Source organism: Neovison vison, chromosome 4, assembly GCF_020171115.1.
Source record: "Neovison vison isolate M4711 chromosome 4, ASM_NN_V1, whole genome shotgun sequence".
NCBI lineage: Eukaryota > Metazoa > Chordata > Mammalia > Carnivora > Mustelidae > Neogale > Neogale vison.
Genome location: NC_058094.1, coordinates 219927683 through 219999771, shown reverse-complemented (window position 1 = coordinate 219999771; position 72089 = coordinate 219927683). Strand labels below are relative to the sequence as shown.

The 72089-nt window shown below is 39.9% G+C and overlaps 1 protein-coding gene and 1 pseudogene across 1 annotated transcript; both read right to left on the bottom strand.

Moving 5' to 3' along the window:
* Positions 1 to 12790: 12790 nt before the first annotated feature.
* LOC122905465 lies at positions 12791 to 13765 on the bottom strand (annotated as a pseudogene).
* A 22096-nt stretch (positions 13766 to 35861) lies between these two features.
* Positions 35862 to 36949, bottom strand: LOC122904153 (taste receptor type 2 member 39-like). Its single transcript, XM_044244627.1, is given in 1 exon segment — positions 35862 to 36949. A coding segment is annotated over 1 exon segment (1014 nt). The 5' UTR covers positions 36876 to 36949.
* Between the last annotated feature and the right edge of the window lie 35140 nt (positions 36950 to 72089).

Below are 72089 nucleotides of genomic sequence, written 5' to 3'. Positions count from 1 at the left end.
TGAAGGCAGATACTTAACCAACTGAGCCACCAAGGCATCCCTTCAAGTCCCAAATCTTAAATTCTGAATCATCCTGCCTCCCAACACTCCTTTCCTACAGAATCCCTTTGTGAAGCTATAGGCTAATTTGTCTCTCTTCTGGGTTCTTGTGCTGCCCTGTGCATTTTCTTACCGTAGCCCTTATCACAGTTGATTGACATTTTCAGTGTCTTCCCCTGTATTGTAAGCTAGTGCAGGGAGGGGTGTGTGTGTATTTTAACCTCAGGTACAGAGAGAGCTGAATTAAACATTCCCTTCTATATATAGCTCACTATTATCGTACATGCAAGTTTCCAGCCTAGTTTTTTTTTTTAAGGATTTTATTTATTTATTTATTTATTTGAGAGAGAGAGAGAGAGAGAGAGAGTACACGAGCTGGAGAGAAGAAAGGGAGAGATAGTCTGAAGTAGAACCCACACTGAGCACCGAGCCCAATGTGGGGCTCAATCCCATAACTGTGAGATCCTGACCTGAGCCAAAACCAAGAGTCTGCCCCTTAACCGACTGAACCAACCAGGTGCCCCTCACCGTAGTTTTTAAAATTTTATTTTTCTCTTCCACTCTTGATCCCCCTCTCATATTATTACAGATAATAATAGCAACAGTAACGCCGAGGGAGCACTAACTGACAGGCATTGTTTAAGTACTTGTATCGAGTCAGCGAATCCTCACAAGCATACAGAGTACTTGCTCTTATGATCTCCCCTTTTCCAAATGAAGACACTGATTAACCAGGGAGTTTAAGGGACTTGCCCAAGGCGACGGCACCAGTAAGCAGCAGGGCCAGGATTTGAATCTAAGGGGTGTTTCTCCAGCAGCCATGCTCCTAACTACTGTGTCCTGCATACTCCCAGATACATGCTATGGATTTTGTTTTTCTCCTCCTCCTCCTTCCCCTCCCCCTCCTCCTCCCCCTTTTTCTGTTCTTCTTCTTCTGCTTTTCTCTTGGAAATACCTGCAGTACTGTTTGTACTTCCAGCACACCGCTTCCGACTGCTGCATGCTGTTCTGCCCTGGGCATCTTCCACATCTTTCTGACCCATTCTCCTTGTTTGGGGTGCCTACAGCTCACTCCCTCCACAAACAGTGCTGCAAGGAACACCTTATCTAGGTCTCCTCAAGTCTGGTGCTAGAGTTTCTCTTAGGGATGTCCCTAGGAGCAAGTGGATCACTAAGTCAAAGTGTATGTGAATATTTTACTTCCCCAGTACTGACAGATTGGTCTTTGGAACGGTGGTACAATTTCCCACCCTGCCAGCATCCGGGGGTTCCTTTCTTCACATCCTTGCCAACACTTAGTAATTTTTGGCTATTTTGATGAATGTGAAATAGTATCTTATGTTTTTTGGGGGGGAGGGGAGCGTGTGTGTGCAGGGATGGGGTAAGGTAGGGGCAGAGGGAGAGGGAGAGAGAAAATCTCCAAGCAAACTCCGTGCCCAGTGTGGAACCTGACATGGGACTTGATCTCAGGACCCTGAGATCAACTGAAATTAAGAGTCAAAAGCTTAATGGACTGAACCACCCAGGCGCCTCTCTTATTGTTGTTTTAACTTGTATATTTCTGGTTACAAGTGGGAATGAACACCTCTTCTACCCATTGGCCACTTGAGTTTTCTCTGCCTGTTCATATTTATGTGTGTGCATGTGTGTATACCAGTTTTCCTTGTACACTCTCATTAGTGATCTCCTGTGGCTTTTGGTTGTTGTAAATGCCTTCTGCCTGACTGTTATCCCTATCTTTCACTGAAGGGAAATCCAATCAACTTTCAAGCTTCCAGGTTCTTGTTTAATAAGCCATTCTCTATCCTGTAGTGACAAAATTATTCCATATTTTCTTCTATTAACTTTATAATCTTACCTTTCACATTTCGATCTTTCATCCATTTGGATTTTCCTTTGTATAAAGTAAGAGGAAGGGATCCAACTTTATTTTTCTCCAAACAGTGAACCTCATTCCCAGTACTTTTTATTATACCTAGTTTTATTTTTAAGAGATTTTAATTTTTTAAGTGATCTCGACATCCAACATAGGGCTCAAACCCACAACTCCAAATCAAGAGTGTGTATATCACTGACTTGAGTCAGCCAGGCACCCCCACTAGTATTTTTTAATAAATAATCCCACTTACATATGGTTCACTTTTTTTCATATCTTAAGTTCCCATTGTATGAATGAGTATATTTTATGCTCGTTTTCCTGTTATATTAGTTTAACAATAGCTTAGCAGTATGCCTTAATACCTGGTAGAGATTAGTTATTCAAGAGCCTTTATTCTTTTATGTAAGTTTTAAACTAAGTTGTTGAGTTCATAAAAAAAATCAATATTTTATTTCTGGAAAGATCTAGATTTGTCGATAGGCAAATTCTTTCCTTCTATGATTCTTTTTTTTTTTTAAAGATTTTATTTATTTATTTGACAGAGAAATCACAAGTAGATGGAGAGAGCCGGATGCGGGACTCGATCCCAGAACCCTGAGATCATGACCTGAGCCGAAAGCAGCGGCTCAACCCACTGAGCCACCCAGGCGCCCCTCCTTCTATGATTCTTATTTACCTTTATGTCCTTATTACCTGGCACAGTATCTCACGTATCCAGTAGCTCAGTATTTATAGACTGATTTATGTCCCTTTTCAAAGTGACTGTGCAGGAAACAATGTGATGATGATAATGGATGTCACATTTGAAGCCATATTGTCTTGAGTAAGAGGAGAGAGATAAGGAGAGCAAAGATCAGAGAGTTGACCCCTTGTGTCACAAGGACAATTGTGGCTTTTTAAAATTGTAATTACCAAATTACAATTTAGTATTTATTTATTTATTTATTTCCTGTAATTACTAAATAAGATTAGAAACTCTTGATTGGAAATAGCTTCTGCATCGAACTTTAAAAGTGGCTGCACACAACGGCCAATAGCTGGGTTCCTAATGGGTTTTTCAAAGGAAAATAGGAAGCTTGAGCCAGGAGATTAGAGAGGGGAAAAGTCTTATTAGTTAATTACCTTATTCTGTTAGTGACTTGTTCAATGCTGAGTTGCAAATTCCGTCTTTGAAAAGGGATTGTGCTTCGGCAGTGAGGAGGATGCCATCTAGTGGCACTAACTCCACACGACACTATTTGATCTTCAGTCCCTGTAATAACAGGAAATACTAGAGTGCCTGCAGGATGTTAGGGACCATTGTAAGAGTTGTGCACTTTACAGCAAACCCACGAGATAGAGGTATTTATGACCCCTATTGTAAAAGTGAGGAAATTGAGCCTCAGAGGAATTAAGTAACTTTCCCAAGGTCACAGAGCTAGTACTATGTTGAAATCTTGGCAGTGTGTGGCTATAGCTTTGGTATGTTCAGTCTTTCTGTTATTTGGCCTGTTATTTTCCCTGAGAATGGTGTGCCAGAGTCGGCTCCTACCAGACAGACAGCATGGATGGTGAGCATCTCTTCCCAACTTCCCATTCAGTGACGTCACGGTGGTAGTTCAAATTCCATCACGGTGGGAATATTTATACAATGAAAATCAGACTACTCCACACATCAGGCCCTCCTTCTCTCTCTCTCTCTCTCTCTCTGTCTCTTCTTTCTCTCTCTCTCTTTCCTCCTCCCCCACACTCTTTCCCAGAGAACTGGTTTGCCAACATACCCTGGGTGAGGAGAACTGAGAATTCAGAGGCATAGCCCTAGGCTTTCTTTAGAGAAGTTGGGCAAGAGATTTGGAAAGTAATTAACACCGGTTTTGGGGGAAAAATGTATAAAGAGATCTTGGGACTTTTTCATTTTCTTGGTATTAAAACAGAAACAGGTAGTTTATGACTAATGTAGAACTCCTTAAAATGAAGACATATTGAAGAGTAATGTAGGGTTGCTCACTTGCTTTAGCAGGAAAGAAGGCAAAACAGTTGCACAGTCTGTGTTGCAGATCACACATTAAACATGGCTGCAGAAGGATGCCTGGCTCAGTTGGGGAGAGCATGCGACTCTACATCTCGGTGTCCTAAGTCTGAGTGTCACTCTGGGCATAGCGATTACTTAAAAAAATGGTCAAAGAGACAGATGAGTCAGGAAAGGTGAGCAGAACCAATTCTAGAGGAACTTAAGCTAAATGCAGTGGGACCTACTTAAGGATTGTGGAACCTGCAAAGTAGGATTAGAAAGTTCCGAGAACATGACACCTGGGTGGCATGAAGAGTTAAGTGTCTGCCTTTGGCTCTGGTCGGTCAGTTGTGATCCCAGGGTCCTGGGACCAAGCCTTCATCAGGCTCCCTGCTCAGTGGGGAGCCTGCTTTTCCCTCTGCTCCTTCCTGCTTGTGATCACTCTCTTGTGACTCCCTCTGTCAAATAAATAAATAAAATCTTAAAAAAAAAAAGAAAGTTTAGAGAACAAACACATGTATGTCAATTTGAAGGGGATCAAATCACAGATGGGAGAGTGGCCATGGCATTTAGGGGAAATGACACAAAGTTGCTGTAACTTCCCAATTTAAAACCCACAAAATCTAGGCTAAAGCTCCAAGAAATATTTGAGTCATATAATAGCCTCTTTCGAAAGGCTTCCACAGACAATACTGGCAGAAAGTTGATAGTTGCTAAGCCTAAGATACATAAAGGATCACTGTTCTATTTCTTTACTTTTCTATATGTTTGAAATTTTCCATAATTAAAAAAGAAAAACCAATTCCAGACCATCGGATTTTTCAAATGATTATATTCAGTTCAGTGAATATAATAGAGCCTTGAAATCTGTTAGGAAAGGTAGGTCTCAGACGGGGTACGGAGGACTTTGCAGCCCACCTGCAGGTCTATAGGCAATGGAAGCCATTGGAGGATTTGACACAGGTAGTAAGTGCGCACATGTGTGTATGTTTGTGCGTGAAGTTCAAGTCTCTGCTTTTAGAGGAATGAGACGGGAGCTAATATAGCCGTCGTTGAAAGGTAGTACTTGAAATCCGAATGTCGCTTCAGTCCTTTGGGTGGTGCTCGGGTGATGAACTGCTCTGGTTTGCCCAAGACTGAGGGTTTCCCGAGATGAGGGATTTTGAGTTTTAAAACCTTGATAGTCGGTCACCTTAGTGATGGCAACAGAGAGTGTGCAAACCGTGAGTGGGTTCTTTGCTTGATGGGTAAGGAAACAGGATAAAGACCAGGCAGCTGAACAGATGCAGAAGCCAGGGGGAAGAGCTTTTAAACGGGTGGTTGGCCGTTGCCCCAGGCCATGGAGAACTGGAGAGGATGGATACTCAGGCCATAGAATCGGATGTTTAAGGATGACCTCTTCAGATCAGGACTTGCCAGACATACTCTTCAGTTACCCACCCTTTGGAAACCATATAAAACCAAAGCCAAAACTAATATCAGGTACAATTAATCAGTGCCAAACATGTAATTGCATTAGTACTTTTTGGTGTTAGAACACAGATTCAGAAACTAATAAGTAACTCACGAAAAGGTAAACCACAAAGGCAAAGGCATTTTATCATTTAATAATTTGATCAGTTCATAAAAGGATTAAAGCAGTCCCTTGTGGGATTTATTTTCTCATATTATATATTTTCCTATATTAAATTTCACATAAAGCTGAGCAAATATTAGTCAAAATATAAATATAAAACATAAACATATATAGCAAATTTATATACTCCAGAGCAAGTATCTTAACCCTACTTACTAATTTTAGCTACTTGATTAATTGAGTCTGTTTGGCATTGGCTACGCTGCACTGTGAATGAAGTCTTCGGCTAAGGGTTTTGGGGAATAGAAACATCCAGTATGACTGTGGATGTCTTTTTTTGTCAGCCGGCCCAGTGCTGAGATCCCAGGCTCTCTAGTCCTCTCGGGTTTGCAGTTGGGACTTTGAGGTTTATTCACCAAAGTTGGGTAGGCACTGATTCATTGGAAGCATTGCCCTGTCTTCTCAGATACACTTCAGCCAGAGACCCGAAAAGTCATACGGCTTTTTCTTTCCTGTACCTCAGTCACTTTATGGCCAGAGTTTACCTTTGGTGTAATTTATTCCCATTGCTATCTCCAACACTGTGTGAGTGCAGAGAAAACGCATGCTAACCCCAGTAATACTTCCAGATGCCACTGCCTGTCAGAACCTGCTCAGGTTAGGTGGGGAATCTGGGATCCATGCACACTGTGAGGGCAGGCAGTTGGGGGGTAGTTGGTGGGGAGTAAGGGGGTGGAGCTAGGAGTGAAGTCATGTTTCCTCCTATTTCCACCCTCAGCGAAGGTCACCAAATCCAGCTCCTCTTCCCTGTCCCTGTAGAGTCCTCCAGGCAGATTAGCCATTCTTCCTAGGCTAAGAGGAAGGGGAGGGCGGCTTCAGGGCCCAGGATAGACACAACCACAACCTCCAAGTGGCTAGGCTGAGTTTTTTGAGGCATATTTCTGGCCTTTAAATCTGAAGGGAAGCAAATTTTTCTCTCTGCATTCATGAATGGAATGTGAGTGTCAGGTCCTGTTCCATTGAGAAGTAAGATGAACAGGAAACCCGACCAGGATCCTATGAGGTCTCCGGTCTTTGGAGAGTCAAACTGTCCCATCTCCCTGCTAAGCATTTATGTCACTCTTAGTCCCAGCTGCACTCAGGGCCACCAGCAATAATTTATTATCCAGCATCTGGTTTGAATAAACCATAGATTTATCTGTGGTCTCTGAGGGCTCTAGGGAGGAGAAGCAAACATCAGCTGTCATTAGGGAGGACTGGATGTATTGGGACCCTTTTCTCTTTTGCATCCTCTGGCTGTGGTGGGGATTTCTAGGGATGCTCAGTGGAACATTCTTCTCTTGGCCCTGGTCTTTCCTAACTGGTCCAGTGGGACTGAGAAGAATTGTCTTGAGTTCCCCTTTTTCTGTCTGAGAAGGAAAGCAGAAAGATCAGGATTTATTTTTTTTAAAGATTTATTTATTTATTTGAGAGAGAGAGAGAGAGAATGAGCAGAGAGGGACAGAGGGAGAGTGAGAGAGAAACCCCAGCAGACTCTGAGCTGAGTGTGGAGCCTGACATAGGTCTCATCTCAAGACCCTGAGATCATGACCTGAGCCAAAACCCAGGGGTCAGAGGCTTAACTAACTGTACCACCTAGGGACCCCAACAGTTTTATTTTATTTTAAAATGTATTTTATTTATTTATTATATTTTTTTTTTTCGTAGGCTCCATGCCCAGCACAGAGCCCAAACTGAAATCAAGAGTCGGCAGCCACTTAACTGACTGAGCCACCCAGGCACTCCTATTTTGTTTTGTCTTTTTTTTTTTTTTTGAGAGGAATTTGAACTATGAACATTGCACCCACAGTACAGGGACCTCCATTGAAGTGTTTCCCACCTTGTAATTAAATGGGTTGTTCTTTCCTAGTCTCCGAGCCCTTGGAGATTGACAGTTTAGCTGTGTTAACCTTTGAATGCTTGGGATACCGCTCGGTGGGCACTCTGCTCTCTCAGTGCGCTCTTGTTGAATGAGTTTACATGCTCACCTTCTTACGGTGGCTGTCGTTTATTATGCACAGACATGTTGTTTCCTTTGAACCTCAAAACAGCCCTGTGAAGTGAATATTATGATCATCTTTGTTTTCCGCATGGGGAAACTGAGGCCAAAACATGGTTGGTGACCTTCCAAAGATCACTTAGAGCGGGGGCTTGAATCTAGATTTTTGAATCTAGATTTCTTTCCCTGTGCCACACCGACTCTAGACATTTCCCATCATCGTCTAATAAACCAGCCAAAAAGGACACAAACATGTCAGCATTGCCCTGTTGGGTCAGAACCTCAGGAGCCCGCAGCCTTGTGTCCAGTCTCACAGTGGGAGTCTGGAGGAGCATGATCATTTCAGAGCTAGAGATGCAGCCTTCCAGATGCTCCCAAGGACCCTGCAGGAACGTGTTTCATGATTTTTTTACTCCTTGTTTTGCACAGAATAGCTTCAGGGCAGTATCTTTTAAAGCTTTAGATACAAACTCCTTTGGGGCCTTGTATATGTCTATAACAGGGGGGTGGTGGTAGGAGCAAGGGACTAGGCACTCCTTGTTTGTTTCTCACAAAGAACTAAAGGACTGTGGTTTACGGATGACCCAGGGGTGGGCCAAAGCTGGAGGAATTGAAAGTGGCGAAATATTCAGGAAGTTGCATTCAAAACATGTCAAAATTGCCATGATGAGTGTCTCTGGTTTTCAGTGAAGGTAGCTGGGATTTGGTGGTGGGTTTTAGTCCCTCCTTGTGTTGGAGAAAGTACCAAGTACAGGGTTGGCCGACTGTGGCTTGGGGATCAAATTACACTCACTGCCTGTTTTTGTAGAGGCCACATACTAGGAAAGCTTTTTGTATGTTTACATGGTTAAAAAAAATCAAAGGATATTTCATGATGTGTGAAAATTATATGAAATTGACATTTCAGTGTCTGTAAATAAAGTTTATTAGAGTGCAGCCATGACTGTTCCTTTACATGTTGCTTTTGGTGGCTCGTGTGCTACAACAGAAGAGTTGAGGACTTGTGGCCAGGACTGTATGTGCCCAAGAGCTTAAAATATTTCTTGTGTGTGGCCCTTGACAGGAAGTTTGCTGAGCCCTGACCTAGTGCCCTGCTTCATTCAAAATTGCCAGGGGATTAAACTCTGGAGTACTGGATGTCTTTCTGGTGTTGCCAGAAGGGTATGCAGGAGCCAAGTATTTCAGGGTACCACCCTGCCCACCTGCTTGGGGTAATGAGCTGCTGTGGATTGTGCCACATTTCCCCCTGAGTCTGTGGGACAGGCTAAGACCCCTGTGCGGCTCCTTCCTAGGTCTTGATCTCTTCACAACTGGCCTGTTCTAAATATCCTCATTCTAGACTCCTGGGCTCTCAGCCTGGCATCCCTTCCCTTTGTTTGTTTGAAAGCTTATGCTGTGTTTTATCTCTCTCATTTCTTAGGGTGAGATAGATAATTCTAGGAGGGAGGTATTAGTATCATTATTCCCATTTTACAGATACAGAAGCTGAGGTTCAGAAAGGTGCAACAACATGCCTGCATCAAATGCCAGGAAATAGCAAAGCCCAACCCCGGACTGAAGTCATTGTGATTCCAGGAACTGCCTGGCAGGAGGGGAGGGGGCAGCTGCCCAGAAGTGAGATTTTTCCCAGTAATGGTCTGCCTTGGAATTCTTTCCTTGAATTGCCTTCATTGCTGTTCCCACAGTCAAATCCAACCCAACCCAACCCAACCCAGGGGACTGTTGATTCTTTTTCTTTTCAACTGTTTCCAAAATCACTTTTCTCTTATTTTTTTCCTGACACAACTGAGATAGCACAGAATATTTATAAGACACTTTGCTAAAAGAAAAAAAAAGAAAAAAGAAAAAAGAAAAAAAGAAAGAAAGAAAGTAAGAAAAATCAAATGAGAGACAAACAAGAAACTACAAAAAAATCCAGTCCCCCTGCTCCCTGCCACAGTGAGGCTGGCTGACAGGCTAGCTTCACAGACACAGAGTTCCTGGGTGGTATAGTATGCTGAACTCTGAAAGGCCCTGTCCAGAAATGTTCCTCTGGAAAGTTCTTGGAAGACCTTTTACTGCTTGCAGGGATCACTCCCAAGGGCCAGGTAAGACCTGTAGAGTACTTCTTCCAACTGAACCTGGCCAAGCACTTAGCACTTTCACCCCTTCCCTTTCCCAATCCTTCTGCTCTGGCTTTCCACGCCACACCTCTTGTGCTGCCCCTTGCTCTTTTCTGCCTCCACTTGCCCTTCCTGGGCCACGTTCTAGGCTCTAAGATGCTTCTGACCTGCTTCCAGTAGAAGTTTCTAATCATATAACACATCACCTCTCCTCAAAGAACATGGGGATGAACACTTTCCTCTGACTTTTGCCTCTGATATCTGAAGCAACCTGCCCCGGTCTAGTGAAGGGGTCCAGAGAGCTCCCTCAGCCTTACAACACTAAGGACTGGTGCCCCAGCTTGTTTATCCTTCCTCCTTCTCCCACAAACCAGCCTTTCTGAGCATGTAAGGAATTAACATTCCTCCTACCTCTCTTCTAAGGAGTCCACTTGTGTCCAGAGGGAAGAAACAGGAGTCTAATGGGACTCTCCGTCTTTCTTCCCATTCTGCCATGATTTTTCCACTTGGTTTCTTTTCTCCTCCCCGCAACTCAAGACTCACTGGTTGGTTGAATGTGTAGTTCCTTTTCCCTTATTCAATAGAAGGTTCTTTCCCAGCAGCCCAAAGTAAAGAAGGTGTGAGAGAAAAATACGAGAGAATTGCTACAGAGTCCACTCCCAGAAAAGCAGGAACCACAGGGGAATTAGCAGATACTGGGGTGTTAGGAGGCAAAGATTGTTGTGGGACTGTGGAACAACTCTTTGCCTCTCAAGTCCCAGCTCTTAGATTGGCCCTGGCTGCTACTGTAGTCTTCATTCTCCAGGACTCAACCAGGTTTGTGACACCCTGCCCTGTTCTGGGCCTTCTACTTGGGAGTCCTGTGACAACCAACGTCCCCCTGCTGCTCCACATGGTGGATGAATGTCCAGAGTGACTTTGTGGGTAAAGGAACTCTTCACACCATAACTTTTGAACCTGTCTCAGGGTATAGTGCTCCTATGTAGAGTTTGCAAAGTAGATCCTTTAGGACTTACGATTTCTTTTTTCCTTCCTTCCTCTCTTTCTTTCTTTCTTTTCCAAGATTTTATTTATTTATTTGAGAGTGAGAGAGAGGGAGAGAGCATGAGCAGTGGGGAGGGCCAAGGGAGAGGGAGAAGCAGATGCTCCACTGATCAGGGAGCCAAACCTGGGGCTTGATCCCAGGACCCCGAGATCATGACCTGAGTTGAAGGCAGAAGCTTAACTGACTGAGTCACCCAGGCATCCTAGGACTTCTGATTTCTGTCTAAAGCCAACCAATTTGAAAATAGGGTGTTTCGGCCCATTACAGAAATTTAGGTGTGTTGTACAATAAGAAAGAAAAAGAAAAGTTGGAAGGAAGGAAGGAAAGAAGGAAGGATGAACTGGAGGGAACTTTATCTGGTTGAAGGTAGGGCAACTAGGAGTATCGACGTCTTTATCCTTGAAGCTCTTGTTAGCTCTCTGCTGCTTTTGGCTTTTGCAAACAATGCATAATATTTCCTCATATAAGCATGGGGAGGGATTATACAGTTTCTCATCTTGGGATTGTTCATATCAATCACACTGTGGCTCTAAATTTTGTTTTTCTCTGTTTTTCAGTAGATAGGTATACACGTAATATTGGAAAAAAAGATATTTCTTTATTGTTTAGGAGTTGGAACGACACTTCAGAATCTGATTTGTCTTATCATACCAACCAACCCAGCCTTAAATAGTCACAGAAATAAATATCAGTTAGGAAAACTATGAAAAATGTTTATTTATTTTCATGAATCTTTTCTTTTCTAGTTGAATAAATCCCATGCTGTTGGAACTTTAAAGAGATGTACTTGAGTGTGTGTGTGTGTGTGTGTGTGTATAATTTTTTTTTGCTGTTCACAGATGTAAGGGACTTTCTCAGAAAAACGTGCTTGAGAGCCCAGATACTCAGCATTTAATCTTTGCTACTGATGTTTCATTTTCATTTGGGGGCCTTGGTATGATCAGTAGCCTTCTTTTCACATTTTCCTCTATAATTTTGATTTAAAAAACACCAAATACAAGAAACCCCCCAGTTCCTAACTTTCTGGTTCCAAGATATCTAGGAATGGGGTGTCCTATGTTGTGCACAGCCCTTTAAGACGGTGTTTATGCCATCATTCTAAAGAGTGACAGTGAAGTGTGATGTTTTCCTTTTTCTCAAACAGGCCCTCCCTGGTCACCTGCCCCTGCACCACGCATCCCTTTAAGGAGACCTAGAACTGACAACGCCAGAGGCAGACACACTTGCATAGCCACAGACTCAGGAGCACAGCACAACAGACATTTCTTTACTCTGGACTCCTCCTATTTTCTCTCTGTGGCTGCACACAGGACTCTTGTCCTCAGTCCTCCTCTCTTCTCCTTTCATCCCCCTACCATTTGGAAAAATGAAGCATTCAGCTGACCATCCATTCACCCCACTTGCCACCCTGTATTTCATGTTTCTCTCCAGACAATGTCCTGGAATTATTGTTCTTTACAAACTCCCTCACTGTTTTTCTCACCTTCTCCGGAAACTTCTGCAATCGGAATATCACCTGTCATGCCACTAATAGTGTATGCAGCCTCCATTCTCTTTAAAGTCTCTGTGGCGTTTGATAATTCTGGCCAGCCTTTCTTTCCAGAATCCCTTTTCCCTATATTCCAGTTTCCCTTCTACCTCTTGGATTGCGTACTACACTCATGACTAGCCCTCCTTTTTCTTCACTGTGGGTCAGTAGGGTGCCTTAACTAGGGTGACCATGTAATTTTTCATCCAGACCAAGCTATCCTTGAGAATGAAAGGGTGCTCAGTGACAACAGGCACAAACTGAGATCATCCCAGGCAAATGGAGATGTCTGGCCAACCTCTCCTTTCAGGCTCGGGGAGGAGATGCAAGGAGGAGCTCAGGGCAGGAGTTGAATGAGCATAGATTGAGAAGCTTTCACAGATTCATCTTAGAGTCGCTTAGCTACTTTTTCTTAGAATCTCATGTTAAAAATTCAGCGTCCCTTTCATGAAAGGGCCCAGTTACCTGAGGAGAAGTGTCAGAGCAACATTAGGGCAGAAGAGATGGGTGTAGAGAGAGGTCTAGGTGGGGAGAGGCAGAACTGGTTGAACCAGGTCCTGTGGTTCTCTGGGTTCCAGTCACAGAGTCTGCTCTTACAAGTGAGGATGAGCATGGTGCTGAAACCTCTACCAGGCTCTTCTCAGCTCAGGGTTACCCAAGATCGGTAGCACTGAGTGGCCAGCTGGAGAAGCATCCATGATGACGCTTTTTGCACAAAATATTCCAGGAACTGTTGACGTTGAAGATGTTGGACATGGAAATAAATAGCAACTGCATTGAAAATGTAGAGAACGAGAAAGCAGCTGATAGCTTTGATGGCCCCCGTGTGAGCCTTCATGCTGGGGTCCCTGGATCCAGTGGTATGGCTTTCCATGTGTAGAGTATGTGTCTTGAGAGAGAGGATCAGCAGGGTGGCTGAAAGGATGAACATGATCAGAGGAATGAAGATCCCCAGGTTATAGAGAACCAGGTTAACCATGTTGGTTTCAGAGAAGTATTTCCTCTCAGTGGAAATGGAACTACTACCATTTCTACTACCATTTCCTCTCAGGAATGGAACTACTTCCATACACTTTGAAGGTATCTATAGAGAAGGGAAAGCTGAAGCATAAGGAGATGAACGGTGATAGTCCCAGAAGCCAAGGCATGACCCCTGTGATTTTCCTCCTCCTCATGCAGAACAAAGGGTGAGCAAAGTTTGCAATTCTAAGACAACAGAAGATGCTGAGCCAGGCAGCAAGCCAGAGGTTGAAATAGGTCAGAAACATGACGACTTTGAAGAGTATAAACACTGTGTTTTGGTTATAAGTGACCGGGAGCAATAGACTGTAAGTATTCTCCAGCATCATCCAGATCTGCAGCAAGAGCCTGGAAAAGCCGAGCATCAGTGGAATGCAGTCACTGACAGGGAGTCTTTTGCCTCTGGCCCACTTGGCCCCGTGGATAGCCGTAATGAAGCTGTTCGCAACGATGCCAGTGATGCACTCTATTCCAGAGACCACCAAGGTGAGGACGATTTTAAACCTGGATGTGTCTCTATCTGTGGCATCTGTGCTCACCGTGGCCATTCTCTTTGGCCCTCACTTTCAGGTTTCCACACCAAGGACTGGTCACCTGTTCTGCCCTTCTGACCCTCACTCAGTGTTATTGTAATTTTTCCTCCAGTTAATGGTTATTTCCATTTTCTTCATTTGCTTGCTGCATGACTGACTACAAGTCAGAGGCTTGAAATGCAAATGATGGAAGGATCTTGTTACTGGCTGTCTCCATTTTTCATAAAGACCCATTTGCCTCGGGCTTTCAGAGGCTCATTGGAAAAAAAAAAAATTGGAAGAGGTTCCTATCACAGCATCTTTCTACCTTATTTACTTTAAGCCCATATTCACCTGACAGGCAAGAGTCCCAGATTAGGAATCTTAACTGTTGCCATGCTTTTGTACTCATCTCACAAGACCTGTTACCTGCTAAATTGTCTTTAAAATGCAACAGCTCCTTTGATCTGCCTTCTCCGTCTTCCTATATTTTCTCTCTTATTTGTGGAGTTGTTTTTATCCTACAGCTAGCATGTTTACGAATAAGAAATTCCCATCAGCTTGTATATGGACATTTTTACTTAGAATCAAGTTTCCTTCACAAAGTTCAGCTATTATAATGTACCCAAACAAGAAGAACCAAAATTTGATGCTATTTGGGTTAATTAGAGATGAGAAAAACTGCCTTGTTACAGTTTCATTATTTGCCTGTGTATCACCAATTATAATTTACTGATATGCACATCAGTGTTTGAATGCTGGAACAGGTAGAATTACCCTGGGAAAGTGACAGGGTGTTCTGAACACAGTGCTGAACTTGGACATGTGACCAAACACTGTTATCTTGAAATTTAATTCCCTACTTCTTCACACTGTGAAACACACTGAACCCTGACATTTTCAAACAATATGCAGATGCCTGGGACTTATTACAGATCTAGTAAGGTAGGATCTGAGATAGGGCCCAGGCAGGTTGTATTTTTAAAAAAACTAACAGTAGTTCATATTGCTCATAACCAGATTGAGAACCGAAATCTTAGCTAGACACTAATGAGTTTTGGGCCAAATCTGGCCTGTGGTTGTGTTTTATTTTGTACAGCCTAATCCAGGACAGCATTAGCCCACCAGTGCTTAATACTTCTTATTGGTCAACATTTAAATTTAGGAGATTACATATATGCACACAAAAAAATCAGTCCTTGAAAAATTAGAAGATTGGGCAATTTTGGGGCTGTGTGGTGAATTGGTTGAAGTGGAACAATGGCTATACATTTAAACAAGGAATATGTGTACTTTTCAGTTTGTCACAGTATCCACCAATTCCTAGTACCTTTTGACTCTGAGGCATCATGCCAGTGTGATGGCCCTGTTATAACTTAAAAAAAGAAAAAGAAAGAAAGAAAGAAAGAAGAAAGAAAAATTTATTTTAGCAAAAGAAAGAGCATGAGTGGGGGTGGGGCAGGCAGAGGGAGAGGAAGAGAGAGAGAGAATCTCAAGCAGACTCCCCACTGAGCGCAGAACCAACACAGGGCTTGATCTCACAACCCTGAGGATCAGGACCTGAGTAGAAATCAAGAGTTGGACACCGCTTTGATTTCCAACACGGTGGACTGAGCCAGCCTATTACAACTTCTATAATAGAAGTGTAGAGATGATGAAAATGCATTTCCCTCCCAAAATTAATTTTATTTCAAATTAAAGTCAGAGCTATATTTTTATTATAAAGTTGCCTTTTATTATTAAATCATGTTTGTGTAAAAATAACACCAGAAAAAGCAATATATTGCAAAATTATGAAAAAAATGTTAAAAGAAATTTAAAGTTCATGTCAGCGCAAAGCCTTGTACAAGTGTTCATAGCAGCTTTACTCATAATAGCCAGAAAGAAGAAACAAGATTCCTTGACAACTTCTACATATCCAGTGAGAATCAACTTCGGTTACTTCTACTAATAGAGAGAGTCGTATTGGGGTGCCTAGGTGGCTCAGTTGGTTAAGCATTGGACTCTTGTTTTCTTTTTTTTAAAAGATTTTATTTATTCATTTGAGAGAGATACAGGGACAGACAGACACACACGCACACAGAGCACAAAGCACGGGGAGAGACAGACAGAAGGAGAGGAAGAAGCAGACTCCCCACTGAGCTGGGAGCCCAACATGGGGCTTGATCCCAAGACCTGGAGATCATGACCTGAGTTGAAGGCAGATGCTTAACCATCTGAGCCACCCAGGTGTCCTGTGTTGGACTCTTTGATTTCTGTTCAGCTCATGATCTCAGGGTGTTAGATCAAGTCCAAGTCGGCCTCCATGCTCATTGGAAAGTCTGCTTGAGATTCTCTTCCTCTCCCTCTGCCCCTACTCCTTCTCTCACTCTCTCTCTCTAAAATAAACAATTCCTTAAAAAAATAATTGAGAGTAGTATTTATCAGCAGCTTTCACGAATTCCAATGCAGCAAACTCATCTTTTTGTGTATTTTGTTTCAACTTATGTAAGTTTTTGATAAATATCTTTCTAAAGTTCTTGCACATAACTGATTTCTTCTGTTCTGGTACCATCTTCTCTTGATGATCATTCATGTTTTTCTCTATTTTAATATGCAAGAGCAGTGGGGCCTGGTGAGCAGGTTGATATTAATAGGGATGTGGGGCCAATTCATTTTTTAGTCTGTGGTCATTTCTCATTCAGGGAGCTAGAATGGAGTCTCCTTTATTCTAGGGAAATTCTCCTGGGTGAACCAAAGACCAAAGGCTTCATATTCTTGGCTAGGGGGTTCAAAAAATTTGGTGCTGTTGTAGCATAGATCAGATTTGGAAGAATATGTTATTAGGGAAATCATTTCCTCTAACTTTTCTCTCAAGCACTTCCATGCAAACTAGGAAGCTTTCTCAGTTGGGGAGGGGTGAGAAGTGCAGGGATGAGTTGGAGTATGTTGAAACATCTCCATGAAAGTGACCCCACATCCTGCCTTGTGTGGGGAACAACATGGGGCTGCATGGGGTGGCAAAGAGAGAGGGGCTGCAGGATTGCTCCCGAGTTTTCCCAGGCATACTTGAGACAGTCGCTAAACCTTCCTTGTGTTCACACAAAGGGTTTGGATATTTGCTGAGGGAGTTGGTGGATTCTAAAGGGGTGTGTGGTGGTCTTAGCCAGGAGGCTTTGCAAGCTTGGGTTCAGATGAAGCCAGTGCAAGGACAGAGGAATGGCCAAGGAAGAGGCTCCCCATTCCCCACCTCCCTCCACTTCCGTTTGATGATCATGGAGCATGGATGTCACCTCCTGGAGGACAGGAAGGAGAAATCCTGAGAAAATCTTGTAATCATAGTGTTTAAACCTGTTATGACTGAGAAAACACTTAAGTATAATTGGCTCCTAAGGTGCTGTGAACTCAGTGAGCAGGATAAAACCTGACCAAAATTCTTTCCTTCAATCATAGTGCCCTGCTCTGTGCTGCCGTCTCTCCCTTTCCCAACCCACAGTGACATCTTGGGCAGATTTCATCTTTTCTGGTCTTTTTGGGTTATTAATATTTGATCCAGTTTGATTTCATGTGTGGGTTGAATCTTTACCATCTCCCTTTTACCCAAGCACAGTTTGAGCTGAGACCCCATCTGCTCAGATTGGCGGGGGACTGGATGGGTCTGGGATACCTGTCTCTTCCTCTTCTTCTTCCAGGGTGCTGCTGTGGGAGAGGGGACAGATTTATTTTATCTCTTTATTTTACTGGCTGCTGCGCTAAATGCGTTCTCTCATGGTTGCGACTGCTGTCCTGACACCATCTGGCCATGTGTACCTCTGAGGGCCAAGCATTGTGTACTAGCCTGGGGAGCATGTGGGGGTTCTAGAGGGCTCTGTGGCAGCACTGGAGTCAGTTCTTATTTATTCCAGTAACCCTTCCCTCCTACTTTGATAAGTCTAGCTCTAGATGGCAGGCCACCACTGGTTATAGTAGGGCTGGCATTGCCACCTCTTGATAAGCTTTGCAGGTCAATATCTAGCCCCACTGTTGGCTGCCTATTTTAGATCTGGCCTTCTCAACCTTGTGTATATACCAGAGTTCCCTAACACTGTGAAGCTTTAAAAAACATCCATACCCATGTCCCATCGTCAAAGATTCTGAGTAATTGTTCTGGAGAAAAGCTAAGTGTTGGCATCTCTGAAGCTCCCCATTGTAATTCCAGTGGGAGCAGGGGAGAGTTGAGAACCACTATGGGCATGGGGTATTTACCCACATGGTTTATGGTATGGTCTCTAAGGCCAATTCTGGGACAACAGGAACCCTGCACTCAGCATGGCTGTAGAGGTGACTGAATGACTTCCTGGATAAGACTGAGGACATGTCCTTCCATCAGGTAGAGGGAGATCAGATCCAGAGGTTGAATTTCAGTTACAATATTTTGCAAAACTGAGTTTTTGCCTTGTGAAAGTCACTTCTACTGTAAAGTATTAGAAAAGCAAATATTTCTCAGATCTCTGTGAAAAGGAGGGGAAAGAACATAGATGTAAAGAGTCATAGGTTTCTACTTTATAAACTGAAAACCACTCCTATGTGCTTATTTGGCAAAGGATGTAAGGTACAAGAACAGCCGTTATGGTGCCATTATGAAGCAAACCACCATAAGCACAAAGGCCAGGGACGTGGAAAAGATGTGATCAATCCTAATGAGCTGCACAGAGACAGAAGAGTCAACAAGGTTTGTTTTGGTCGTTAATGAAACATGCAGTTATATATTTCAGTGAAAAATCTGCCAGGACATGACCTTCTTCACAGAGAGCAAGTTGTAAAAGAGTGTCTTTTGAATGTGATGGAAATTGTGGGTCCTGAAAAGATATAAGCGTGTGCAAATACAAGTGTAATCAGAAACACTGTTGCTCAATGTACTAGAAATACGGCTGAGAAATTAAAAAGAAAAATTGTGTGAAAAAAGTCTTAAACATTGTGACATTTGCTTTTGCAGCTGATGAGGGTACATATTTAGTAAAACTTAGACGTAATCATTAGCTCTATTTATTCACTGTGGGTTTGAGAATTTTTCTATGACTGAAAATATTTCAGACAGTGTGTCCATGACAGGCACAACACTAGGAAGTAATTAAGAAATTCATTTTTGTAACAGAGGAAACTTTCAAAAAATTTAATATAGATGATCTTCCTGGGATAGATGGTGCTAATATTGGACTTGCAGTAAAACTTAAATTCCATTGGCAAGTCATGCAAGGACACAACTTTACCTCTACTCATTTGCATTATTCAGCAGGAATTGCTTTCTGTTAGAAGTTATAAGTGGAACCCATCACAGACACAGAGCTTACTACCTGTAAGCTGGGTCTCCCCTGGGGCTTGGGGCATAGAGCGTCGCAGGCACCGTTGGATGAATCGGACACCTAACACTGCACATAGGTTGGGAGGCTGAGCCAGCGCAGAAGCTAAGGAGAGGTGTTAAACTGTTGAAATGAGCTCATGTCTTCATCACTGAGGAATAAAATCTCTGTTTATGCTAAGCAGCGAAGATTGTTATCACATAATTGGCTAACACTTTGAATGCCCTGCAAAGGCATCCACTGTAGTTATAAAACATTATGAGAAAGTTATCTGGCATAGTGTTATTTGGTCCTCTTTTCTGGTCTAGAATTAGTTCTAGCACTGTAACTGATGGTCTGAACCCTGCGATGAGAATTCTGTTAGGCTGAAGGCTGATGGCATGCCAAGTAGCTTATTGGTTCCAGCTCTGTGAAGATGACCTCCCCCTGCCCAGTGCTCTGTTATCTCTTCATACCTGCAGTGTGGAAGGTGATCCACGGTGAGATACGTGACAGGACATTAAGCACAGGGACACCAGAGCATCAAACTCCTGCAACTATCTGAACAATTGTGCGATGGTTGTTAAAAAAATCTTAGGAAATGCCTACGTTTGTGAACAGCTCTTTTCAGTTATTGAAGTAAGACTAAGTATCACTCCTGGTTGAGGCTGCCGGTCAAGGATGAATTCTGCGTTGGCACTGAACTTGGTACAAGATTTAACCATGACAGGCTAAAGAAAAAGCCTCAGATTTCTTGTTCCAAAACAAAAGTTAACAAGTTGTGAAAGAAAATGTTAAAAGTAAAATATTTGTTTTATGTTTTTCCCCCCAATTTTGAATTTATGTTGCAATCATGAATATCATACGTGCATGCACTATGCGCTATGGTCATAATCATAGTTCAGAAAAATAAAGTTTGATTATGCTCCTGGCACTTGTTGTGTTTTTCTTCCCTCTTCTATGTTTACCCATAGACGTTTTTGTCCCTGGCTTCTTTAGATCCTGGAGTTTTCAGTGACCTCTTTAATGTGTGTCTTGTGTAGGCAGATACGAGGTGGCTCTAAAGCTTAGCAGCCATAAGGTGGAGCCTGGGAATCCTTGGAAAATTGGGCAATTACTTAATTTTTCCACTAGTGGGCGGGCATGTTCTTTCTTTTTAAATAGGAGCATCTAGCAAACCTTTGAAAACCTTTTCTATTTTGGGCAATCTGCTAAGAGTTTTCTCCACCCACTTTCAGGAAGACCTCTGAATCTTTATACTCAGGGTCAAAGTTATGGTCATGGCCAGACAGTTTTCATGAGGAAACTCACATTGTCTCTTAATAAAGCAATTTTTTGGTTAATATTTATTTTTGAAAGATAAGTTGCAAATAAAAACTGTATTCCTTAAATAGACTAACTGCAGTTGCCTACAGAGCCCATTTCTAAAGACTCTGGAACATCAGAATACCAGAATACCAATACTACAGGTGACTCAAGAGCTGGTGTTGGGGATGAGAGAATGCAGGCCTTAAGCAGGGAGGAGAATTGCCCAAGGCCACTCACCTGTTGCACTCATTACTGGAATATCAGGTAATGCTTCTTGGGTGGTCCCTTTACACTTGCCTTTGGATTTCTTTCTTTCTTTCTTTCTTTTTTTTTTTTTTAAAGATTTTATTTTTTATTTGACAGATAGAGATCACAAGTAGGCAGAGAGGAAGGCAGAGAGAGAGAGAGAGAGAGAGAGAGAGAAAGGAGGAAGCAGGCTCCCTGCTGAGCATAGAGCCTAATGTGGGGCTCGATCCGAGGACCCTGGAATCATGACCCAAGCCTAAGGCAGAGGCTTTAACCCACTGAGCCACCCAGGCGCCCCTGCCTTTGGATTCCTATTAACTTCTCAGTAGGCTCTCTCTTTACTAATGCATAATTGCCTGACTAATTAGACTCTTAACCAATCCAGGAAAGGGTGATGAAAGCTCACTTAGGCCCAGTGGTCACCAACCTTTTTCTTCCCCCCTTACATGAGTTCCTGCTCTTAGGAGGTCTAGATACAGACAGTGACCATTGTTTCTAAACAAAACTGGAATCTTACTCATTTGACAAACATATAATTACCTACTGTGTCTGGGACACTGCAGAGAAATAGTAAACAGACAAATTCCCGTCTTCATGAATTTTGCAGTTTAATTTTGCTGGGCAGTGGACGGGAAGGAGAAGAGGGGAAGGGAGTGTGAGAGAGTTTGAGAAGGGCAGAAAATAAGTAAACAGATGATATAATTTCAGATAATAACTACCATAAAAAAGTAAAGAATTGATTTTCAAGGGTGCCAAGACTATTTAATGTGGGGAGAATAGTCCTTTCAAAATTGAACACCTACAACTGAATATCTATATGCCAAAGAATGAAGTTAGACTTCTACCTCATACCATATACAAAATGAACTCAAAATGGATCAAAGACTGAAATGTAAGACTTGACGCTATTAAGCTCTAAGAAGAAAACAGAAGTATAAATCTTTGTGCCTTTGAACTATGCAGTGGCTTCCCAGATATGACACTTACAGCATAAACAACAAAAAATGGAGAAATTGGACTTTGTCAAAATTTAAAAACTTTTGTGTTTCAATAGGTACTATCAAGAAAGCAAATAGACAAGTCATGTAATGGGAGAAAATATTTTCAAATCCTGTATCTGGTAAGAGTTTAGTATCCAGAAAGAACTGCTACAACTCAACAATAAAAAGATAGCCTATTTAAAAACTGGGCAAAGGATTTGAATAGCCTTTTTTCCAAAGAAGATACACAAATGGCCAATACGCTCATGAAAAAAGCACTCAGCACCATTAGTCATTAGGGAAATGCAAATCAAAGTACATCTCATCAAACCCATTAAGATGGCAAAACTAAAGACAATTACAATTGTTGACAAGGTTTGGATAAGTTGGAACGCTTATACATTGCTGGTGTGAATGTAAAAGTGAATCAGCTCAAGCTATATTGAAAGGACCCTCTTAGAAGTGGGGAAGATACTGTCTCTTGGACAGGAGAGATTACAATAGGCCAAAGAGCTCATTGCCTGCTTTAGATCAGGATTTTCAACCTTGACACTACTTTTGTAGTGTTTACTTTGACATTTTGGACCTGATATTTTGTTGTAGGAGCCTGTCTGTGCATTGTAGGATAGTTGGCATCTCTGGCCTCCGCCCACTAGGTGCTACTGACATTCCCCCAGTCGTGATATCTAAAATATCTCCAGACATTATCAAATGTTCCGTGGAGAGGGTACTGTCAAAAATTGACCCTGGTTGAGAAGGAGCCCCACAAAGAAACCCCACAAAGAACCACACATCAGCCTCAGTGTCCTATTGCTTCTATAATAGATTGCCAAAAAATGCTTTAAAAATAGCATGGAGGACATGGGGAGTTAGAGAAGAGAAGGGAGTTGGGGAAAATTGGAAGGGGAGGTGAACCATGAGAGACTATGGACTCTGAAAAACAATCTGAGGGTTTTGAAGGGGAGGGGTGGGAAGTTGGGGTACCAGGTGGTGGGTATTAGAGAGGGTACGGATTGCATGGAGCACTGGGTGTGGTGCAAAAATAATGAATACTGTTATGCTGAAAATAAATAAAAAATAAATTAAAAAAAACAAAAACAAAAAACCACGTTTCTGATCTCACAGTTCTGGGGGTCAGAAGTTCAACCTGGGTCTTACTGGGCTAATATCAAGGTGTTGGCAGGCCTGCATTCCTTCTGGGAGCTCTGGTGGAAAATGCCTTTCCTTGCCAGCTTTTCAATGTTGCTCTTGTTCCTGACTCCCTGCTCCCAGCCAGCAATGGCATCACATCTTCTCTGACTCTTGCCCTCCTGCCTCCCTCTGATAAAGACCCTTTGATTACATTGGGCCCGCCTGGGTAGTACAGGTTCATCTTCCCATCTGGAAGTTCTAAACTTCATCACATGTGCCAAGTCCCTTTTACCATGGGAGGTAATGTATTCACAGGTTTCACAGATTAGGATGTGGACATCTTTGAGGAAGGCATTCTGTGTGCCACAGTCAGTATTTGGGCTTAAGCCAACCAGATGACCTGAGTGGCCAGATGTGCCAGCACTAGTTAAGGAAGACCCTGGGCTTTCTACTTCCTTCTCCTTCTGCCTCCTCCCACGAGCTAGAAGCAGTTGAGCAAGTGGGAAAAGAAAGTGAGAAAAAGAGATCTCACCGTACCCCTCCCCATCACTGGAACCGAATGCTGAGGTGTGCTCAGGTCTAGCTGGGGAGAGACCTTGAGATCATTTGGGAGATAATGGTTTTGATTACAGTAGGATGGAACTTTTTTTTAAAATGGAAAATTAGGAGGCCTAGATACAGACACTGACCGTTGTTTCTAAACAAAACTGGAATCTTACTCATTCGACAAACACATAAGTACCTACTATATCTTATTTTAATTCCCCACTTGTCTGGAAGGCCACAGGCTCTACCTGGAAGGTCACTCATGGCTAGAAAAGAGTCTGTTAATCAGTAAAACTGAAGGCAGTGATGGAGAGAGAAAAAGGTCACAGCTCATAGTCCCTCATAGAATCCAGCTCATTGGATCAACCTGCTACAAGAGGGTTTTGGGGGAGACAGGATTTCAAAATTCTATTGCATCACCCCATGACTGAGGGGATCCTTTTCTCAGAGGGGGAGAGGTGGCAGAGTGTTGGATGTGTCTGTACCCACAGGCCAAAATATGTGGGGGCCTCGGGAAGCCCATGACTCTCCCAGGAATGTTGGATGATCTTGCTTTTGCCTAGGAATTTAAGGAGAGAGGTAGAGGAAGGAGAGAAAGGAGTGGGAAAAAGGTAGAAAGGTCGGGGCTGGTAACTACCAACGTTCGTCTGGGTAAGATCGAGCAGACAGTGTTTTAAATCTGTGCTGGCAAGAGGAGCTGGGGCATATGGCCCTTGCATGGAGAGGGATACAGCTTGCAGCTCCGTGGCTCTTGAGTCAGACTTTAAAGTGCTTCCCAGTGTGTCAGTGTAAGACCTGCCTGAACCCTAAACTGTAACTGGAAAACTTTCATGGGTTTCTTGAGGACAACAATTAAATATCCCAAACACAGGTTTCTCCCTTCATGGTTGGATGAGCCTGCTTCCTTCTCTCCTGAGACATGGACACACAGTGGAGGAGGCCACACACAAAGATTCAAAACTTTGAGTGCCAATCAGGCTAAAACAAAAATTACCTCTGATTTTGAATTATATGTGGTTTATTTATATATGATTATAATGACCATTTAAAGAATACAAGAATGACAGACTTATCAAGGGGTAAGAAAAATTTGGAGGGTGGGGAAGATTATGGAGCACCAAAAACATGTGTGTGTATGTTTTTTAAAGATTTACTTATTTATTTTAGAAAGAGAGAGAGTGCATACGTGTCCATGCACAAGTGGGGAGAGGGATAGAGGGAAAGAGAATGAATCTCCAGCAGGCTCCAGACTCAGCACAGAATCTGACGCAGGGCTTGATCTCAAGACCCTGAGATCATGACCTGAGCCGAAACCAAGAGTGGACGCTTAACCTACTGAGCCACCCAGGTGCCCCTGGGTGTGTGTGTTGTGCAGGAAGAGAGTCACTGATGTGTCTGAGTGGGGTAGACTCGTCAAGATAAAGTGGAGCTGGTGATGAAGGTGACTCAGTAATGCAACTGGGTACTTAGTGTCTTCCATGTCAGTACCGGACCTCAGGGAGCTATGAAGCAGGAGAGAGGGCCCACCCCTAAAAAGAGCTGCAGGTACAGAGAGAAGAACCACACTCCAGACTGACATGAGGAGAGATGGGGAGGGGGCAGGGCCTTAAGCAGAATTTCACCTTTCTCTAGATGCTAAATAGGAGTGAACTTTTAAAACTCTACTCCAGGTTCACTGCACATCCTGGAAGTCAGATGCTGTTTATGTGCTTCCCTCATGCTGTCTTCATGCCCAAAGTCTTAAACAGGATTGTCTGGCAACAAAAGACCCTGGATTTTTCCTTAGAGAAGTGGCAGAAGTATCCCACTGAAGCTGGGTTCAAATACATGCCAAAACATATATTTGTAGCAATGCACCTGGACACAGGTGCTTTTTACTTTTAAGCTGAATGTAATAAAGATTCATTTTCTAAATTAAAGAGATTGTCCCTGGCCTCATGTGAGGCTCTCCATAAGTAATCTGTTGAAGGAAGAAGAGAAGGAAGGAAGGTGGAAAGGTAGGAAGAAGGAAAATTGGAAGGAAGGAAGGGAGGAAGAAAGGCAAAAAGGGAAGGAGAGAAAGAAGGAAGGAGGGAAGGAAAGAAATAGGAAAGGAAAGAGGGAAAGAAAGGAGAGAGGGATGGGAAAATGGAGGGAAGAGTAGACCAAAGGACAGAAGGAGGGAGGAAATGAAGACTTGCCTTTCTGTGTGTGTGCTTCCATGCTCTGTCACATGGATTTGCTTCCAGAAGTAGCACAGAGGATTATGGAGAAGGTTAGCTTTGTGCAGGGAACTCTAAACCTTTGAGTTATGACAGAAGAGGCCAGGAGGGTACTTTGGTGCCAGATCTTTAAGGTGTGTGTTGGTGGGGAAGGGGGCGTAGAGCTGTCCTTATTCTGAGAGTGAGGCTGAGAAACACTCCTGTGACCTGTGAGCTCATGGACCCTGGTAATGCAGATCTTCCCCAAGAGCTGCCAAAACACCTGTCTCTGGGGGCATAAACACAGTGAAACCCAAGGAGCCTATGCTTGCTTCATTTACTGGCCTGCCTTAAGGTCCCTTTATCCTCCCCCTGGAGCCTCGTTCTCCCCTGGCTGCGTGGTGGGCATTATTAGCCTTGTACTCTGCACTTGGTTTTTTTGAGGGGGAGGTTGTCTATATCCTGTGATCCCCAGAGAGATTGCTTTGGTCTCATTTCACAAATACCTCTGGCTCTGTACTGTGGTTTTCAGATGGGTCTGTTCTAAGGTGACTGGAACTTGGATGGGTGTAAATAAGAGATGTTGCGAATATTAAATGTGAAGAATCTAGGTGTAAAGTGGGCATTGATCAATATCTATGGATCTTGAAATCACTTAAATGCTGCTTCTTTACTATTTGCCTTTCGTTGTCCTTAATACTGTCTTCATTTGTTCTCCAATCAAGACCGGAAGTATTTGATCCCCATGATCAAGAGGAACATTTTCTATCTTGACAAGTGTAAGCTACCACATTTCTGAGGAAGTGTGGCATAGTCTGGGTGATCCCTAAAGAATGCAGAGCTCCCTCCTCTCTGTGACTGGAAGTCTAGGTTGGAGCACTGGGAAGCCATTAAGAAGAGAAAGGAGGGAATAAAGTAAGATATGTAAGATACCTTTCTTCTCCCTTTCCTTCAAATCTTTGGTTTTTTTTTTTTTTGTTTTGTTTTGTTTTTTGTTTTTGTTATTTCACTTTACTTAGCACACAGTCACAGTCTGAGCCCTATTCTTCTTCACATTTTGTTGAGAAAGTGTTTTTTTTTGTTCAGCAGAAAATGGGAGCTCAAGGAGATCCTGGAGCAGAGACAAGAACGCTCCACAAATCTGGCATGACATTCCCTGTATTTCCTGCCTGCTCCCAGTCAGCTGGGGCTGTATGGTTCGCTCTGGCCAGTGGGCTATGAGTGGAAGGTGATGTGTGACATCCTCCCTATGGCACCAAGAAGCAAGTGGGACAACTTCACAAGTTACATCTGCTGAGGTGAACCCTGGAGCCTTGTCTGTGATGGTGGCTCATTAGCTCTATGTGGCCTGGATCCCTGAGACACTGTGTGGAGAACAGCTACCCTTGGAGTCCTTGGACCTGCAGAGGGTTTTGAATGTGCAAGGAATCAATGTGTGTTTTCTTTCTTTTTTTTTTTTTTTTATGTGTTTTTTCTTAAGCCATTGAAACTTTTTTTTTTTTAATTTTTAAGGAAAATGAATTTAAGTGGATACCTTAAATAGTATAACTTTTAGCTTAAAAACATTTACACAGAACTTTATGAAGCATATTTTCATAGATATTTCCTTTAAAGTTCACTGTGCTGTTAAGGTAATTTTTCTTTCTTTTGACTTTTATTTTGACAAAATTTCAGGCTTCTAGAAAAATTGTAAGAAGAGCACAAAGGATTCCTGCATACGCTTTACCCAGATTGCCCAAATATTGCCGTTTTACTGCATTGCTTCTTTCCTCTCTCTCTCTCTCAGTTTCTGTCTCTCTCTCTATTTATATATTTATACATTTATATATGAAGTAACTTTTTTCTGAACTGTTTGAGAGAAAGCTGCAAATATGATGTCCCTTCATCTATAACTACTTCACTGTGTTCCCCCAAAACAAAGACATTAGGGTCATGTGTTCTGCTGCATAGCATAGCTTATTCTAGACCAATACAGACAACCTTTGTGGCATTGTTAAATGGGAAAGGTTTCATAGAGACTGGAGAAGCAGCAGGACAGAGGCATAAAGTGCTTTCAAGGAAACCAGCTCAGAATTTGAGAGATTAGAATCTTAAGGGAAACAGGTTTTGATCTTTTAATTGGTATTTTGTGATATAATATGATGTATAATATATATCATATTATATATATAATATCATAATAACATAATATGAAATGATATTTAGGGACCCAGATACAGGTTTATGGGAAGGGAGTTACCATATGGAGAGAAGTAATTTCAGGAAAATCTGTTTCCCAATCAAGATAAAACTGGACGCTTTTTTCTACTTTGTGCCCGCAGTAGGTATTACTATCATATGATATTGCCATGTTTCCAGTAAAATCACTTCTGTTTTTCTCCAGGCCTGAAAATATATCCAGGCCACTGGCAAGGATGACCTTAGAAAGAGTGTGGTTAACAAAAGTGTAAGAACTTATCCTTGGGTGCAGTGGGAGGACTAGTAGTTGGAAACCACACTCTCTAAGCAGAAGGAATGCTGTCCATAACACTCAGCGTCAGCCTCGGGTTAGATACCTGGGAACTTACTGCCCAGCCTTCTATTTTGGCAGTGATAGGGATTCATCAGTCCCAGTTTCCAGAGCTGTGTCCTTTTCACTCTTCCTTCCAAATCTACCTCCCCCAGGGCTTTCAATCTGTGCCTGGTTCTGGTTTGAATGAGACACTGATTTATTTGTAGCCATCCAGGATCTGGAATGCAGATGCAAATGGCAGTTTTCTCTGGTAAGTGTTGGTGGCAATTGGATCCTATTCTGATTTGCATTCCCAAGGCCTGCAGGTTCTCAGGAAATCACATCTTATACAGGCAGTCTGGTGAAGGTTATTTTTAATCTCAGCTATAAATGCCAGTCCATAATAGTTCTTAAAACTGAAAGAGCTTTCATTTGCAGAGGATAGTTAGAGACAGAGTCATTAGTTTAGCAAAAATCTGGACCAAAAAGGGGATAAGGAAAGGGGACTCTGGAGATAGAGAGGGCTGGGGGTTCAGGAGTGAGATAGGGACAGGCACAAATTTGGAAGACATTGGCTTTTTGGGGACCTGAACAATGAGAATGTAGGGACTTGTTCAGGAAGAGCATGTAGGGAGAAATAGAGAAATGCGTTTTGGACCTCCGAGGGCATTTTAAGCATTCTGTTCTCTCTTAAAGTCAGTCTCATTAGAGTTCATCCCTGTTTCTGACATCAGTGGTGGTGCCTTAGAACCCTTTTCCTCTGTTCTCACCACCTCTCAGTCTCTAGTCTCCTCTCTTGCTGGTGCTGGGCCTTGTCTGGAGATGCTTTTATACTCCAAATTCCAGTCCAGGGTTAGAATTGGCTTATGTGGAGTCATATGCTCTGTGGATATTTCAAAATCCTGGGTGAGTTCCCACATAAAGTAGGAATGAATTTTAAACTTTGCAAACCGAGGGAATGAAGAACAACTTGTATGTTAAAAGTAATTATGTTTAGGGGCACCTGTGTGGCTCAGTGGGTTAAGCCTCTGCCTTCGTCTCAGGTCGTGATCCCAGGGTCCTGGGATCAAGCCCCTCGTCGGGCTCTCTGCTCAGCAGGGAGCCTGCTTCCCTTCCTCTCTCTCTGCCTGCCTCTCTGCCTACTGGTGAGCTCTATCTGTCAAATAAATAAATAAAATCTTAAAAAAAGTAATTATGTTTAGGGTGAGTGGGTGTCTCAGTTGGTTAAGTGACTACCTTTGGCTCAGATCATGATCCTGGGGTCCTGGGATTGAGTCCTGCCCACATCAGGCTCCCCCTTCTCTGTGGAGAGCCTGATTCTCCCTCTCCGTTTGCCTGTCACCCCCCCCATTTGTGCTCTCTCTCTCTGTCAAATAAATAAGTAAAATCTTTAAAAAAATAAACAAAAGTAATTAGTTTAATAGTTGCATAGCCCCCCCCCCTTCCCCAATCCACCTGGTGGGTGAAAACATAATTCTGGGTAGACTCACTCATTTCATGTTACACTCAACACACTCAAGATTTTCTCTCCTGCTTTGAGCCTAGCTACTCCTTAAACGTGGAAGGAAGGTGGTTTGGGCTGTTCTCCAAGCCAAGTGACCAGTCACCATATACAGTTTTTCCCATATACAGTCATTGCTGCAACCCCCCTTCCTCTCACTGTGACACCTATGTTCAGCCTGGCGCCCTTTCTTCTCCCTTAGCCTGCCCCTTCTCTTGCTCACTCTCCTGGTGCTAGCAGCTCCATCTTTGTGTTCAGTTATGTTTGTTGTACAGAATCCCATTACTTGGTGGTTGGAGTAGTGTCTCCATGGTGATGCAGGCACAAGTCTTCCCAGGGAATCAGCTACCATATCTTTTTATCTACTTGGCAGGAAAGTTAGAGTTGGCTGGGATAGACTAAATCTTGCTTTTATCTTTTCTGTGTTTATTCTTATGAAAATATTCCCAAGATGATGGTGAGGACATGCACACAGCCGTGTGGAGTTCACGCAGGGAGGTCCATATAGATGTTTTCCTTTATTTTAAGTATACTGACCACTTAGTTTATTGATGAAAATCTCTTATTTCTAGCCCAGTAATCAGCTTTCACCAATTTAAGCTTTCTGGAAATTTTCCATGAAATCATTAAGAAAAAGGAATTGGGTACTGGCACTGTTTAACCAATTGGAGGGACTGATAAACTTCTCAAAGTGTCAGTCACATAATAAAATTAGCAGGTCTCTTAACAGGTAAGTAAAACACTAGCATAAAACAAAAATAAGATAAGCCTGTTATCCATAGAGCTAATGTTCCAGTTCAGAAATCTCCTGTAGAAAACCAGTTTCAGGGATTTTTATGACCCTAAATTAAGATTTGGGCACCCAAGATTGAACTTTGAAATAGGCTTAGAGGTATAATAAAAAAAATGTTATGTATAAGTGTTCTGATTTTAAATATTAGACCAAACAAATGCACTTAAGTTCCCATTCTTCTGAGACTCCATTGAGAAAAAAATATCATAATCCCATAATAATTAAGAAAGAGGTATGGGGATGGCCAAGGGCAGACTAGAGATTTCATTGCATCTCTTGGATATGAACTATCAACGAAAACACATTTTGGATGAAGTGACATAGAGGATACTCAGAATATGCATATGGTGGACCTCTGGGAATGTGGTGGCTGATCAGCTTGCTGATAGTCTTGAGGTCCCTTGATGTATGTTTCTTAGCTTTGGCTACTAGCTTTGGCCAGTAGGAGTGAGGCAGGCAGGGTGTAAAACCAGAGTCATTGCTATATTTCTGAATTATAGAATACACAATTGCTATAATTGCTATAATTCTGTCTGTCATGTAACTCCTTCAGTGTTTCAACCCTTTCCCACCACTGCACACAGAACCGTTGGCAGCCCCCATACTGAAAATTCTTTTTTAGAGAAATTGAACACATTTCCAAGGAAGAACTAGGGCTTCCAGTGCAGTTGTCTGCAGAGAGTAAATTCTTTTGTTATTATGACATTTAGATTTCTAGGCTAACGTCTGATTTTTTACCCACATACCTAAAACACACACACACACACACACACACACACAGAAAACAAAAAAACCTCAGCCCCCCCCCCCCCAAAAAAAGAACCATCAGAAGCTAATCCCGATGAACTGAATGGCCCAGTGGCAAAATGGAGGTCCCAATCAGCCTTTCCATTCAAAAGAATGTCCTACTGGGAAATAATTCTTACTTATTATTTGAAAAGGCAGCCTTTCATTTTCCTTCATGAATTAGTAACCAAGGATTATCAGAAATAGGGACAAAATCCACAGCCTAAAAGAGAAAGAGCAAGATAAATATTCAAAATAAGTGACCCCTGAAGAAATAAAAATCAAAGAACACTTAAAAAAAAATTTGAACTTATATCTTTAGAGAAGATCATTCTTCCCTCTTCCTCATTATTAGTACCCTGATTTTGTTTGGGGTGGATTAGAGTGGAAGTGTGCACTTTAAATTAAAAAATAACTTCTACAAATTTCCTTGTGGGGGTGTCCATATGACCCAGTTCTGCCTAGAATGTAGAAGTGATGCCTGTGTGTAGCAGCCATCCTGTGACCATGAATATGAACTTCAGCAGCATGATTTGTCTGGAGAGGAAGCTTGAAAGATCTTGGGTCATTGGTGACTTCCTAGAGCATTTTTTTCAGCCTCTAGAACTCATGTTATATTAAAAAATAGCATTATAAGTCAAGCAGAGAAAGTCAATTATCATATGGTTTCACTTATTTGTGGAGCATAAGGAATAACATGGAGGACATTAGGAGAAGGAAAGGAAAAGTGAATTGGGGGAGATCTGAGGGGGAGACAAACCAAGAGAGACTGTGGACTCTGAGAAACAAACTGAGGGTTTTGGAGAGGAGGGGGTGGGGCGTTAGGTGAGCCTGGTGGTGGGTATTAAGGAGCGCACGTATTTCATGGAGCACTGGGTGTGGTGCATAAACAATGAATCTTGGAACAGTGAAAAAATAAAATTTGGTCCGTTAAAAAAAAAAAAAGCATTATATGGTCACTTTAGTCAGATTTCTGTTATATGCAATTGTGCAACCCTGGTAAATCACTAAGTATTAAAAGAAGATTCTAAAAACTTCTAAAGAAAAAAGAAAAAGGCACAGGTTGCTTTCACACTTCCAGTTAGTAACGACAAATGTGAAAAGATAATGAAATTTCTTCTAATTATTTAAGGTAAATTATTTAGACCTAGAATTATATATTCAATCAACTACCAATCAAAAGTGAGGAAAAAAGGAAAACATTTCGCATTTTCCAAAGGACCTTTCTGAGGAAATTACTTAGTGGATTATATCCAGCTGAGAGTACCATGATTAAAGTACAGAATTCCTTTGAGAAGGTGTAAGGAATATACTATCTCTGGGAGATGAGGGTGGTCTAAACAACATAAAGGTAGGCAGTTGAGCAGGATTATCATAAATCTAAACTAAACTCTTGCATGTTCTTGAGTAAACGATGGAGTGTCAGAAAATAAAATGTATCTGATTTTTATGCTGGAAATAGTCTCCTTTTACTTGGGTCTATGGATTGTGTCATTGAACTTAATGGAAAGCACTTTTTGGTCCCGAGTTCAATAATAGCTTTAGTAATAGCATTAGAAATGCTATTTATTGGGGTGCCTGGGTGGCTTAGTTGGTTAGGCTTATGCCTTTGGCTCCAGTCATGATCCCAGAGTCCTGAGATTGAGCCCTGTAGCAGGCTCCCTGCTCAGCCGGGATTCTGCTTCCTCTTCTTCTTCTCACTCTGCTCTCCTGCTCTTTCTTTCCCCCTCTCTCAAATAAGTGAATACAACCTTTTTTTAAAGAAAGAAATGCTGTTTATTGATTTTTCTACATTTATTTTTTAATTTTTTTTTTTTTTTAAAGATTTTATTTATTTATTTGACAGAGCGAGATCACAAGTAGGCAGAGAGGCAGGCAGAGAGAGGAGGAAGCAGGCTCCCTGCTGAGCAGAGAGCCCGATGCGGGCCTCGATCCCAGGACCCTGAGATCATGACCTGAGCCGAAGGCAGCGGCTTAACCCACTGAGCCACCCAGGCGCCCTTTTAATTTTTTTTTAAAGATTTTATTTATTTATTTGACACACAGAGAAATCGCAAGTAGGCAGAGAGGCAGGCGGAGAGAGAGGGGGAAGCGGGCTCTCCAGAGAGCCCGCCCGACAAGGGACTTGACCCCAGGACCCTCCGATCATGACCCGAGTTAAAGGCAGAGACTTAACCCACCGAGCCACCCAAGAGCCCGATTTTTCTACATTTAAAATAAATTCAAAGGTAAAGCACAGAAGACTGAATTACAGTTACAGAACAGCATATGACAGTGTAAAAAGAGCGTGTTGCTTTTCGAAGTTAGAAGGCAGAAAAGGGAAAAGTAGTAGAGGGAAGGATAGGAGCACCAACACTATTTGTGCTGAGTTGATAGGCATTGACTATAAATATTAGAACAAAACATTGAAATGTAAAATGATCATTCAATAATTTAAAAGCAATGAGAATAGGAGCTAAAAGTAGTAATGCAATTCTCAAAATTTGGGAGGAGGACTAGGGAACAGTTGAGGACAATATAAGAGACACTTCTGTCCTCATCTTTTACAGTGATGAGTCAATGGGTGTTGTTTACAGATGGATAAAACAATGCGTGTGTGTGTGTGTGTGTGTGTGTGTGTGTGTCTGCATTCGAAGCTATAAAAGTAGCCACCACAAAAGCTAAAGCCGGAAATCAATAGAACTGCTGCTTGTGGGAAGTGGAAATCAGGGTGAGCAGGAGACTTACTTTTCACAAAATACCTTTTCAGGATTTATTTGCTTGTCTGTTTGCCAAAAGCTATTTTACTTTGATAATAATAATAACTTAAAAAATAAATTTGAAATAACTCTAATTTCTTAATTCTGTAATCTTTGGGTGGAGTTTTAGAAATGAGTAACAGTATTATGTTTTTTGTTAATATTGACAATCTCATAAAAAAAAAACACACACACACAAAACCCAGGCATTGAGTTAAGATGCTTTTAATAGACAGCTTTGTAGCAATCAGGGCTATTTCACAAGAAAATAAACCTTACCACATTACCAGAAATAGTGACAAACAATTGTGACATGTGATATGTATTTCCCCAATTATCTGTTACTGGGTTTTGGGAGCTGCTCAGTGAGTAATCTAATCATTTCCATCAATATTTTCTCACCAGTCATGGCTTTGATGGTCTATTTCCAGCTGCCTATAAATATGGTTTGTTGTTGTTGTTGTTTGTTTGTTTTTAAAGATTTTATTTATTTGACAGAGGGAGAAAGAGAGAGAGAGAACAAGCAGAGGGAATGGCAAGCAGAGGGAGAGGAAGAAACAGGGTCCTTGATGCAGGGCTCAGTGCCAGGACCCTGGGATCATGACCTGTCCTAAAGGCAGTCGATTAACCAAGCCACCCAGCGACCCTGATAACTATGTTTTGATACTCATTGACTTAATGTCTTCAGCCCCTGAGAATGTTTACAAAACAGGTTTACCAGTTTTCTTAGCATCCAGTATATTTTCCAGAATCCATTTGTTAATGTACAAGGAAGGATGAAATCATTTTGAATATCAAACATTTTTTTAAAACAACAAAATACTTGATAAGGATTAAATGACAAACAGTGATGAACATCTAATGTTCACAGCTGAAACAGTCATGTTCCTTTATGGAAGGCTTTCATGGTTTCAATAGCAAGTCATATTTACTTGCTGGTACATGTGAGGAGTACTTGGCCCAGTGAAAACTGCCCTAGAGGTGTCCATGTCTACAGGTTGTAGACTGGTTATGAAATGGGGGAGGGTAGTTTACCCTTTCTTCTCTCAGGGTGGCTCTTTCCACTACAGGTCCTAAATAATAAAGCAGTAATAAAGCAGCCCAAAGTCCAGACCTGCTCTGAATAGATTCAAGTGCTGGTATCTCTCTTCCTTATTGAACATTTCAAAATTTCAAGGTCTTCCTTACATTTTGTTCTTTTACCTTATTTATCTTGTCTTAGAGTCCCAAGGACATAGAAGTTCAGAAAACAAGACCCTTTAAGAAGAGTCTCTGCATCTTATTAAAGAGAAAAAGAAATAATGTTTCTATTTCAGGAGGAATTTAACCCAGTTATTACAGATAGGGAGAGAAAGTAGGTTAGGTTTTTATCATAGATTGGTGAATCAACATTGGTTGCTATCCTCAATGTGGTTCCATATTTAATAATGAATATGGCCATCTTAGATGCAAAATATTGCAATATATAACTGGTACCTGTCAATTTTTATGTACTGAAATATAAGATAAATTCCCCCAAGTAAAATTGCCAATTAAAAGTATGTTCCTTCAGAAGTATTACTAAACTGTACTTGAGGAAGCAGCAGTTAGTATTTCCATCAACTTATGAGATTGCCTGGTCTCCATAATCACACATAGTGTGTTATCAAACTTTCTGATCTTTGCTAATCTGATAGGTGAAAACTTATACTTCAAAGTAGTCTTAATTTTTCTCTTGTTATAAGCCAGTATGACCATCTTAAAAATTTTTGTTTTAGAAAATAATCACTCGAGAACTTGAAAGAATTGTTTCAGTTCTAACACCAAAAATTCTGACTTAATTTAGGGGTCAGGCTTAGACATTGGTACTTTTAAAAATCTCTCCCAGAGATTTAATGTATAGAATCACTGCTTTAGATGAAGCAAGGGGAGGTAGAAATGAAAGGCTCAGGTAAAGAATGTCAAGCATCACTGTGATTGTGCACATGAAGCAAAAGAGAAAAGTGAAAATCAGCTTTCTGTATTAAAAAAATACATACATAGATAGAAGATAAAAGAATCAGGTTTGGGAAAGAAAGGAGGTAGAAGGAGAGGGGTATGGGTGGGGGAAAGGTAGAGCTGTTGGGCTGGGTGCTGTTGTACTCTGTGGGTGTCAGTCATGGAGTCTGCTCTTTTAGGTAAAGATGAACTTGAGATTGAAGCTGCTTCCAAGCTCTTCTCAACCCAGGGTTGTCCTGAATCAGCAGACTGGGGTGTCCAGCAGGGTAGGCAGCCATGATAAATCTGCACAAAATATTCCAGTAACTGTTGATGTCAAAGATGTTGGACATATAGAGAAATAGAGCAACTGCATTGAAAATGTAGAGAATGAGAAAGTAGCTGGTGGCTTTGATGGCCCCCATGTGAGCCTCCATGCTGGGATCCCTGGAGCCAGTGGCATTGCTTTCCATGTGTAGGGTGTGTCTCTTGAGAGAGATGATCAGCAGGGTGGCTGAAAGGATGAACATGATAAGAGGAATGAAGATCCCCAGGTTATAGAGAAGAACCAGGTTGACCATATTGGTCTCAGTGAAGTATTTTTTCTTACTTGAGTTGGAGGAAGGGATAGAAGAATTGTGATACACACTGTAGATGTCTTTAGAGAAGAGCCCACTGTAGCCCAGGGAAATAGACACTGAAAGCCACAGAAGCCAGGGCATCCATCTGGAAATTCTCCACTTCAGCTTGAGGAAAAGGGGGTGGGAGAAATCAGCAATCTTCATGAAGTAGAAGAAACTGAGCCAGGCAGAAAACCAGAGGCTACAATGATTCAAGAACATGAAACTTACTTTGAACATGTCATATATAAGGTCTTCATTATAAAAACGTGGGAATGTTGAGCTGAAGGTAAACTCTAGCATCATGAAGCTTTGGAGAGCTATTCTGGATACACTCAAGAAAAACAGGATTCTGCCACAGGTGAAAACTACCTTATTTTTAATCCATTCAGCTGCATTTATAGCCATAATGAACCCATTTGCAATGATACCAGTGATGCATTCAGTGCCTATAATTGTTATAATCGATAAGATCTGAAATGGTGACAGTTCATTTTCTGGGGGATTGCAGGGTTCGGTCATCTTAAGTTGTTACCCCTCTTTTGTGTCTGGAGGAAAATGTCTCTCTAGCATGTGTTAGGCAGATCTTTGATAGCTCCCACTCTTTATGTCACAGGAGTAAGTCTTGGATGCATCATTTCCAAATTCACTCCATTTGTTTATCTCACAATTGTTAGCTCTAAATCTGGAGATACAAATGATGGAAGGATTTGCCTTTTAATCCTCTTCCATGTCCACTGGATTTGTTGGTATTGGTTTAATTATGGGGCTGGGGAGGATGCTTGTTTATAAACCACTAACATGGCATTGAAGGCCATGGCTTTGACTAGCACCATTTAAGCTGAACATTTGCCCACCAAGTAACCATTTAAAAAAAAAGACTTTATGTATTTATTTGAGAGAGAGAGAGAATTAGCGAGAGAGAGCATGAGTGGGGTGGAGGTACGCAGGGAGAGGGAGAAGCAGACTCCCAGCTGAACAGGGAGCCCGACATGGGGCTCAATCCTAGGTCCCTGGGACCATGACCTGAGCTGCAGTCAGACACTTAATGACTGAGTGACCCAGGTTCCCACCAAGTCACCATTTAACTAATTCTACTTGTGACCTCAGGGAACTGACTGAAAATAATAATAATAATAAATTCAAAGACACAGAGATAGAGACATGTAGTTCTGATTATGTGCTAGGCACTTTTCAAATACTTTCTATAATCACATTTAAGCCTTACAGCAACCCAATGAAGAATATACTTTTTTTTTTTTTTTTAAGATTTTGCTTTTATTACCTACATTTTCAGATGTGGAAACTGAGGCCAAAGTCACACACCTAGAGAGAGACAGAATTGGGATTCTAACACAAGTTACGTGGTGCCAGAGTCCATGTTCTTTCCATTATTTATACTTCCTGGACCTGTGGATCCTTTTGTGTGGATCCTTTTAGCCAAAGACTAAATTCAGGTTTGACTTGACTGTTAAAATTTTTTTCCCTGATAGTCTTTTATGATGTCTTCACTACTTAAAGGAATAGTAATTGAGTTTTAAAAAAAAGGCAACCCAGCATTCTATCTGCGAAATTTTCCTTACTACTTAAACAGAACCCTTCACTTCTGACACTTCTGATCACTATATGTGTGGGTTTTTGTTTTTTGTGTATGTGTTTTTTCCCACACCAGGTCATTCTGTGACAGCAGCCAGTGTCCTACAATTTAACTCAATTTGGACACTACCTACTTGGAGATAGCATCAAATCCCATGGGTTAAGGGATCAGTCCCATAAGACTGACCCCACACCAGATGGCAATCACATATCCCGGTTGTCACCTGTGCTCCTGACCTGTCAGCTGTAAATTAGAGGTTCCCATGGATTCTCTCCTCAGGTCCCATTAATTTGCCAGAGTGGCTCACAGAACTCAAGAAAATAGCGTACCAGTTTTATAATAAACTTTATAATAAAGGATAGGATAAAGGCTACCAATGAACTTTCAGGTGGAGGAGATGAGGAGGGCCAAGTATGTAGCTTCCATGCCCTCTCCAGTGAACATCACATGTTCACTAGAAGCTCTCTGAACCCAAGGAGGCTTCATTTTATAGGCAGGATTGATTAAATCATTGGCCATTGGTGATTGTTTCTCCTCTAGCCCCTCTTTCCTTTCTGGAAATAAGGGGGTGGGACCAAAAATTCCAAGCTTCTAGTCAATGATTGGTTCTCCTGACAACCACCCCAGTTTAGGTGTGGTTTTCAAGTCACTTCATCAAATAACCAAAACCACCTTTATAATGCTTATGGCTTTGGGAATTCCGAAGGTTTTAGGAGTTCTGCCAGAGAAAAGGCGCAGAGACCAAATGTATCTCTTATTATAAATCATAATATCACAATAGTAAAGCAAGAAGATGCTAATTTTCAAGAGATAGAAATTCTTTGCAAAACAAATTACTTGAGGGGTGCCTGGGTGGCTCAGTGGGTTAAGCCTCTGCCTTCGGCTCAGGTCATGATCTCAGGGTCCTGGGATCAAGCCCCGAATCGGGCTCTCTGTTCAGCGGGGTGCCTGCTTCCCCCCACCTCTCTGTCTGCCTCTCTGCCTACTTGTGATCTCTCTCTCTGTCAAATAAATAAAATGTTAAAAAAAAAAAAAAAGAGGCACTGTTTGTCACAGCTTATGGTGAGGTTGCTTCCTGCAATGGAAAAAAGAATGTTGTTGATAGGAACTCCTAGGGACAGTCTGAAGTGGGGTGAGGTGGCCTTTCTAGGCAAAGAGATGATTTTTTAGAATCAGAGCTAGTGGAATTACTAGAACCTGAATGACATACCCAGTTTGCTAAATATATCCAGGTGTGTATTTAACCAAGGAAAACTCATGAAGAAGAATTTGAACCATTCAGGACAGAGAAAATGGCTTTAAAAAATTCAGTTTATTTGGTATTTTTTTTCCAATTTATTTATTTTTAGAAAAACAGTATTCATTATTTTTTCACCACACCCAGTGCTCCATGCAAGCCGTGCCCTCTATAATACCCACCACCTGGTACCCCAACCTCCCACCCCCCACCCCTGCCACTTCAAACCCCTCAGATTGTTTTTCAGAGTCCATAGTCTCTTGTGGTTCACCTCCCTATCCAATTTACCCCAACTCCCTTTTTAACTTACTATTTCAAAATAATTTTGACATAGATATGTGTTGTGTATAGAGAATTCCTATATACCCTTCACCTAGCTGCCCATAATGCTTACATCTGACATAACTGTGGCACAATGACCAAAACTAAGAAGTTAGTACTGTTACAATACTAGTAGCTAACCTATGGGCTTTATTTGGATTTTTCCAGTTTTCCATTAATGTCCTTTTCCTATTCCAAGATCCAATCTAGAATTCCATGATGCATTTAATCATTGTGTATTTTTAGTCTCATTCAATCTGTAATAGATTCTTGGTTTTTCATTTTCTTTCATGACCATGACCATTTTGAAGAATACTGGCCAGGTATTTTGTAGAGCAGTCCTTGGTTTGGGTTTGTCTCATGTTTTCTCATGATTACATTGGAGTTATGGATTTGGGGGAATATTCCAAAGGTGAGGTACCCTTCTCATTGTAGGAGGTACATGATGCCAATGTCTTAGTAGTAGTTACGGGAAACTTGAGCATCCTTGGTAAAGATGACATCTATCTGCCAGTTTTCTCCACCATGGTTATTCACCCCCCACCTCCCCCTATAATCTCATCATTTGAAGTGAGTCACTGAAATCTAGCCCATACTCAAGAGGAGAGGAATTAAACTTTGCTTTCTGGAAGGAGGAAACTCAAAGAATTTGTGGACATATTTTAAAACCTTCACAGTAATATTCTGGAGGAGTTACTTTGCAGCTATGCAAATATCTTGTTTTTCCTTAAACCCCTCTTCACTAATGTCAGCATTCATTAGCAGGTGTTGACTGCAACAATTATTACATTGTTGTGCTGTTCTAATTTTTTATTTTCTTCATTCCTTTTACTTGTATTAATTAGAATTCTTCTGTAAAAAAGAGTTTTTTCCATCATTTATTTAATCAAACATTAATTTGCATTAGTATATACTCATGGATTTTATATTCTGTTACAATCTGATATTTATTATTTATAATGTTACTCAAATTGTTCAAGCTTTGGTAATTGGAAACTCTTTCATGTATGCTCTTATGTCTTTGTTATGATTCCATTTTTATTTTTATTTCCTTACTTTCAGGCATTATGGGATGCTCTAGTCATCCTGCCCCAACCGTAGAGTTATCTGTGTCTCCCCAGCCCAATCCCAAAGTCCCTAGCAACCACTTATTTGTTTTTTGTCCCAATACTTTTGCTTTTTCTAGAGGACATATAAATGGATTCATACAGTATGTAGCCTTTTGGGTCTGGCTTCTTTTATTTTGAAAAATGTATTTAAGATTTAACCACTTAAGTTAATTTATAGTTCAGCTACTTTTATTGTTGAGTAGAATTACATTGTGTGGTTATTTCAGTTTGTTTATCTGTTCTCTTATAAAGACATCTGAGTCATTTCTAGTTTTTGGCAATGATGAATAAACTGCTATAAACATTCACATGCAACATCTTCATTTCACTTGGGCAAATCCCTAGAAATAGGATTTCTGGGTTGTACAGTAAGCACTTAACTTTTTTTTTTTAATTTAATTTAATTTAATTTTTTCAGTGTTCCAAGATTCATTGTTTATGCACCACAACCAAGCACTTAACTTTTAAAGAAACTGCTGAACTATTTTCCAGAGTAGTTATACTCTTTTCTTTCTTTCTTTCTTTTTTCTTTTTTTTTTTTTAAGATTTATTTATTTATTTGAGAGACAGAGTGTGTGAGCAGGGAGAGGGGCAGAGGGAGAGAGAGAATTTCAAGCAGACTCCCTGCTGAGTGCAGAGCCTGATGTGGGCCTCAATCCCAGGACTCTGAGATCATGAGCTGAGGCAAAATCAAGAGTATGATGCTGAACCAACTGATCCACCCAGGTACTCCATGTTTTTAATTTTACTAGCGATGTATGTAGGTTCTAGTTGCTTCTTAACTCGCTCCTAGCATTGTTGGTGTTATGTGTGCAGGGCTTTTTGTTTGTTTGTTTTGGTTTTTTTTAAAGACGTTTTAGATGTGTCGTATTTCACTGTGATTTTGATTTGCATTTGCCTAATGACTAGTGGCATTGACCATTGTTTATATACTAATTAGACATAAGTATATTTTCTTTGGTAGAGTGTTTACAGATTTTTGCCTATTTTTAAAAATCTAGTTGCTTGCTTATTGCTGAATTTTGAAAAATTCTTTATATATTGTAGTTAAAAGTCCTTTATGATCTAAATGCTTTGCAAATATTTTCTCTTAGTCCATAGCTTCTTTTCATCCTCTTAACAATATCTTTTACAGAATGAAAGTTTGATATTTTGGTAAGTTTCACTTTATCAATTTTTCTTCAACTCTGCCAGACTCAAGGCCACAAAAACTTTCTCTTATTTTCTTTGAGAATTTGTATCATTTGGTCTTTCATATTTAGGTCCATCCATGATCCATTTCTTTTTTTTTTTTTCCAATTTATTTATTTTCAGAAAAACAGTATTCATTATTTTTTCACCACACCCAGTGCTCCATGCAAGCCGTGCCCTCTATAATACCCACCACCTGGTACCCCAACCTCCCACCCCTGCCCCCCGCCACTTCAAACCCCTCAGACTGTTTTTCAGAGTCCATAGTCTCTCATGGATCCATTTCAATTTAACTTTTGTATAAGAGGAGAGGAATGTGTCAAGGTATTTTATTTTGTTTTGCATATGAATAACAATTGTTCCAGAACTGTTTGTTGATAGAAATATCCTTTCTTCATCGAATTGCTTATGACTCTCTTTACTTACAGGGATTCAATGAAAATATACTATGTGGTCAGTTATAGTTTTGATATTAATAATTTTTATGTATGAAAAATACAAAATATTTTAATAAAAATATAAAAGACTCAATCTTGTAACTTAGCGATGACTATTGTATTAGGTATTTTGCATTTATCTGATTTCTGCACATTTTATTTTGAAATTATTTGTAAAAGCAATGAAAGAATAATAAACATTTTTCCCGAAATAAAAGCCCTTTAGTTTTCTCATAAATGTAGAGAACAAACTGGTGGTTGCCAGAAGGAAGAAGGTAGGGGGTTGGGTAAAATAGATGAAGGGAATTAAAAGGTATAAACTTCCAGTAACAAAATAAATAAGTCACAGTGATGAAAAGTACAGCATAGGGAATATAGACTAATATTGTAATAATGTTGTATGGTGACAGATGGTGACTGCTCTTTTCATGGTGAGGATTAAGTAATGTACAGACTAGACAAATCTCTATGTTGGACCCCTGAAACTAATATAACATTGTATGTCAACTATACATAACAACAACAATAACAACAACAAATCCTTTATTGTACGTCATACTTGGCTCATATTTGTTTTTAAAAAACCTTTTTGATATTTTACTGTTTTTAAAAGCAGTCTAAAGACATTTTTCACATAGTAGCAACAATAGCAACAACAGTGTTTACACAAGGGAAGAGTTTAGTCTGGAAATAAGTAATCTGTGACTGACATGGTAACTTCACTTAACTGAGTCCTCAGGGATAGGTTTTTTTTTTTTTTTTTTACGTTTTATTTGTTTATTTAACAGAAAGAGATCACAAGTAGGCAGAGAGGCAGGCAGAGAGAGAGTGAGGGAAGCAGGCTCCCCCAATGCGGGACTCAATCCCAAGAGGCTTAACCCACTGAGCCACCCAGGCGCCCCAGGGATAGGTTCTTTGAGCTCATTGCTCCATGTCTTTGAGGTCCACACCTCAGCCTCACCAGCTGGTGACACCTGAAGTCAGGGAGGTGGTGTGGAAGAAGGGCAAAAGAAGATAATGAAAGACAATGAAGTGACCCTAAAGTAGGACTCCCATAAACTACAAAATGCTGACTGTAGTCATACTGCAGCATTTGCCCACAAAGGAGGCTTGGAAATGCAATCTTTTTGTACATAATAGTGTCTGATTGAAAGTTCTATTATATTGGATAAAGAGGAATTCTATTTTGGCGGGGGAGCAGGGTGGACATTTGATTACAAATTCAATTTTTAAAAATAGTTGGTTAATTAGTTTGTCAGTTTTGAGAAGGGAGACTAATTTTAATTATTTATTTTTTCTAGAAAAATTTCTATTTCATGTAGGTTTTCAAAATTCTTTAGCATAATATTACACATATGAGTTTGGAGTAGATCTCCATTATTTATTCCATAGTTACTGCATTTTTTCTTCTTTTTCTAATATTTCTGTGTCTTTTCTCATTGTTTTCTAATTAGAGACTTGCTATTTTACTAGATTTCCCACCCCCTTCCCTGAAGATTCAGTTATGGGTTTTGTTTATTTTTCATTATTCCTTTAATTCTGTTGCATTAAATTCTTCACTCACTTTAATATATTTACATCTTCCTTTTGTTTTGTCACTGTTTTTGATTCTTGAGTTGAACACCTAACAAAATGATTTTCAATTTTTCTTAATTTTTTTTTAAAGAAAGAAGTGTATACATATACTGCTAAGTACCATGTTATGGAAGCCCTTCAAATTTGATATGTAGTACTTCTATTGTCATATGTTTCTATTTTGTAATGTCCTTATGATTTCCTTTTAACAAAATTTTTTGAGTGGGTAAAACATGAGCACACTAATACATTTTTTTTTTGAAAAAAAATTTTTTTTTAAATTTTTTATTTTTTATAAACACACACACACACATATATATATATATATATATATATATATATATATACATTTTCAATTTATTTATTTTCAGAAAAACGGTATTCATTATTTTTTCACCACACCCAGTGCTCCATGCAAGCCGTGCCCTCTATAATAACCACCACCTGGTACCCCAACCTCCCACCCCCCCGCCCCTTCAAAACCCTCAGATTGTTTTTCAGAGTCATAGTCTCTCGTGGTTCACCTCCCCTTCCAATTTACCCAAATTCCCTTCTCCTCTCTAACGCCCCTTGTCCTCCATGCTATTTGTTATGCTCCACAAATAAGTGAAACCATATGATAATTGACTCTCTCTGCTTGACTGATTTCACTCAGCATAATCTCTTCCAGTCCCGTCCATGTTGCTACAAAAGTTGGGTATTCATCCTTTCTGATGGAGGCATAATACTCCATAGTGTATATGGACCACATCTTCCTTATCCATTCATCTGTTGAAGGGCATCTTGGTTCTTTCCATAGTTTGGCGACCGTGGCCATTGCTGCTATAAACATTGGGGTACAGATGGCCCTTCTTTTCACTACATCTGTGTCTTTGGGGTAAATAGGGTCATAGGGAAGCTCTATTTTTAATTTCTTGAGGAATCTCCACACTGTTCTCCAAAGAGGCTGCACCAACTTGCATTCCCACCAACAGTGGAAGAGGGTTCCCCTTTCTCCACATCCTCTCCAACACATGTTGTTTCCTGTTTTGTTAATTTTGGCCATTCTAACTGGTGTAAGGTGATATCTCAATGTGGTTTTAATTTGAATCGCCCTGAGGGCTAATGATGATGAACATTTTTTCATGTGTCTGATAGCCATTTGTATGTCTTGATTGGAGAAGTGTCTGTTCATATCTTCTGCCCATTTTTTGATGTGTTTGTCTGTTTCGTGTGTGTTGAGTTTTATCCCCAGGGGTACAGGTCTGTGAATCGCCAGGTTTACACACTTCACAGCACTCACCAAAGCACATACCCTCCCCAATGTCCATAACCCCACCCCCCTTCTCTCAACCCCCCTCCCCCCAACAACCCTTAGTTTGTTTTGTGAGATTAAGAGTCACTTATGGTTTGTCTCCCTCCCAATCCCATCTTGTTTCATTTATTCTTCTCCTACCCACTTAAGCCCCCATGTTGCATCACCACTTCCTCATATCAGGGAGATCATATGATAGTTGTCTTTCTCCGTTTGACTTATTTCACTAAGCATGATACGCTCTAGTCCCATCCATGTTGTCACAAATGGCAAGATTTCATTTCTTTTGATGGCTGCATAGTATTCCATTGTGTATATATACCACATCTTCTTTATCCATTCATCTGTGGATGGACATCTAGGTTCTTTCCATAGTTTGGCTATTGTGGACATTGCTGCTATAAACATTCGGGTGCACGTGCCCCTTCAGATCACTACGTTTGTATCTTTAGGGTAAATACCCAGTAGTGCAATTGCTGGGTCATAGGGCAGTTCTATTTTCAACATTTTGAGGAACCTCCATGCTGTTTTCCAGAGCGGTTAGACCAGCTTGCATTCCCACCAACAGTGTAGGAGGGTTCCCCTTTCTCCGCATCCTCACCAGCATCTGTCATTTCCTGACTTGTTGATTTTAGCCATTCTGACTGGTGTGAGGTGATATCTCATTGTGGTTTTGATTTGTATTTCCCTGATGCCGAGTGATATGGAGCACTTTTTCATGTGTCTGTTGGCCATCTGGATGTCTTCTTTGCAGAAACGTCTGTTCATGTCCTCTGCCCATTTCTTGATGGATTATTTGTTCTTTGGGTGTTGAGTTTGCTAAGTTCTTTATAGATTTTGGACACTAGTCCTTTATCTGATATGTCGTTTGCAAATATCTTCTCCCATTCTGTCAGTTGTCTTTTGACTTTGTTAACTGTTTCCTTTGCTGTGCAAAAGCTTTTGATCTTGATGAAATCCCAATCATTCATTTTTGCCCTTGCTTCCCTTGCCTTTGGGGATGTACCTAGGAAGATGTTGCTACGGCTGAGGTCAAAGAGGTTGCTGCCTGTGTTTTCCTCAAGGATTCTGATGGATTCCTTTCTCACATTGAGGTCCTTCATCCATTCTGAGTCTATTTTTGTGTGTGGTGTAAGGAAATGGTCCAATTTCATTTTTCTACATGTGGCTGTCTGATTTTCCCAACACCATTTATTGAAGAGGCTGTCTTTTTTCCATTGGACATTCTTTCCTGCTGTGTCGAAGATTAGTTGACCATAGAGTTGAGGGTCTATTTCTGGGCTCTCTATTCTGTTCCATTGGTCTATGTGTCTGTTTTTGTGCCAGTACCATGCTGTCTTGATGTGACAGCTTTGTAATGGGGCTTGAAGTCCGGAATTATGATGCCACCAACTTTGGCTTTCTTTTTCAATATTCCTTTGGCTATTCGAGGTCTTTTCTGGTTCCATATAAATTTTAGAATTATTTGTTCCATTTCTTTGAAAAAGATGGATGGTACTTCGATAGGAATTGCATTTAATGTGTAGATTGCTTTAGGTAGCATAGACATTTTCACAATATTTATTCTTCCAATCCAGGAGCATGGAACATTTTTCCATTTCTTTGTGTCTTCCTTAATTTCTTTCATGAGTACTTTATAGTTTTCTGAGTATAGATTCTTAGCCTCTTTGGTTAGGTTTATTCCTAGGTATCTTATGGTTTGGGGTGCAATTGTAAATGGGATTGACTCCTTAATTTCTCTTTCTTCTGTCTTGTTGTTGGTGTAGAGAAATGCAACTGATTTCTGTGCATTGATTTTATATCCTGACACTTTACTGAATTCCCGTAAAAGTTCTAGCAGTTTTGGAGTGGAGTCTTTTGGGTTTTCCACATATAGTATCATATCATTTGCGAAGAGTGATAGTTTGACTTCTTCTTTGCCGATTTGGATGCCTTTAATTTCCTTTTGTTGTCAGATTGCTGAGGCTAGAACTTCTAGTACTATGTTGAATAGCAGTGGAGATAATGGACATCCCTGCCGTGTTCCTGACCTTAGTGGAAAAGCTTTCAGTTTTTCTCCATTGAGAATGATATTTGCAGTGGGTTTTTCATAGATGGCTTTGATGATATTGAGGTATGTGCCCTCTATCCCTACACTTTGAAGAGTTTTGATCAGGAAGGGATGCTGTACTTTGTCAAATGCTTTTTCAGCATCTGTTGAGAGTATCATATGGTTCTTGTTCTTTCTTTTATTGATGTGTTGTATCACATTGACTGATTTGCGGATGTTGAACCAACCTTGCAGTCCTGGAATAAATCCCACTTGGTCGTGGTGATTAATCCTTTTAATGTACTGTTTAATGTACTGTTGGCTAGTATTTTGGTGAGAATTTTCGCATCTGTGTTCATCAAGGATATTGGTCTATAGCTCTCTTTTTTGATGGGATCCTTGTCTGGTTTTGGGATCAAGGTGATGCTGGCCTCATAATATGAGTTTGGAAGTTTTCCCTCCATTTCTATTTTTTGGAACAATTTCTGGAGAATAGGAATTAGTTCTTCTTTAAATGTTTGGTAGAATTCCCCCGGGAATCTGCCTGGCCCTGGGCTTTTGTTTGTTGGGAGATTTTTAATGACTGTTTCAATCTCCTTACTGGTTATGGGTCTGTTCAGGCTTTCTATTTCTTCCTGGTTCAGTTGTGGTAGTTTATATGTTTCTAGGAATGCATCCATTTCTTCCAGATTGTCAAGTTTGTTGGCGTAGAGTTGCTCATAGTATGTTCTTATAATAGTTTGTATTTCTTTGGTGTTAGTTGTGATCTCTCCTCTTTCATTCATGATTTTATTTATTTGGGTCCTTTATTTTTCTTTTTGATAAGTCTGGCCAGGGGTTTATCAATTTTATTAATTCTTTCAAAGAACCAGCTCCTAGTTTTGTTGATTTGTTCTATTGTTTTTTTGGTTTCTATTTCATTGATTTCTGCTCTGATCTTTATGATTTCTCTTCTCCTGCTGGGTTTAGGGTTTCTTTCTTGTTCTTTCTCCAGCTCCTTTAGGTGTAGGGTTAGGTTGTGTACCTGGGACCTTTCTTGTTTCTTGAGAAAGGCTTGTACCGCTCTATATTTTCCTCTCAAGACTGCCTTTGTTGTGTCCCACAGATTTTGAACCATTGTATTTTCATTATCATTTGTTTCCATAATTTTTTTCAATTCTTCTTTAATTTCCCTGTTGACCCATTCATTCTTTAGAAGGATGCTGTTTAGTCTCCATGTATTTGGGTTCTTTCCAAACTTCCTCTTGTGATTGAGTTCTTCAGATCATTGTGGTCTGAAAATACGCAGGGAATGATCCCAATCTTTTGATACCGGTTGAGTCCTGATTTAGGACCGAGGATGTGATCTATTCTGGAGAATGTTCCATGTGCACTAGAGAAGAATGTGTCTCCCATCCAAGTACTAACCAGGCCCGACCCTGCTTAGCTTCTGAGATCAGACGAGATCGGGCACGTTCAGGGTGGTATGGCCGTAGACAAGAATGTGTATTCTGTTGCTTTGGGAGGAAATGTTCTGAATATATCTGTGATGTCCATCTGGTCCAGTGTTTATTTCCCTGTTGATCTTTTGCTTGGATGATCTGTCCATTTCAGTGAGGGGAGTGTTAAAGTCCCCTACTATTATTGTATTATTGTTGATGTGTTTCTTTGATTTTGTTATTTTTGGTTTATATAGTTGGCTGCTCCCACGTTGGGGGCATAGATATTTAAAATTGTTAGATCTTCTTGTTGAACAGACCCTTTCAGTATGATATAGTGTACTTCCTCATCTCTTATTATAGTCTTTGGCTTAAAATCTAATTGATCTGATATAAGGATTGCCACTCCTCCTTTCTTCTGATGTCCATTAGCATGGTAAATTCTTTTCCACCCCCTCACTTTAAGTCTGGAGGTGTCTTCTGGCTTAAAATGAGTTTCTTATAGGCAACATATAGATGGGTTTTGTTTTTTTATCTATTCTGATATTCTGTGTCTTTTGATTGGGGCATTTAGCCCATTAACATTCAGGGTAACTATTGAGAGATATGAATTTAGTGCCATTGTATTGCCTGTAAGGTGACTGTTACTGTATATTGTCTCTGTTCCTTTCTGATCTACCACTTGTAGGCTCTCTCTTTGCTTAGAGGACCCCTTTCAGTATTTCCTGTAGAGCTGGTTTGGTGTTTGCAAATTCTTTCAGTTTTTGTTTGTCCTGGAAGCTTTTAATCTCTCCTTCTATTTTCAATGATAGCCTAGCTGGATATAGTATTCTTGGCTGCATGTTTTTCTCGTTTAGTGCTCTGAAAATATCATGCCAGCTCTTTCTGGCCTGCCAGTTCTCTGTGGATAAGTCAGCTGCCAATCTAATATTTTTACCATTGTATGTTACAGACTTCTTTTCCCAGGCTGCTTTCAGGATTTTCTCTTTGTCACTAAGGCTTGTAAATTTTACTATTAGGTGACGGGGTGTGGGCCTATTCTTATTGATTTTGAGGGGCGTTCTCTGAACCTCCTGAATTTTGATGCTCGTTCCCTTTGCCATATTGGGGAAATTCTCCCCAATAATTCTCTCCAGTATACCTTCTGCTCCCCTCTCTCTTCTTCTTCTGGAATACCAATTATTCTAATGTTGTTTTGTCTTATGGTGTCACTTATCTCTCGAATTCTCCCTTTGTGGTCCAGTAGCTGTTTGTCCCTCTTTTGCTCAGCTTCTTTATTCTCTGTCATTTGGTCTTCTATATCGCGAATTCTTTCTTCTGCCTCATTTATCCTAGCAGTGAGAGCCTCCATTTTTGATTGCACCTCATTAATAGCTTTTTTGATTTCAACTTGGTTAGATTTTAGTTCTTTTATTTCTCCAGAAAGGGCTTTTATATCTCCCGAGAGAGTTTCTCTAATATCTTTCATGCCTTTTTCGAGCCCGGCTAGAACCTTGAGAATTGTCATTCTGAACTCTAGATCTGACATATTACCAATGTCTGTATTGATTAGGTCCCTAACCTTCAGTACTGCCTCTTGTTCTTTTTTTTGTGGTGAATTTTTCCACCTTGTCATTTTGTCCAGATAAGAGTATATGAAGGAGCAAGTAAAATACTAAACGGGTGGCAACAACCCCAGGAAAATATGCTTTAACCAAATCAGAAGAAATCCCAAATATTGAGGGGGGAGAAAGGGGATAAAAAGAGGTTCAAAAAGAAATAAATAAATAAAGAAAGAAAGAAAAAAAGAATTAAAAAAAGAAAACGAATAAAGACAAGTATAAAAAAGAAAAAAAATATATATTAAACTAGTTAAAAAACATTAAAAAGAGAAAAGGTAAAAGTTAAAAAAATTTTTAGCAGAAGAAGAGAAAAAAAATGAAAAAAAAATTAAATTAACTGCAAGACTAAAAAATCACAGGGAGAAAGCCATGAGTTCCATGCTTCACTTTCTCCTCCTCTAAAATTCTGCTGCTCTCCTTGGTATTGAAACCGCACTCCTTGGTAGGTGAACTTGGTCTTGGCTGGATTTCTTGTTGATCTTCTGGGGGAGGGGCCTGGTGTAGTGATTCTCAAGTGTCTTTGCCCCAGGCGGAATTGCACCGCCCTTACCAGGGGCCGGGCTGAGTGATCCGCTCGGCTTTGCTTTCAGGAGCTTTTGTTCCCTGAGCGCTTTCCGTAGAGTTCCGGAGGACGGGAATACAAATGGAGGCTTCCTGGTCTCCGGCCCGGAGGAGCCGAGAGCCCGGGGCCCCACTCCTCAGTGCGCCCTCAGAGAACAGCGCCCAGTTACTCCCGTCTGCCTGACCTCCGGCTGAGCTCCGAGCTCACCGAGCTTGCGACTGGTTCAAGGTAACCCCGAGCTGCGAGCTTACTGTTGGCTCTGTCTCTGCAGCCGGCTTTCCCATTCCAATACCCGCAAGCTCTGCGACACTCAGACACCCCCGATCCTTCTGTGACCCCGCGGGACCTGAGGTGACGCCGACCCCGTGTGGGCTTCGCCCCGGTTTAGCCTCCGGAGCGATGTCCCTCAGCGGAACAGACTTTTAAAAGTCCTGATTTTGTGCTCCGCTGCTCCGCCGCTTGCCGGGAGCCGGCCCCTCCCCCCAGGGTCTATCTTCCCGTCGCTTTGGATTCACTTCTCCGCCAGTCCTACCTTTCAGAAAGTGGTTGTTTTTCTGTTTCCAGAATTGCTGTTCTTCTCTTCGATCTGCCGATGGATTTGCAGGTGTTTGCAATCTTTAGACAAGCTCTCTAGCTGATCTCCTGCTAGCTGAAGTAGTCTCAGCCTGTTACTTCTCCGCAATCTTGACCCAAAGTTCACTAATACATTTTTTGGCACATATTGTATACCAGGCACTTCGAGTACAGAAGTGAAACACAGGATCCTACCTCAAGAAACTCTAAAGATTAAGGCTTATAGGTATATTACAGTTGTAAAAGGTATTTGCACTCCATGTCATAGCATGTTGGATGTTTAGTAGGACTCTGAGGCAACCTGAGTATTAAATAATCAAGCTGACTGCAATGGTTAAACAAAGAGCTTGTGTGAATAAGACCATGGTTAGTGTCCAGTATGGGTAGTCTATTTGGGGCATCTGGGTGGGACAGTTGGTTAAGCTTCTGGAGTTAAGCTTTGGAGGATTTTAGTGGGGATTGTAATTTTAGGGTTGTGGGATTGGGCCACAGATTGGGCTCTGTGCTCCATGGGGAGTCTGCTGGAGATTCTCTTTCTTCTTTTCCTCTGCCCCTCACCCTGCTCACAAACTCCCTTTCTCTCTCTCTCTGAAATAAAAAAATGAATCTTTAAAAATAAATAAAAATAAATCAGCCTCTCTTTGTTCCTGGTATAGCTCATCTCAGTTACTGATCTTGTAAAGGGTTACCTTGACACAGAAAAAAATAATGCAGTTAAATCAAATACTTCTATGTACTTTTTGTTTTATTTATTAGAAAAAAAAAATCCTGTTTCCTTTCCCCACCACATCTTATTTCCCCTTATTTTGTTCCTGTGAAAGTAACTTACATATCTTTCTCTGGAGTTAGGAAATACCTTTTCTTTGAATTTTCATGATAATGTCTTTTGCTGGATGTCTGTTTTACCCACTAAAATGGGATTTCAGTCTGGAAAACCATATCTTCCAACTTGGGCAGTATATCGGTCATGGATTTTTTTAAAAAAATGTTTTATTTATTTATTTTACAGACAGAGATCACAAGTAGGCAGAGAGGCAGAGAGAGCGGTGGGGGAAGCAGGCTTCCTGCAGAGCAGAGAACCCAATGCAGGGCTTGATCCCAAGACCCTGGGACCATGACCTGAGCCGAAGGCAGACGTTTTAACCTGCTGAACCACCTAGGCACCCCTATACTGGTCATTAATTTAATGATTCCCTTTACTTTTTTTCTCTCTTCTTTCTTTTCTGAATTCCTCATATTCATTGTCAGACCTTAACATTTTTTCATCTCTTTAGCGTTTTTGTTCTAATTTTTGAGAGATTTCTTTGACTTTTTTTAAAAAAAGATTTTATTTATTTATTTGACACAGAGAGAGAGATCACAAGTAGGCAGGGAGCCAGGCAGAGAGGGGGAAGCAGGCTCCCCGCTGAGCAGAGAGACTGATGCGGGGCTTGATCCCAGTACCCTGGGATCATGACCTGAGCTGAGGGCCGACACTTAACCCACTGAGCCACCCAGGTGCCCATCTTTGACTTTGTTTTCCAGTCATTCCACTGAATATTTTAATTTATACTATTATATTTTAAACTTCCATATGTCCCTTTCTCCCCTCTAGTGTTCCTTTTTAATAATGCTCTGCTCTTGATACATGCATGAGGGAATTTTTAATTGTCTTCTGAAGTTTCCATATTCTGACATACTATTTCCTCTAAGTTAATGCTTCCCTTTGATTTGGTCATGTATTTCTTGGTAAAGACTTTTAGCAGCTCTCTATGAATCTTTGGATGATTATTTCCATATGAGTGAGGTTCTCTTAGCTTTTGGATGCCTGAGTATATTTTTATTTTGCTCTTATGTTAATAAGAATTTGAGTAGGTAAAAAATTCTACGTTGACAGCTATTTTCTCTTAGCACTTTGAATATTTTGATTTGTTAGCTTCTTATTTCTGGTATTTATTATTGTTGATGAGAAATACATTGCCATTCTTTAGTATTATCCTTTTTCATTGTATCTCTGGTAGTTTTAAGATTATATTTTTAAATTTCCTGTATTTTTCTACTATGTGTCTAGTTTGGACTATTATTATTGTTGTTGTTTTACTTTTTTTTTTTTAAGATTTTATTTATTTATTTGACAGAGAGAGATCACAAGTAGGCAGAGAGGCAGGCAGAGAGAGAGGGGGAAGCAGGCTCCCTGCTTAGCAGAGAGCCTGATGTCAGGCTCAATCCCAGGACCCTGAGATCATGACCCAAGCCAGAGGCAGAGGCTTAACCCACTGAGCCACCCAGGCGCCCCACTGTTGTTGTTTTAAAATTTGTCACTTGACATTCAGGAGGGGCTCTAGAGAATTTCCCTAATATGGCAAAGGGAACAAACATTGAAATTCAGGAGGCACAGGGAACCCCTCTCAAAATCAATAAGAAAGGTTCACGCCCCATCATCTAATAGTAAAATTTAGAAGTCTTAGTGACAAATAGAAAATCCTGAAACAGCCTGGGATAAGAAGTCTGTAACATACAATGGTAAAAATATTAGATTGGCAGCAGACTTATCCACAGAGACCTTGCAGGCCAGAAAGAACTGGCATGATATATTCAGAGCACTAAATGAGAAAAACATGCAGCCAAGAATACTATATCCAGTTAGGCTATCATTGAAAATAGAAGGAGAGATAAAAAGCTTCCAGGACAAAAAAAAAAAAAAAAAAAACAAAAACACTAAAAGAATTTGTAAATTTGTAAACAAAACCAAAACCAGTTCTACAGGAAGTATTAAAAAGGGTCCTCTAAGCAAAGAGAGAGCCTAAAAATAGTAGACCAGAAAGGAACAGACATGATACACAGTAACATTCACCTTACAGGCAATACAATGGCACTAAATTCATATCTTTCAATAGTTAGTTACCCTGAATGTAAATGGGCTAAATGCCCCAATCAAAAGACACAGGGTATCAGAAATGATAAAAAACAAACCTCATCAATATGCTATCGACAAGAAATTCATTTTAGACCCAAAGACACCTCCAGATTTAAAGTGAGGGGATGGAAAACAATTTTCCATGCTAATGGACATCAAAAGAAAGCTGGGGTGGCAAACCTTATATCGAATAAATTAGATTTTAAGCCAAAGACTATAATGAGAGATGAGGAAGGACACTATATCATACTCAAAGGGTCTGTCCAACAAGAAGATCTAACAGTTTTAAATACCTATGCCCCTAACATGGGAGCAGCCAACTCTATAAACCAATTAATAACAAAATCAAAGAAACATATTGACAATAATACAATAATAGTAGGGGACTTTAACACCCCACTCACTGAAATGGACAGATCATTCAAGCAAAAGATCAACAAGGAAATAAAGGCCTTAAATGACACGATGGACCAGATGGACATCACAGATATATTCAGAACAGTCCATCCCAAAGCAACAGAATACACATTCTTCTCTACTGCACATGGAATATTCTCCAGAATGGATCACATTCTGGGTCACAAATCATGTCTCAACAAGTACCAAAAGATTGGGATCATTCCTTGCATATTTTCAGACCACAATGCTCTGAAGCTAGAACTCAATCACAAAAAGAAATTTGGAAAGAACCCAAAACGTGGAGGCTAAAGAGCATCCTTCTAGAAAATGAATGGGTCAACCAGGAAATTAAAGAAGAATTGAAAAAAATTAATGGAAACAAATGGTAATGAAAACACAATGGTTCAAAATCTGTGGCACACAGCAAAAGCAGTCCTGAGAGGAAAATATATAGTTATACAGGCCTTTCTCAAGAAACAAGAAAGGTCTCAAATAACAGCCAAACCCTACACCTAAAGGAGCTGGAGAAAGAACAACAAAGAAAGCCTAAACCCAGCAGGAGAAGAGAAATCATAAAGATCAGAGCAGAAATCAATGAAATAGAAACTAAAAAACAATAGAACAAATCAACGAAACTAGGAGCTGTTTCTTTGAAAGAATAAGATTGATAACCCCCTGATCAGACTTATCAAAAAGAAAAGAGAAAGGACCCAAATAAATAAAATCATGAATGAAAAGAGGAGAGATCACAACCAACACCAAAGAAATACAAACAATTATAAGAACATACTATGAGCAAATCTACGCCAACAAATTCAACAATCTGGAAGAAATGGATACATTTTCTAGAGACATATAAACTACCACAACTGAACCAGGAAGAAATAGAAAACCTGAACAGACCCATAACAAGTAAGGAGATTGAAACAGTCATCAAAAATCTCCCAACAAGCAAGAGCCCAGAGCCAAATGTTTTCCCAGGGGAATTCTACCAAACATTTAAAGAAGAATTAACTCCTAGTCTCCTAAAACTGTTCCAAAAAATAGAAATGAAAGGAAAACTTCCAAACTCATTTTATAAGGCCAGTATTACCCTGATCCCCAAACCAGACAAAGATCCCATCAAAAAGAGAATTATAGGGGAGCCTGGGTGGCTCAGTGGGTTAAGGCCTCTGCCTTCAGCTCAGGTCATGATTCCAGGGTCCTGGGATTGAGCCCCATGTCGGGCTCTCTGCTCAGCATGGAGCCTGATTCATCCTCTCTCTGCCTGCCTCTTTGCCTGCTTGTGATCTCTGTCTGTCAAATAAATGAATAGAATCTTAAAGAGAGAGAGAGAGAGAGAATTATAGACCAATGTCCTTGATGAACACAGAAGTGAAAATTCTCACTAAAATACTAGCCAATAGGATCCAACAGTACATTAAAAGTATTATTCACCACAACCAAGTGGGATTCATTCCAGGGCTGCAAGGTTGGTTCAACATCTGCAAGTCAATCAATGTGATACAATACATTAATAAAAGAAATAAAAAGAACCACATAATACTCTCAATAGATGCTGAGAAAGCATTTGACAAAGTACAGCATACTTTTTTGACCAAAACTCTTCATAGTGTAGGCATAGAGGGTACATACCTCAATATCATCAAAGCTTTTTATGAAAAACCCACAGCGAATATCATTCACAATAGAGAAAAACTGAAAGCTTTTCTGCTAAGGTCAGGAACACGGCAGGGATGTCTGTTATCACCATCGCTATTCAACATAGTACTAGAAGTCCTAGCTCAGCAATCAGACAACAAAAGGAAATTAAAGGCATCCAAATTGGCAAAGAAGAAGTCAAACTATCACTCTTTTCAGATGATATGATACTTTATGTGGAAAACCCAAAATTCTCCACTCCCAATCTGTTAGAACTTGTACAGGAATTCAGTAAAGTGTCAGGATATAAAATCAATGCACAGAAATCAGTTGCATTTCTATACACCTACAACAAGACAGAATAAAGAGAAATTAAGGATCTGATCCCATTTACAATTGGACCCAAAACCACAAGATACCTAGGAATAAACCTAACCAAAGAGGCAAAGAATCTGTACTCAGAAAACTATAAAGTATTCATGAAAGAAATTGAGGAAGACACAAACAAATGGAAAAATGTAACAGAATTCATTGTTTATGCACCACACCCAGTGTTCCCTGCTCAGTGACTAGAAGAACAAATACTGTGAAAATGCCTATGCTACCTAAAATCTACACATTTAATGCTATCCCTATCAAAATCCCATCCATATTTTTCAAATAAACGGAACAAATAATCCTAAAATTTATATGGAACCAGAAAAGACTTTGAATTGCCAAAAGAATATTGAAAAAGAAAGCCAAAGTTGGTGGCATCACAATTCCAGACTTCAAGCCCCATTACAAAGCTGTCATCATCAAGACAGCATGGTACTGGCACAAAAACAGACACATAGATCAATGGAACAGAATAGAGAGCCCAGAAATAGACCCTCAACGCTATGGTCAACTAATCTTCGACAAAGCAGGAAAGAATGTCCAATGGAAAAAAGACAGCCTCTTCAACAAATGGTGTTGGGAAATTGGACAGCCACATGCAGAAAAATGAAATTGGACCATTTCCTCACACCACACATGAAAGTAGACTCAGAATGGATGAAGGACCTCAATGTGAGAAAGGAATCCAACAAAATCCTTGAGGAGAACACAGGCAGCAACCTCTTCAGCAACTTCTTCCTAGGAACATCCCCAAAGGCAAGGGAAGTAAGGGCACAAATGAACTATTGGAACTTCATCAAGATCAAAAGTTTTGCACAGCAAAGGAAACAGTTAACAAAACCAAAAGACAACTGACAGAATGGGAGAAGATATTTGCAAACGACATGTCAGATAAAGGGCTAGTATCCAAAATCTATAAAGAGCTTAGCAAACTCAACACCCAAAGAACAAATAATCCAATCAAGAAATGGGCAGATGGCATGGACAGACATTTCTGCAAAGAAGACATCCAGATGGCCAACGGACACATGAAAAAGTGCTCCATATCATTTGGCATCAGGGAAATACAAATCAAAACCACAATGAGATATGACCTCACACCAGTCAGAATGGTAAAATTCACAAGTCAGGGAATGACAGCTGTTGACGAGGATGCAGAGAAAAGGGAACCCTCCTACACTCTTGGTGGGAATGCAAGCTGGTACAGCCACTCTGGAAAACAACATGGAGATTCCTCAAAAAGTTGAAAGTAGAGCTACCCTATGAACCAGGAATTGTGCTACTGGGTAGTTACCCTAAAGATACAAATGTAGTGATCTGAAGGGGCACGTGCACCTGAATGTTTCGAGCAACAATGTCTACGAGAGCCAAACTATGGAAATAAAACGCAATTTTTAAAATTTTAAAATTAACCCTTCTGTACCATTGAACACTCTTTTTTTTTGGTTGTTGTTGTTCTGTGTCTTTTTCTTTCTATCCTTACTTATGTAGGGATAAATGTCAATGTTTTTTTGCTTATGGGTTGTTTTCAATCATTGTAATTTACTGAAAGTTTAAAAAACTGTTTTTTATCAAGAATTTTGATGGATTCCTACTCACATTGAGGTCTTTCATCCATTTTGAATCTATTTTCGTGTATGGTGTAAGGAGATGTCCAGCTCCATTTTCTTAAAAATTGGATTATACATTTCTCTCTGAGTCTACACAAAATGTAAAGTAGTCCCCCCGTATCAGTGGGGTATATGTTTCAAGACCTTCAGTTGATGCCTGGCACTGCAGATAGTACCAAACACTGAATATACTATGATTTTTTTCCTTTATATATAGACATATAATAAAGTCTAATTTAGGGGTGCCTGGGTGGCTCAGTCGGTTAAGCATCTGCCTTCAGCTCAGGTCATCATCCCAGCATCCTAGGATGGAGCCCTGCATCAGGCTCCTTGCTCAGTGGGAAACCTGCTTCTCCCTCTCTCACTCCCCCCTGCTGTGTCTCTATCTGTCAAATAAATAAATAAATCTTTAAAAAAATAAAGTGTGATTTATAAATTAGTCACAGCAGGAGATTACCACTAATAACTCATAATAAAATAGAACAATTATAACAATGTACTGTAATAAATTTATATGAATCTGGTCTCTTTTTTCAGAATATCTTCTTGCACTATAATCACCCTTTTTCTTCTTGTGCTGTGAGAGGATAAAAGGCCTACATGAGGAGTTGGAAGTGAGATGAATGACATAGGATTGTGACATAGTGTTAGGCTACTATTGACTTTCTGACAACATGTCAGAAGGACTTTGGTTGCCAAAAACTGTATAAATGAAACCACAGAAAGTGAAAATGAGGATAAGGGCAGGCTATTGTAATTAAAATGTACAGGAATTGTTTATCAAAACATTCAATATAATTGTAGGCCACTTAGGTTCATTTATAAAACAGTTCTTCAAAGATTTGAACATATCTGAAGTATAACTAGTGAGAAGAAGCAATGGGAGAAAATGTGCATTGCCATGCTGAAGTATTTTTTGATATCCACTATCAGATTTATCATACAAGTTTTGTAGGTCAGTTACTGTGTTTATATAAAAATATTTGCAAAGCTTGTCACCTACAGCTTCTATTTGGATTGGTAAAGTAGCTCCACTTGTTTGAATGCTATTTGAATTATGCTTGTACCACAAACAATTCCAATTCCTTTCTATTTTACAGATTTCTTAATTTAGTGAGAATATATCTTTTAAAGATTTATTTATTTATTTGAGAGAAAGCAAGGTGGGGAAGCGCAGAGGGAGAGAGAGAGAGAGAATCCCTGCTCACCAAGGAGCCTGAGGTGGGGCTCAATCCCAGAATCTTGAGCTCATGACTTGAGCCAAAATCAAGAGTCAGATGCCCAACTGACTGAGCCACCCAGGTACCCTGAGAATATTCGTTTTTAAGGCAGCATGGTGCTCCACTAACATTTCTGTTCATATTATGAACTACCAAACAAATAATTTTTATTGTCAATGTTTAGCTTTTTAAATGAATTTCAGTAGCACACACCATAATATCAGCTACTTCATCTGCAAACAGAAAGAACTTCCAAAAGCTTTACTTTTAATTCATGAATTGGGTGAACACAATCTAACTATTATTTGAATCAACTGATTTTTCTATTTAAAAAACTCTGATAAATCTGATATAAAACTAAGGTTATATATATGCATATATACATATATACATAAATACATACATATGTGTAAATAAATAAATAAATAAATATACATATACATATATATATATATATATATGTATATATTTAGAATAAACACAAGTTTATTTCCCAGGGAAAGTTGAATTTGAATCTTGCTTCTGTTACTTGTTAATTATATGACTTTGAGCATATTTCTTTTCTTTTTAATTTTTTAAAAAAAATTTATTTGTGTTTTGTTTTTTTTTCCAATTTATTTATTTTCAGAAAAACATTATTCATTATTTTTTCACCACACCCAGTGCTCCATGCAAGCCGTGCCCTCTATAATACCCACCACCTGGTACCCCAACCTCCCACCCCCCCCGCCACTTCAAACCCCTCAGATTGTTTTTTTTTTTTCCCAATTTATTTATTTTCAGAAAAACAGTATTCATTATTTTTTCACCACACCCAGTGCTCCATGCAAGCTGTGCCCTCTATAATACCCACCACCTGGTACCCCAACCTCCCACCCCCCCGCCACTTCAAACCCCTCAGACTGTTTTTCAGAGTCCATAGTCTCTCATGGTTCACCTCCCCTTCCAATTTACCCAAATTCCCTACTACTCTCTAACGCCCCTTGTCCTCCATGCTATTGGTTATGCTCCACAAATGAGTGAAACCATATGATAATTGACTCTCTCTGCTTGACTGATTTCACTCAGCATAATCTCTTCCAGTCCCGTCCATGTTGCTACAAAAGTTGGATATTCGTCCTTTCTGATGGAGGCATAATACTCCATAGTGTATATGGACCACATCTTCCTTATCCATTCATCCGTTGAAGGGCATCTTGGTTCTTTCCATAGTTTGGCGACTGTGGCCATTGCTGCTATAAACATTGGGGTACAGATGGCCCTTCTTTTCACGACATCTGTATCCTTGGGGTAAATACCCAGGAGTGCAATTGCAGGGTCGTAGGGAAGCTCTATTTTTAATTTCTTGAGGAATCTCCACACTGTTCTCCAAAGAGGCTGCACCAACTTGCATTCCCACCAACAGTGGAAGAGGGTTCCCCTTTCTCCACATCCTCTCCAACACATGTTGTTTCCTGTTTTGTGAATTTTGGCCATTCTAACTGGTGTAAGGTGATATCTCAATGTGGTTTTAATTTGAATCTCCCTGAGGGCTAATGATGATGAGCATTTTTTCATGTGTCTGATAGCCATTTGTATTTCTTGATTGGAGAAGTGTCTGTTCATATCTTCTGCCCATTTTTTGATGTGTTTGTCTGTTTCGTGTGGGTTGAGTTTGAGGAGTTCATTATAGATCCTGGATATCAACCTTTTGTCTGTACTGTCATTTGCAAATATCTTCTCCCATTCCGTGGGTTGCCTCTTTGTTTTTTTGACTGTTTCCTTTGCTGTGCAGAAGCTTTTGATTTTGATGAAGTCCCAGAAGAACATAGGCAGTAATCTCTTTGATATCAGCCACAGCAACTTCTTTCAAGATACGTCCCTTCAGATTGTTTTTTAAAATTTCTTTTCAGTGTTCCAGAATTCATTGTTTATGCACCACACCCAGTGCTCCATGCAATACGTTTTCTTCTGCTAATGGACCCAACATTTGAAATGGCTTTCAAATTCCTTTTTGGTATATGCACAAAAAACTTGAAAATGTAAATATTGGTGTTTTGCTTCTTCCTTTTTGATTTGGATACATTTTATTTCTTGCCTGATTACTGTGGCTAGGACTACCAGTACTATGCTGAATAGAAGTTGTGAGAGTGGAGAGTTTTTGTATTGTTCTTGATCTGAGAGGAAAAACTTTCCATTTTTTACCATTGGTTATGATGTTAGTTGTGGGCTTGTCACTTATGACCTTTGTTATGTAGAGATCCATTCTTTCTATATACAGTTTGTTGAGTGTTTCTATCAGGAAAAAGTGTTGAACTTTGTCAAATGCCTTTCCTGCATCTATGGAGATAATCATATGATTTGAATCCTCTATTCGGTTAATGTGGTATAGCATAGTGATTGATTTGCCTATGTTGAATTACCTTTGCATCCCAGGGATAAGTCCATTTGTTTATAGTGTATGATTCTTTTAATATGCTATTGAATTTGGTTTGCTAGTATTTTGTTGAGAATTTTTGTATCTATGTTCATAAGAGATATTGGCCCATGGTTTTCTTTTCTTAAAGTGTCTTTTTCTGGCTTTATTAGACTAATGCTAGCCTCATAAAATGAGTTTAGAAATATATCCTCCTCTTAATTTTTTTGAAGAGTTTGAGAAGGATTGGCGTTAATTCTTTATATGATAGGATTCACCAGTGAAGCCATTGGGTCCTAGACTTCTCTTTGCTGAGCGATTTTTTAAAAATTTATTTTCAGCACAACAGCATTCATTATTTTTTCACCACACCCAGTGCTCCATGCAATCCGTGCCCTCTATAATACCCACCACCTGGTGCCCCAACCACCCCCCCCGCCACTTCAAACCCCTCAGATTGTTTTTCAGAGTCTATAGTCTCTCATGGTTCACCTCCCCTTCCAATTTCCCCCAACTCCCTTCTCCTCTCTAACTCCCCATGTCCCCCATGCTATTTGTTATGCTCGACAAATAAGTGAAACCATAGGATAATTGACTCTGCTTGACTGATTTCACTCAGCATAATCTCTGCCAGTCCCATCCATGTTGCTACAAAAGTTGGGTATTCATCCTTTCTGATGGAGGCATAATACTCCATAGTGTGAGATTTTTGATTACCTATTCAATCTCCTTACTTATTATTGATTTGGTTCAGATTTTCTATTTTGTTATAACTCAGTCTTAATATATTATATGGTTCTAGGAATTTATCCATTTTCTTCTAGTTCATTCAATTTCATTCATGTTCTCTTAGATAATCTCTTAATATAGATAGTCTTAGTCTCTTAGATAGTCTCTTAAGATTCTCTTTACTTCTGTGGTAAGAGTTGTAATATCTCCTCATTCATTTCTGATTTTATTTGATCTTCTCTCTTTTTTTCTTATTTAATCTAGCTAAAGGTATTTGACCAAAATTAAAGGTCATGCTCTACTGAGAGATATGAATGAAATGCACCTTCCGTAGATGTTCATCACTGTCATCTTTAGTTCTAGTCTTTTAAAAATAACAACTGACTTTTGAATTAGATACTGATACTCCAGTAGCAGATTTAGGTCAAGGGTTTTCATGTGGTCTGTGATAGTATTATAGCCTGCACAATAGATGGTAAATGACAACAAGCATATTCATCATCAACTTTCTTGAGAAATGAAAATTTAGTATTTAATTTTTAATTACCAAACACTTATTTTTTAGCTCATTTATGCCAAAAGGTGTATCATAAAAAGGTCAAGTAATAAAACAAGTAGTTGGATATTTATACTGCACATAAAAAATGACAAATTACATTTTCATTATGTATATCAGGAATATTCAGAGCACTCTCTACATGCCCTATGGGTGGGCTTGGGCTCTATTTTTTATACACTTTTCACCTAAGCTGTAATTTCTCACTTTCTTCATTGCTCTCACCAGCTTGTGGCCTGCAGGCTTCATGCCTTTCTCATGAGCTGTGTACTGCTAGTGGGTACAGTCAGCAAAAGCATCAGTGTTTTTCCTTTTTTACTACCATCTGAGGCTGGAAGGAGATAAGGGTCCCAAACCACTCACTAATGAGGACACTTTATTTTTGCAGTAAGTTCCCTGAACACTGTCCCTTAAAAGAGCTTATTTGTACTACTATTTCTGGAAAATGTAGGGAAAAGCCAGCTGGGTTTTTAGTGGAGCATCTCACATTCTACTAGAGAAGACCTGGGCAGAAGTTGGAGTACAGACTGAAAGTACCAAACCCACCCTGGCATGTTTTAATGCCAAAAAATTAAAAAAAAAGTTAAGTATGGGACAAATGATAAATTGTACAGGGTGTTTTAGTAAAAGCACAAACTAATATGCTCATAGACCTCTTCTTTAGCTCTAGATGAATTCTTCAACACTATCTTCTAATTTAAAATATTTTATTTATTGGGTTCATTTCACAGTTTAGATCCATTTCACAGTTTATTTATTTTCTTTGAATCCTAAAAAACTTCAACAAGTATATTTTTCCTTTGCAAGATCTCTAAATGGTTACTTTTCCTATTTATTTCTCATTGTTCCATTTCTGCCTCTAAAAAAATTTGCCTGTTTTAAAGACTGTTCTGTTAGTTTAATATTAGATTGTCATTTGATTTCTCTTTTAGAAATAATTGGGAGGTTGGGGTACCAGGTGGTGGGTATTATAGAGGGCACAGCTTGCATGGAGCACTGGGTGTGGTGAAAAAATAATGAACACTGTTTTTCTGAAAATAAATAAATTGAAAAAAAAAAGAAATAATTTAATTTCTTGTTGCAAGAACATTTAACATGAGATCAAACTTAACAGATTTTAAAGTGTGCAGTACAGTATTGTTGACTATAGGTACAGTTGGAACAGTAGAACTCTGGAGCTCATTTATCTCGCCTAACTGAAACTTTATGCCTGATAATTAGTGTCTATATCTGTTTTACCGTTTGGCTTTGGAGTTTCGTCTTGAACCAAGGAATCTCTCCTCTCTTCCTGGTCACCCCTTTCTGTCAAGCCATTCTTCAGTGTTTAAATCAACTTTTCCTGGTCCTCTGGTCTTCCAATCCAGAACTAGGATTCCTGCCTACTGCTGATATTGTTGGTATTGTGGGTACTTTGGTTCCATGATTTGTGGCCCTTTCCAAAGTGTATATTTTGGGTAACCATTTGGCTTCTTGGTTTATGTAGTTTTCTTGCAAAATAATATCCCTCTTAACCCTCATTCCATTTCTGACCCTAACACATGATTAAAATTTTAATGTTTTGTTTTGATTTTGTTGTTAGGTCCTATTAAAATATGACCTTAGCTAAAATGGCTATACCAAATGAGACATATCAAAATGTTTTGGAACTATTTTATGCCATTGCTATCCAGTATGATGCAATAGTGTTCTTTCTCTTCCCTTTCTTTCTGTGAGAGTTGCTCTTAGTGCTCCAGACATGTGTCCTCAGCAGTTAATATTCTTAAATACCTTGAAAACGTCATCTTAGTTTATGTTCCTCCAGGGACAACTTTAAGGTAAACATTTGAATGGAAGTATTTTTCAGCTTTTTGGAAAATTTGGGGGAATGCAGGGGAGTGTGTGTATTGGTATACTCAGAGGAATGTAGTAAATATGGGGTACATCATTAAGCCAGTTGTCAGAGTAGAAGGCAAGCTTAATCCCGAGGGGAATCTCTGGCAGATGGTTAAAGCACATGACTCAAGTACTGCACTCCAGAGACATAAGAGCTCAGGTATATCCATGTCAATTTCCATATCATTGGTTGGGGGTTGCTCAAAACCCTGCTCCCTCAGGGTTTTCGGTGTTCCCATCCCTGCCCAGCCCTTCCAACTTACCATGTTTGTGGGCAGAGTAGCCTTCCATATTTTTGAAAGAAGCCCATCAGCATATAGATACAGATTATGATACTATGATTTATAAGAAACATATATTTGTTCACTCAGATGACCAAAAGAGACCCCGAATCGCTAAGGAAATGTTGAAAAACAAAAATAAAGCTGGCGGCATCACCTTACCTGATTTCAAGCTTTATTACAAAGCTGTGATCACAGCTTTGGTAGACAGCATGGTACTGGCATAAAAACAGACACATAGACCAGTGGAACAGAGTAGAGAGCCCAGATATGGACCTTCAACTCTATGGTCAATTAATCTTTGACAAAACAGGAAAAAATATACAGTGGAAAAAAGACAGTCTCTTCAATAAATGGTGCTGGGAAAACTGGACAGCTATATGTAGAAGAATGAAACTCGACCATTCTCTGACACCGTACACAAAGATCAACTCAAAATGGATAAAAGACCTCAACGTGAGACAGGAATCCATCAGAATCCTAGAGGAGAATATAGGCAGTGATCTCTTCGATATCAGCCACAGCAACTTCTTTCAAGATACGTCTCCAAAGGCAAAGGAAACAAAAGCGAAAATAAACTTCTGGGACTTCATCAAAATCAAAAGTTTCTGCACACCAAAATATATTTCTAATGTATATTTGGTCTTTGTCCATCCACATTTCTGGCTCACAGCTCCTCAAACACTTAGACTTTCTTGAGATGAGAGTGATAAAGGTATCTTTTTTTTTTTTTTTTAAGAAATAAAATTAAAAATTATAATATGTGGTTTTATTTATTCATGTGTTTATTCATTCATTCACACATTCAAAGAACATTGATGTGATGAGGGGGAACCTATTCTAGACAATAGAATATGACAAGGAAAAGGACCATTTGACCCATGAGGAATTCATGACCTGGTGAAGAAGATAGCCACGCACATAGAATGCAACATGCTTTTCTTCCTATGTGCCCTCTGCCCTTTTGCCATTGTATATTCTATAGTGTGCCCTTTGGGGATGCCCTGTCCCAACTTCTTCAGGGACTTAGTCATAGCATCCTCTATGAGGGATGACTCCTTCTTTTTTTTTTTTTTTTCCCCAATTTATTTATTTTCAGAAAAACAGTATTCATTATTTTTTCACCACACCCAGTGCTCCATGCAAGCTGTGCCCTCTATAATACCCACCACCTGGTACCCCAACCTCCCACCCCCCCGTATCTTTTATTAGGTTGCTGAGGTGACCTTTGGAAAACAACTAGGATGAGGATTGGTTGCTAGGAGAACTGAAACCAGGTGATTAGAAGGTTGAATCTTTTAGTCTCCCTCTTTCATCCCATCTTTAGGGAGGGGAGAGAGGCTGATGGTTGAAACAATCAATGGCCAGTGATTTAATGAACCCTCCAGATCCATCCATGTTGTTGCAAATGGCAAAATTTCATTTTTTTTATACTTGAGCAATATTCCACTGTATATATCACTTCTTTATCCTCTCATCCGTTGATGGACACTGGGTTGCTTCCATAACTTGGCTATTATAATTAATGTTGCAATAAATATAAGAGTCCACATATCTTTTTGAATTAGTGTTTTCATATTATTTGGATAAATATCCAGTAGTGGAACTACTGGATCATATGGTAATTCTATTAAGTTTCTGAGGACCCTTCATACTGTTTTCCACAGTGGCTGCACCAGATTGCATTCCCATCAACACTGCACGAGGGTTTCTTTTTCTCCACATTCTTGCCAACACTTGTTGTTTCTTGTGTTTTTTCTTTCTTTCTTTTTTTTTTTTATTTTAGCCACTCTGACAGGTGTGAGGTGATATCTAATTTGATTTGCATTTCTCTATGTTGAGTGATATTGAGTATCTTTTCATGTGTCTTTGGCCACCTGTATGTCTTCTTTGGAGAAATGTCTGTTCATGTCTTCTTTCCATTTTTTAATTGTATTATTATTTATGTTTGTTGTTGAGTTTTATAAGTTCTTTATATATTTTGAATACTAACCCCTTATCAGATATGTCATTTGTAAATATGTTCTGCCATTCAGAAGGTTGTCTTTTTGTTTTGTCAGTAGTTTCCTTTGTTGTGCAGAAGGTTTTTATTTTGATGTAGTCCCAATAGTTCATTTTTGTGCTTTTGCTTCCCTTGCCTCAGGAGATGTATCTAAAATGTGTTGCTAAGCTGACATCAGAGAAATTACTGCCTGTGCTCTCTTGTAGGATTATTGTAGTTTCAGGTCCCACATTTAGCTTTGAATCCATTCTGAGTTTATTTTTATGTATAGTGTAAGAGAGTAGTCCAGTGTCATTCTTTTGCATGCAACCATCCAGTTTTCCCAATACCATTTGTTGAAGAGAATGGTTTTTTCTCATTGTGTATTCTTGCTTCCTTTGTCAAAGGTTAATGGACCACATAATTATGTTTGGCTGTTTTTCTGGACTCTCTTGTCTGTTCTATTGATTTATGTATCTGTTTTTATGCCACTACCATACTGTTTTGATTATAGCTTTGTAGTATACCTTGAAATCTGGAATTGTGATAGCTTTAGATTTGTTTTTCTTTTTCAAGATTGATTTGGCTATTCAAGGATGATTGTGGTTCCGTACAAATTTTAGGATTATTTTTGTATTTCTGTGAAAATATCATTGGTATTTTGATATAGATTGTATTAAATCTGTAGATTGCTTTGTGTAGTATGGACATTTTAACAATATTGGTTCTCCCAGTCCATGAGCATGGAATATCTTTTTATTTGTTTGTGTCATCTTCAATTTCTTTCATCTGGGTTTTATAGTTTTCAGAGTAGAGGTCTTTTACATCCTTTAAGTTTATTCCTAGATATTTTACTATTTTTGGTGTAGTTGTAAATGGGATTTTTCCCTTAATTTTTCTTTCTGCTACTTTATTATTAGTGTATAGAAATACAGTAGGAGGGGTGCCTTGGTGGCTCAGTGGGTTAGAGCCTCTGCCTTCAGCTCAGGTCATGATCTCAGGGTCCTGGGGTCGAGCCCCACATCAGGCTCTCTGCTCAGCAGGAAGCTTGCTTCCCCACCGTCTACCTTTCTGCCTATTTGTGATCTCTCTCTTGTCAAATAAATAAATACAGTAGGTTTCTGTATATTGTTTTTGTATCCTGCAGACTTATTAAATTAATATATCAGTTTAGTAGTTTTTTGGTGGAGTCTTTAGGGTTTTCTATATATGGTATTATGCCATCTGCACTTCATGAAAGCTTTATTTCTTTCTTCCCAATTTGAATGACTTTTTTTTTCTTTTTCTTGTCTGACTGCTGTATCTAGGACTTCCAGTACTATGTTGAATCTAAGTGATGAATAAAAATCTCTTAGTTTTTCATCATTGAGTGTGATGTTAGCTGTGGGTTTTTCATATTATGTTGAAATGTTTTTATTATATTGAGGTATGTTCTCTCTAAACATATTTTGTTGACAGTTTCTATCATGAATGGATATTTTACTTTGTCAAATGCTTTTTCTGCATCTATTGAAATGATCATAGAGTTTTTATCCCTTGTTGATGTGATGTATCACACTGGTAGATTTGCAAATATTGAACCACTCTTACATATTGGGAATAAATCCCACTTGATCATGGTGAATGATTTTTTTTTTAATGTATTGTTGTTGGATTCAGTTTGCTAATATTTTGTTGAGGATTCTTGCATTTTTGTTTGTCAAAGATATTGGCCTGACGTTCTCTCTCTCTCTTTTGTAATGTCTTTATCTGGTTCTGGTGTCAGGGTATTGCTGGCCTCATTGAATAAGTTTGGAAGTTTTCCTTCCTCTTCTATTTTTGGAATAGTTTGAGAGGAACCATTATTAGCTCTTTTAAAATGTTTGGTAGAATTCACCTGTGAAGACTTCTGGTCCTGGACTTTTGTTTTTTTTGGGATTCTTTGATTACTGATTCAATTTTGTTGCTGGTAATTGGTCTATTAAAGTTTTCTATTTCTTCCTGATTCAGTTTTGGGAGTTTACGTTTCCAGGGATTTATCCATTTCCTCTAAGTTGTTCAATTTGTTGGGATATAATTTTTGGTAAAATTATTACAATCCCTTGTATTTCTGTGGTGTTAGTTGCTATTTCTCCTCTTTCATTTCTGATTTTATTTGAGTCTCCCCCCTTTTTATTTGATGAGTATGGCTAATAGGGCTCTTTTCAAAGAACCAGCTCTTGATTTCATTGACCTGTTCTACTGCCTTTTTTTTTTTTTTTTTTTTTTAGTTTCTATTTCATTTATATTGCTCTCATCTTAATTATTTCCTTTCTACTACGGGTTTGGGGTTTTGTTTGTTCTTCTTTCCCTATCTCCTTTAGGTGTAAGATTAAGTTGTTTATTTGAGATTTTTCTTGTTTCTTGAGGTATGCCTGTATTGCTAAAAACTTCCCTCTTAGAACAGGTTTTGCTATATCCAAAAGATTTTGGACTTTGTTTTCATTTTCATTTGTCTCTATGTTTTTTTTTATTTCCTCTTTGATTTCTTTTTTTTTTTTTCAGTCTGAACGACAATTAGCTAGTATAGCATTCTTTTTTTTTTCCAATTTATTTATTTTCAGAAAAACAGTATTCATTATTTTTTCACCACACCCAGCGCTCCATGCAAGCTGTGCCCTCTAAAATACCCACCACCTGGTACCCCAACTGCCCACCCCCCCGCCACTTCAAACCCCTCAGATTGTTTTTCAGAGTCCATAGTCTCTCATGGTTCATCTCCCCTTCCAATTTACCCAAAAGCACATACCCTCCCCAATGTCCATAACCCTACCCCCCTTCTCCCAACCTCCCTCCCCCCAGCAACCCACAGTTTGTTTCGTGAGATTAAGAGTCACTTATGGTTTTTCTCCCTCCCTATCCCATCTTGTTTCATGGATTCTTCTCCTACCCACTTAAGCCCCCATGTTGCATCACCACTCCCTCATATCAGGGAGATCATATGATAGTTGTCTTTCTCCGCTTGACTTATTTCGCTAAGCATGATACACTCTAGTTCCATCCATGTTGTCGCAAATGGCAAGATTTCGTTTCTTTTGATGGCTGCATAGTATTCCATTGTGTATATATACCACATCTTCTTGATCCATTCATCTGTTGATGGACATCTAGGTTCTTTCCATAGTTTGGCTATTGTGGACATTGCTGCTATAAACATCCGGGTGCACGTGCACCTTTGGATCACTACGTTTGTATCTTTAGGGTAAATTCCCAGTAGTGCAATTGCTGGGTCATAGGGCAGTTCTATTTTCAACATTTTGAGGAACCTCCATGCTGTTTTCCAGAGTGGTTGCACCAGCTTGCATTCCCACCAACAGTGTAGGAGGGTTACCCTTTCTCCGCATCCTCGCCAGCATCTGTCATTTCCTGACTTGTTGATTTTAGCCATTCTGACTGGTGTGAGGTGATATCTCATTGTGGTTTTGATTTGTATTTCCCTGATGCCGAGTGATATGGAGCACTTTTTCATGTGTCTGTTGGCCATCTGGATGTCTTCTTTGCAGAAACGTCTGTTCATGTCCTCTGCCCATTTCTTGATTGGATATTTGTTCTTTGGGTGTTGAGTTTGTTAAGTTCTTTATAGATTTTGGACACTAGTCCTTTATCTGATATGTCGTTTGCAAATATCTTCTCCCATTCTGTCAGTTGTCTTTTGGTTTTGTTAACTGTTTCCTTTGCTGTGCAAAAGCTTTTGATTTTGATGAAATCCCAAAAGTTCATTTTTGCCCTTCTTCCCTTGCCTTTGGCGATGTTCCTAGGAAGATGTTGCTGCGGCTGAGGTTGAAGAGGTTGCTGCCTGTGTTCTCCTCAAGGATTCTGATGGATTCCTTTCTCACATTGAGGTCCTTAATCCATTTTGAATCTATTTTTGTGTGTGGTGTAAGGAAATGGTCCAATTTCATTTTTCTGCACGTGGCTGTCCAATTTTCCCAACACCATTTATTGAAGAGGCTGTCTTTTTTCCATTGGACATTCTTTCCTGCTGTGTCGAAGATTAGTTGACCATAGAGTTGAGGGTCTATTTCTGGGCTCTCTATTCTGTTCCATTGGTCTATGTGTCTGTTTTTGTGCCAGTACCATGCTGTCTTGATGATGACAGCTTTGTAATGGGGCTTGAAGTCCGGAATTGTGATGCCACCAACTTTGGCTTTGTTTTTCAATATCCCTTTGGCTATTCGAGGTCTTTTCTGGTTCCATATAAATTTTAAAATTATTTGTTCCATTTCTTTGAAAAAGATGGATGGTACTTTGATAGGAATTGCATTAAATGTGTAGATTGCTTTAGGTAGCATAGACATTTTCACAATATTTATTCTTCCAATCCAGGAGCATGGAACATTTTTCCATTTCTTTGTGTCTTCCTCAATTTCTTTCATGAGTACTTTATAGTTTTCTGAGTATAGATTCTTAGCCTCTTTGGTTAGGTTTATTCCTAGGTATCTTATGGTTTGGGGTGCAATTGTAAATGGGATTGACTCCTTAATTTCTCTTTCTTCTGTCTTGTTGTTGGTGTAGAGAAATGCAACTGATTTCTGTGCATTGATCTTATATCCTGACACTTTACTGAATTCCTGTATAAGTTCTAGCAGTTTTGGAGTGGAGTCTTTTGGGTTTTCCACATAGAGTATCATATCATCTGCGAAGAGTGATAATTTGACTTCTTCTTTGCCGATTTGGATGCCTTTAATTTCCTTTTGTTGTCTGATTGCTGAGGCTAGGACTTCTAGTACTATGTTGAATAGCAGTGGTGATAATGGACATCCCTGCCGTGTTCCTGACCTTAGTGGAAAAGCTTTCAGTTTTTCTCCATTGAGAATGATATTTGCAGTGGGTTTTTCATAGATGGCTTTGATGATATTGAGGTATG